Here is a 65,904-nt window from a genome sequence, read left to right as displayed (position 1 = left end):
GGGAACCCCAGGCCTGGGTCACCCCATCCCTTAAGCTTTGGGACATAAGGCCTGGGGCACCCCAGCCCTTAGGCTTTGGTAGTTCCAGGCCTGGGGCGCCCCAGCCCTTAGGATTTGGGAGCCCCAGGCCTGGGGCGCCCCAGCCCTTAGGCTTAGCGAGCCCCAGGCCTTAGGATTTGGAACCCTAGGCCTGGGGCGTCCCAACCCTTTGGCTTTGGGAGCCCCAGGCTTGTTGAGCCCCAGTACTTAGGCTTAGGAAGCCCCAGGCCTGGGGCGCCCCAACTCGTAGGCTTAGGGAGCCCCTGGCTTGGGTCGCCCCAGCCTTTAGGCTTAGGGAGCCCCAGGCCTGGGGCGCCACAGCCCTTAGGCTGTGGGAGACCCAGGCCTGGGGTGCCCCAGTCCTTAGTCTTTGGGAGCCCCAGCCTGGGTCGCCCCAGCCCTTAGGCTTCGGGAGCCAAGTCTTGGGGTGCCCCAGCCCTTAGGCTTAGGGAGCTCCAGCCCTGGGCGCCCCAGCACTTAGGATAAGGGAGCCCCAGGTGGGCGCCTCAGCCTTTAGGCTTAGGGAGCCCCAGGCCTGGCGCGCCACAGCCCTTAGGCTTAGGGAGACCCAGGTCTGGGACGCATTAGCCCTTAGGCTTAGGGGGCACCAACCCTGGGCGTCCCAGCCCTTAAGCTTAGGGCGCCCCAAGCCTGGGCTCCCCAGCCCTTAGGTTTGGGAGACCAAGGCCTGGGGCGCTCCAGCCCTTAGGTTTTGGTAGCCCCAGGCCTGGGGCGCCCCAGCCCTTATGCTTTGGGAGCCCCAGGCATGGGGCGCCCAAGCCCTTAGGTTTGGGAGCCCCAGGCCTGCGGCGCCCCAGCCCTTAGGTTTGGGAGCCCCAGGCCTGGGGCGCCCCCGCCCTTAGGCTTAGGGAGACCCAGGCCAGGGGCGCCCCTGCCCTTAGGCTTAGAGAGCCCCATGCCTGGGACACCCCAGCCCTTAGGCTTTGGCAGCCCCAGGCCTGGAGCGCCTCAACCCTTAGTCTTTGGTATTCCCTGGCCTGGAGCACCGCAGCACTTAGGCTTTTGGAGCCCCATGCCTGGGGTGCCCCAGCCCTTAGGCTTAGGGTGCCCCAGGCATGGGACGCCCCAGGCCTTAGGCCTTGGGAGCCCCAAGCCTGGGGCGCCCCAGCCCTTAGGCTTAGGGAGCCGCAGGTCTGGGGGCCGCTTTCCCTTAGGTTTTGAGAGCCCTAGGCCTGGGGCGCCCCAGCCCTTAGGCTTAGGGGGGACCTGGCCTGTGTCGCCCCAGCACTTAGGTTTGGGACCCCAGGCCTGGGGCGCCCCAGCACTTAGGCTTTGGAACACCAGGCTTGGGGCGCCCCAGCCCTTAGGCTTAGGGAGCCGAAGGCATGGGGAGCCCCATCCCTTAGGCTTAGGGAGCCCTAGGCCTGGGTTGGCCCAGCCCTTAGGCTTTGGAACCCCAGGCCTGGGGCGCCTCAGCCCTTAGACTTAGGGTGGCCCAGGCCTGGGGCGCCCCATTCCGTAGGTTTAGGGAGCACAAGGCCTGGGGTGCCCCAGGCCTTAGTCTTAGAGAACCCCAGGCCTGTGGCGCCCCAGCCCATAGGCTAGGGAGCCCCTGCTTTGGGCGCCCCAGCCCTTAGCCTTAGGGAGCCCCCGGCCTGGGACGCCCCAGCCCTTAGGCTTAGGGAGCCCCAGGCCTGGAGCACCCCAGCCCTTAGGCTTAGGGACCCCCAAGCCGGGGGCACCCCAGCCCTTAGGCTAAGGGAACCCCAGGCCTGGGGAGACCCAGCCCTTAGGCTTAGGGAGGCCCAGGCCGGGGACGCCCCATCCCTTAGGCTTTTGGGAGCCCCAGGCCTGGGGCATCCCTGCCCTTCGGCTTTGGGAGCCCCATGCCTGGGGCGCCCCATCCCTTTGGCTTAGCGAGACTCAGGCCTGGGGCGCCCCAACCCTTAGGCTTAGGGAGCCCCAGGCCTGGGGCGCCCCAGCACTTAGGATTGGGAACCCTAGGCCTGGGGCGACCCAGCCCTTAGGCTTAGCGAGCTCCAGACCTGGGGAGCCCCAGCCTTTAGGCTTAGGGAGCCCCAGGCCTGGGGAACCCCAACCCTTCGGCTTTGGGAGCCCCAGGCCTGGGGCGCCCCAACCCTTAGGCTTATGGAGCCCTAGGCCAGGGGCTCCCCAGCCCACAGGCATTGGGAGCCCTAAGCCTGGGGCGCTCAAGCCCTTAGGATTTGGGAGCCCCGTGCCTGGGGCGCCAGAGCCCTTAGGCTTTTTGAGCCTCAGGTCTGGGGCGCCCCTTTCCCTTCGGTTTTGGGAGCCCCAGTCCTGGGGCGCCTCAGCCCTTAGTCTTAGGGAGGCCCAGGCCTGGGGCGCCCCAGCCCTTAGGCTTTGGAACCCCAGTCCTGTGGCACCCCTGCCCGTAGGCTTTGGGAGCCCCAGGCTGGGGCGCCCCAGCCCTTAGTCTTAGGGAGTCCCAGGCTCGGGGCGCCCCGGCACTTAGGCTTTGGTAGCCCCAGACTGGGGCGCCCCAGCACTTAGGCTTAGGGAGTCCCAGGCCCGGGGTTTCCCAGCCCTTAGGCTTAGGGAGCCCCAGGCCCGTGGCGCCCCAGCCCTTAGGATTTTGAGCCTCAGGCCTGGGGGGGCCGAGCCTTAAGGCTTTCGGAGACGCAGGTCTGGGGGCCCCTTTCCCTTAGGTTTTGGGAGCCCCAGGCCTGGGGCGCCCAAACCCTTAGGATAAGGGAGGACCTGGCCTGTGTCGCCTTAGCCCTTTGGATTTGGGAGCCCCAGCCCTGGGGCGCACCAGCGCTTAGGCTTAGCGAGCCCCAGGCCTTAGGCTTTGGGAACCCTAGGCCTGGGTCACCCCATCCCTTAAGCTTTGGGACATAAGGCCTGGGGCACCCCAGCCCTTAGGCTTTGGTAGCTCCAGGCCTGGGGCGCCCCAGCCCTTAGGATTTGGGAGCCCCAGGCCTGGGGCGCCCCAGACCTTAGGCTTTGGGAGTCCCAGGCCTGGGGCGCCCCAGCCCTTAGGCTTAGCGAGCCCCAGGCCTTAGGATTTGGAACCCTAGGCCTGGGGCGCCCCAACCCTTTGTCTTTGGGAGCCCCAGGCTTGTTGAGCCCCAGTCCTTAGGCTTAGGAAGCCCCAGGCCCGGGGCGCCCCAACTCGTAGGCTTAGGGAGCCCCTGGCTTGGGTCGCCCCAGCCTTTAGGCTTAGGGAGCCCCAGGCCTGGGGCGCCACAGCCCTTAGGCTGTGGGAGACCCAGGCCTGGGGTGCTCCAGTCCTTAGTCTTTGGGAGCCCCAGGCCTGGGGCGCCCCAGCCCTTAGGCTTCGGGAGCCAAGTCTTGGGGTGCCCCAGCTCTTAGACTTAGGGAGCCCAAGGCCTGGGGCGCCCCAGCCTTTAGGCTTAGGGAGCTCCAGGCCTGGGCGCCCCAGCACTTAGGAAAAGGGAGCCCCAGGTGGGCGCCCCAGCCTTTAGGCTTAGGGAGCCCCAGGCCTGGCGCGCCACAGCCCTTAGGCTTAGGGAGCCAATGCCTGGCGCGCCACAGCCCTTAGGCTTAGGGAGACCCAAGCCTGGGACGCATCAGCCCTTAGGCTTTGGGGGCCCCAACCCTGGGGTGTCCCAGCCCTTAAGCTTAGGGCGCCCCAAGCCTGGAGCTCCCAAGCCCTTCGGTTTGGGAGACCAAGGCCTGGGGCGCCCCAGCCCTTAGGTTTTGGTAGCCCCAGGCCTGGGGCGCCCCAGCCCTTATGCTTTGGGAGCCCCAGGCCTGGGGCGCCCAAGCCCTTAGGTTTGGGAGCCCCAGGCCTGCGGCGCCCCAGCCCTTAGGTTTGGGAGCCCCAGGCCTGGGGCGCCCCCGCCCTTAGGCTTAGGGAGACCCAGGCCTGGGGCGCCCCTGCCCTTAGGCTTAGGGAGCCCCATGCCTGGGACACCCCAGCCCATAGGCTTTGGCAGCCCCAGGCCTGGAGCGCCTCAACCCTTAGTCTTTGGTATTCCCAGGCCTGGAGCACCCCAGCACTTAGGCTTTTGGAGCCCCATGCCTGGGGTGCCCCAGCCCTTAGGCTTAGGGTGCCCCAGGCATGGGATGCCCCAGGCCTTAGGCCTTGGGAGCCCCAAGCCTGGGGCGCCCCAGCCCTTAGGCTTAGGGAGCCGCAGGTCTGGGGGCCGCTTTCCCTTAGGTTTTGGGAGCCCTAGGCCTGGGGCGCCCCAGCCCTTAGGCTTAGGGGGGATCTGGCCTGTGTCGCCCCAGCGCTTAGGTTTGGGACCCCAGGCCTGGGGTGCCCCAGCACTTAGGCTTTGGAACACCAGGCTTGGGGCGCCCCAGCCCTTAGGCTTAGGGAGCCGAAGGCATGGGGAGACCCAGCCCTTAGGCTTAGGGAGCCCTAGGCCTGGGTTGGCCCAGCCCTTAGGCTTTGGAACCCCAGGCCTGGGGCGCCTCTGCCCTTAGACTTAGGGAGCCCCAGGCCTGGGGCGCCCCAGCCCTTAGCCTTAGGGAGCCCCAGGCATGGGACGCCCCAGCCCTTAGGCTTAGGGAGCCCCCGGCCTGGAGTTCCCCAGCCCTAAGGCTTAGGGAGCCCCAAGCCGGGGGCACCCCAGCCCTTAGGCTAAGGGAACCCCAGGCCTGGGGAGACCCAGCCCTTAGGCTTAGGGAGGCCCAGGCCGGGGACGCCCCATCCCTTAGGCTTTGGGAGCCCCAGGCCTGGGGCATCCCTGCCTTTCGGCTTTGGGAGCCCCAGGCCTGGAGCGCCCCATCCCTTTGGCTTAGCGAGACTCAGGCCTGGGGCGCTCCAACCCTTAGGCTTAGGGAGCCCCAGGCCTGGGGCGCCCCAGCCCTTAGGCTTAGCGAGCCCCAGGCCTTAGGATTTGGAACCCTAGGCCTGGGGCGCCCCAACCCTTTGTCTTTGGGAGCCCCAGGCTTGTTGAGCCCCAGTCCTTAGGCTTAGGAAGCCCCAGGCCCGGGGCGCCCCAACTCGTAGGCTTAGGGAGCCCCTGGCTTGGGTCGCCCCAGCCTTTAGGCTTAGGGAGCCCCAGGCCTGGGGCGCCACAGCCCTTAGGCTGTGGGAGACCCAGGCCTGGGGTGCCCCAGTCCTTAGTCTTTGGGAGCCGCAGGCCTGGGGCGCCCCAGCCCTTAGGCTTCGGGAGCCAAGTCTTGGGGTGCCCCAGCTCTTAGACTTAGGGAGCCCAAGGCCTGGGGCGCCCCAGCCTTTAGGCTTAGGGAGCTCCAGGCCTGGGCGCCCCAGCACTTAGGAAAAGGGAGCCCCAGGTGGGCGCCCCAGCCTTTAGGCTTAGGGAGCCCCAGGCCTGGCGCGCCACAGCCCTTAGGCTTAGGGAGCCAATGCCTGGCGCGCCACAGCCCTTAGGCTTAGGGAGACCCAAGCCTGGGATGCATCAGCCCTTAGGCTTTGGGGGCCCCAACCCTGGGGTGTCCCAGCCCTTAAGCTTAGGGCGCCCCAAGCCTGGAGCTCCCAAGCCCTTCGGTTTGGGAGACCAAGGCCTGGGGCGCCCCAGCCCTTAGGTTTTGGTAGCCCCAGGCCTGGGGCGCCCCAGCCCTTATGCTTTGGGAGCCCCAGGCCTGGGGCGCCCAAGCCCTTAGGTTTGGGAGCCCCAGGCCTGCGGCGCCCCAGCCCTTAGGTTTGGGAGCCCCAGGCCTGGGGCGCCCCCGCCCTTAGGCTTAGGGAGACCCAGGCCTGGGGCGCCCCTGCCCTTAGGCTTAGGGAGCCCCATGCCTGGGACACCCCAGCCCATAGGCTTTGGCAGCCCCAGGCCTGGAGCGCCTCAACCCTTAGTCTTTGGTATTCCCAGGCCTGGAGCACCCCAGCACTTAGGCTTTTGGAGCCCCATGCCTGGGGTGCCCCAGCCCTTAGGCTTAGGGTGCCCCAGGCATGGGATGCCCCAGGCCTTAGGCCTTGGGAGCCCCAAGCCTGGGGCGCCCCAGCCCTTAGGCTTAGGGAGCCGCAGGTCTGGGGGCCGCTTTCCCTTAGGTTTTGGGAGCCCTAGGCCTGGGGCGCCCCAGCCCTTAGGCTTAGGGGGGATCTGGCCTGTGTCGCCCCAGCGCTTAGGTTTGGGACCCCAGGCCTGGGGTGCCCCAGCACTTAGGCTTTTGAACACCAGGCTTGGGGCGCCCCAGCCCTTAGGCTTAGGGAGCCGAAGGCATGGGGAGACCCAGCCCTTAGGCTTAGGGAGCCCTAGGCCTGGGTTGGCCCAGCCCTTAGGCTTTGGAACCCCAGGCCTGGGGCGCCTCTGCCCTTAGACTTAGGGAGCCCCAGGCCTGGGGCGCCCCAGCCCTTAGCCTTAGGGAGCCCCAGGCATGGGACGCCCCAGCCCTTAGGCTTAGGGAGCCCCCGGCCTGGAGTTCCCCAGCCCTTAGGCTTAGGGAGCCCCAAGCCGGGGGCACCCCAGCCCTTAGGCTAAGGGAACCCCAGGCCTGGGGAGACCCAGCCCTTAGGCTTAGGGAGGCCCAGGCCGGGGACGCCCCATCCCTTAGGCTTTGGGAGCCCCAGGCCTGGGGCATCCCTGCCCTTCTGCTTTGGGAGCCCCAGGCCTGGAGCGCCCCATCCCTTTGGCTTAGCGAGACTCAGGCCTGGGGCGCTCCAACCCTTAGGCTTAGGGAGCCCCAGGCCTGGGGCGCCCCAGCCCTTAGACTTGGGAACCCTAAGCCTGGGGCGACCCAGTCCTTAGGCTTAGCGAGCTCCAGACCTGGGGAGCCCCAGCCATTAGGCTTACGGAGCCCCAGGCCTGCGGAACCCCAGCCCTTCGGCTTTGGGAACCCCAGACCTGGGGCACCCCAACCCTTAGGCTTATGGAGCCCTAGGCCAGAGGCTCCCCAGCCCAAAGGCATTGGGAGCCCTAGGCCTGGGGCGCTCAGGCCCTTAGGATTTGGGAGCCCCGTGCCTGGGGCGCCCGAGCCCTTAGGCTTTTTGGGGCCCAGGTCTGGGGCACCCCTTTCCCTTCGGTTTTGGGAGCCCCAGTCCTGGGGCGCCACAGTCCTTAGTCTTAGGGAGGCCCAGGCCTGGGGCGCCCCAGCCCTTAGGCTTTGGAACCCCAGTCCTGGGGCACCCCTGCCCGTAGGCTTTGGTAGCCCCAGGCTGGGGCGCCCCAGCCCTTAGTCTTAGGGAGTCCCAGGCTCGGGGCGCCCGGGCACTTAGGTTTGGTAGCCCCAGGCTGGGGCGCCCCAGCCCTTAGGCTTAGGGAGTCCCAGGCCCGGCGTTTCCCAGCCCTTATGCTTAGGGAGCCAAACCCCGGGGCGCCCCAGCCCTTAGGATTTTGAGCCTCAGGCCTGGGGGGGTCGAGCCTTAAGGCTTTGGGAGACGCAGGTCGGGGGGCCCCATTCCCTTAGGTTTTGGGAGCCCCAGGCCTGGGGCGCCCCAACCCTTAGGATAAGGGAGGACCTGGCCTGTGTCGCCCCAGCCCTTTGGATTTGGGAGCCCCAGGCCTGGGGAGCCCCAGGCCTTAGGCTTTGGGAGCCCCAGGCCTTGGGCGCCCCAGCCCTTAGGCTTTGGGAGCCCCGTGCCTGGGGCGCCGCAGCTCTTAGGCTTTGGGAGCCCCAGGCTTGTGGCGCCCCAGTTCTTAGGCCTAGGAAGCCCCAGTCCTGGGGCGCCCCAGCCCTTAGGCTTAGGGAGCCAAGGCCTGGAGCTCCCCAGACTTTAGTCTTAGGGAGCCCCAGTCCTGGGGCGCCACAGCCCTTAGTCTTAGGGAGGCCCAGGCCTTGGTCGCCCCATGCCTTAGGCTTAGGGAGTCCCAGGCCTGGGGCGCCCCAGCCCTTAGGCTTAGGGAGCCCCAGGCCTGGGGCGCCACAGCCCTTAGGCTTTGGGAGCCCCAGGACTGGTGTGCCCCAGCCCTTAGGCTTTGGGTGCCCCAGGCCTTGGGCGCCCCAGCCCTTAGGTTTAGCGAGCCCCAGGCCTTAGGCTTTGGGAACCCTAGACCTGGGGCGCCCCAGTCCTTAGGCTTTGGGAGCCCCGTGCCTGGGGCGCCGCAACTCTTAGGCTTTGGGAGCCCCAGGCTTGTGGCGCCCCAGTCCTTAGGCTTATGAAGCCCCAGGGTCGGGGCACCCCAACACTTAGGCTTAGGGAGCCCCAGGCCCAGGGCTTCTCAGCCCTGGGGCTTTGGGAGCCCCTGGGCCTGGTTGCCCCAGCCCTTAGGCTTAGGGAGCCCAGGCCTGGAATGCCCCAGACTTTAGTCTTAGGGAGCCCCAGTCCTGGGGCGCCACAGTCCTTAGTTTTAGGGAAGCCCAGGCCTTGGTCGCCCCATCCTTAGGCTTTGGGACCTAAGGCCTGGGGTGCCCCAGCCCTTAGGCTTTGGAACCCCAGTCCTGGGGCGCCCCAGCCCGTAGGTTTTGGTAGGCCCATGCCTGGGGTGCCCCAGCCCTTTGGCTTTGGGAGCCCCAGGCTTGTTGTGCCCCAGTCCTTAGGTTTATGAAGCCCCAGGGTCGGGGCACCCCAACCCAGGCCTTAGGCTTTGGGAACCCTAGACCTGGGGCTCCCCAGTCCTTAGGCTTTGGGAGACCCATGCCTGGGGCGCCGCAACTCTTAGGCTTTGGGAGCCCCAGGCTTGTGGTGCCCCAGTCCTTAGGCTTATGAAGCCCCAGGGTCAGGGCACCCCAACACTTAGGCTTAGGGAGCCCCAGGCCCAGGGCTTCCCAGCCCTTGGGCTTTGGGAGCCCCTGGGCCTGGGGCGCCCCAGCCCTTAGGCTTAGGGAGCCCAGGCCTGGAATGCCCCAGACTTTAGTCTTAGGGAGCCACAGTCCTGGGGAGCCACAGTCCTTAGTCTTAGGGAGGCCCAGGCCTTGGTCGCCCCATCCCTTAGGCTTTGGGACCTAAGGCCTGGGGTGACCCAGCCCTTAGGCTTTGGAACCCCAGTCCTGGGGCGCCCCAGCCCGTAGGTTTTGGTAGCCCCGTGCCTGGGGCGCCCCAGCCCTTTGGCTTTGGGAGCCCCAGGCTTGTTGCGCCCCAGTCCTTAGGCTTAGGAAGCCCCACGCCCGGGGCGCCCCAACACTTAGGCTTAGGGAGCCCCAGCCCTTAGGCTTAGGGAGCCCCAGGCCTGGGCACCACAGCACTTAGGATAAGGGAGCCCCAGGTGGGCGCCCCAGCCTTTAGGTTTAGGGAGCCCTAGGCCGTGGACTCCCCAGCCCTGAGGATTAGGGAGACCCAGGCCTGGGGTGCCCCAGCCCTTAGGCTTTGAGAGCCCCAGACCTAGGGCGCCCCACCCCTTAGGCTTTGGGAACCCAGGCCTGGGGCGGCCTAGCCCTTAGGCTTTGGTAGTCCTCTGTCTGGGGCGCCCCAGCCCTTAGGCTTTGGGAGCCCCAAGTCTGGGGCAACACAGCCCTTAGGCTTAGGGAGCCCCAGGCCTTTGGCGCCCCAGCCTTTAGGCTTTGGGAGCCCCAGGCCTGGAGTGCCCCAGCCCTTAGGATTTGGGACCCCAGTCCTGGGGCGCCACAGCCCTTAGTCTTAGGGAGGCTCAGGCCTGGGTCGCCCCATCCCTTAAGCTTTGGGACATAAGGCCTGGGGTGCCCGAGCCCTTAGGCTTTGGAACCCCAGTCCTGGGGCTCTCCAGCCCGTAGGCTTTGGTAGCCCCAGGCTGGAGTGCCCCAGCCGTTAGCCTTAGGGCGTCCCAGGCCCCTGGCGCCCCAGCCCTTAGGCTTTGGTAGCTCCAGGCCTGGGGCGCCCCAGCCCTTAGGATATGGGAGCCCCAGGCCTGGGGCGCCCCAGCCCTTAGGTTTTGGGAGCCCCATGCCTCGGACGCACCATCCCTTAGGCTTAGATAGCCCCAGGCCTTAGGCTTTGGGAACCCTAGGCCTGGGGCGCCCCAGACCTTAGGTTTTGGGAGCCCCGCGCCGGGGGTGCCCCAGCCCTTTGGCTTTGGGAGCCCCAGGCTTGTTGCGCCCTAGTCCTTAGGCTTAGGAAGCCCCAGGCCCAGGGCGCCCTAACACGTAGGCTTAGGGAGCCCCTGGCTTGGGTCGCCCCAGCCTTTAGGCTTAGGGAGCCCCAGGCCTGGGGCGCCACAGCCTTTAGGCTGTGGGAGACACAGGCCTGGGTATCCCCAGTCCTTTGTCTTTGGGAGCCCCAGGCCTGGGGCGCCCCAGCCCTTAGGCTTCGGGAGCCAAGTCTTGGGGTCCCTCAGCCCTTAGTCTTAGGGAGCCCAAGGGCTGGGGCGCCCCAGGCCATAGGCTTTGGGAGTCCCAGGCCTGGGGCGCCCCAGCCCTTAGGCTTAGGGAGCCCCAGGCCTGGGCGCCCCAGCACTTAGGATAAGGGAGCCCCAGGTGGGCGCCCCAGCCTTTAGGCTTAGGGAGCCCTAGGCCTTGGACTCCCCAGCCCTTAGGATTAAGGAGACCCAGGCCTGGGCTGCCCCAGCCCTTAGGCTTTGGGAGCCCCAGGCCTAGGGCACCCCAGCCCTTAGGCTTTGGGAACCCAGCCCTGGGGCGGCCCAGCCCTTAGGCTTTGGGAGTCCCAGGTCTGAGGCGCCCCAGTCCTTAGGCTTTGGGAGCCCCGTGCCTGGGGCGCCGCAACTCTTAGGCTTTGGGAGCCCCAGGCTTGTGGCGCCCCAGTCCTTAGGCTTAGGAAGCCCCAGGCCCGGGGCGCCCCAACACTTACGCTTAGGGAGCCCCAGGCCAAGGGCTTCCCAGCCCTTGGGCTTTGGGAGCCCCTGGGCCTGGGGCGCCCCAGCCTTTAGGCTTAGGGAGCCCAGGCCTGGAGTGCCCCAGACTTTAGTCTTAGGGAGCCCCAGTCCTGGGGCGCCACAGCCCTTAGTCTTAGGGAGGCCCAGGCCTTGGTCGCCCCATCCTTAGGCTTTGGGACCTAAGGCCTGGGGTGCCCCAGCCCTTAGGCTTTGGAACCCCAGTCCAGGGGCGCCCCAGCCCGTAGGCTTTGGTAGCCCCGTGCCTGGTGCGCACCAGCCCTTTGGCTTTGGGAGCCCCAGGCTTGTTGCGCCCCAGTCCTTAAGCTTAGGAAGCCCCAGGCCCGGGGCGGCCCAACACTTAGGCTTAGGGAGCCCCAGGCTTGGGGCGCCCCAGCCCTTAGGCTTAGGGAGCCCCAGGCCTGGGCGCCCCAGCACTTAGGATAAGGGAGCCCCAGGTGGGCGGCCCAGCCTTTAGGCTTACGGAGCCCTAGGCCGTGGACTCCCCAGCCGTTAGGATTAGGCAGAGCCAGGCCTGGTGTGCCCCAGCCATTAGGCTTTGAGAGCCCCAGGCCTAGGGCGCCCAAGCCCTTAGGCTTTGGGAACCCAGGCCTGGGGCGGCCCAGCCCTTAGGCTTTGGGAGCTCCAGGCCTGGGGCGCCGCAGCTCTTAGGTTTTGGGAGCCCCAGGCTTGTGGCGCCCCAGTCTTTAGGCTTAGGAAGCCCCTGGCTCTGGGCGCCCCAACACTTAAGCTTTGGGAGCCCAGGCCTGGAGCTCCCCAGACTTTAGTCTTAGGGAGCCCCAGTCCTGGGGCTCCACAGCCCTTAGTCTTAGGGAGGCTCAGGCCTGGGTCGCCCCATCCCTTAAGCTTTGGGACATAAGGCCTGTGGTGCCCGAGCCCTTAGGCTTTGGAACCCCAGTCCTGGGGCTCTCCAGCCCGTAGGCTTTGGTAACCCCAGGCTGGAGTGCCCCAGCCGTTAGCCTTAGGGCGTCCCAGGCCCCTGGCTCCCCAGCCCTTAGGCTTTGGTAGCTCCAGGCCTGGGGCGCCCCAGCCCTTAGGATATGGGAGCCCCATGCCTGGGGCGCCCCAGCCCTTAGGTTTTGGGAGCCCCATGCCTGGGACGCACCATCCCTTAGGCTTAGATAGCCCCAGGCCTTAGGCTTTGGGACCTAAGGCCTGGGGTGCCCCAGCCCTTAGGCTTTGGAACCCCAGTCCAGGGGGGCCCCAGCCCGTAGGCTTTGGTAGCCCCGTGCCTGGTGCGCACCAGCCCTTTGGCTTTGGGAGCCCCAGGCTTGTTGCGCCCCAGTCCTTAAGCTTAGGAAGCCCCAGGCCCGGGGCGGCCCAACACTTAGGCTTAGGGAGCCCCAGGCTTGGGGCGCCCCAGCCCTTAGGCTTAGGGAGCCCCAGGCCTGGGCGCCCCAGCACTTAGGATAAGGGAGCCCCAGGTGGGCGCCCCAGCCTTTAGGCTTAGTGAGCCCTAGGCCGTGGACTCCCCAGCCGTTAGGATTAGGCAGACCCAGGCCTGGGGTGCCCCAGCTATTAGGCTTTGAGAGCCCCAGGCCTAGGGCGCCCAAGCCCTTAGGCTTTGGGAACCCAGGCCTGGGGCGGCCCAGTCCTTTGGCTTTGGGAGTCCCAGGTCTTGGGCGCCCCAGCCCTTAGGTTTTGGGAGCCCGAAGTCTGGGGCAACCCAGCCCTTAGTCTTAGGGAGCCCCAGGCCTGTGGGGCCCCAGCCTTTAGGCTTTGAGAGCGCCAGGCCTGGCGCGCCCCAGCCCATAGGCTTTGGGAGCCCCAGGCCTGGAGTGCCCCAGCCCTTAGGATTTGGGACCCCAGTCCTGGGACGCCACAGCCCTTAGGCTTAGGGAGCACCTGGCCAAGGGCGCCCCAGCACTTAGGCTTAGGGAGCCCCAGGCCTGGGGCGCCCCAGCCCTTAGGCTTCGGGAGCCCCAGGCCTGGGGCACCCCAGCCATTAGTCTTAGGGAGCCCCAGGCGTGTGGCGCCCCAGCCTTTAGGCTTTGAGTGCGCCAGGCCTGGGGCGCCCCAGCATTAGGATTTGGGGCCCTAGTCCTGGGGCGCCATAGCCCTTAGGCTTAGGGAGCACCTGGCCAGGGGCCGCCAGCACTTAGGCTTAGGGAGCCCCAGGCCTGGGCGCCCCAGCCCTTAGGCTTAGGGACTCCCAGGCCTGGGGGCCACAGCCATTAGGCTTAGGGAACCCCAGGCCTGGGTTGCCCCAGACCTTAGGCTTTGGGAGCTCCAGGCCTGGTGCGTCCCAGCCATTAGGTCTTGGGAGCCCCAGGCCTGGGGCGTCCCAGCCGTTAGGCTAAGGAGCCCCTGACTGGGGCGCCCCAGCCCTTAGGATTTGGGAGCTCCAGGCCTGGAACTTACCAACCCTTAGGTTGGGAAGCCCCAGGCTTGGGGCTCCCCAGGCATTAGGCTTAGGAAGCCCCAGGCCCGGGACGCCCCAGCCCTTAGGCGAAGGGGGCCCCAGGCACGGGGCTCCCCAGTCCTTAGGCTTTGGAACCCCAGGCCAGGGCTGCCCCAGCCCTTAGGCTTAGGGAGCCCCAGGCTCGGGGCTCCCCAGCCCTTAGGCTTTGGAACCCCAAGCCTGGGGCGCCTCAGCCCTTAGTCTTAGGGAGCCCAAGGCCTGGGGCGCCCCAGCCCTTAATCTTAGGGAGCCCCAGGCCTGTGGCGCCCCAGCCCATAGGCTAGGGAGCCCCAGGCCTGGGGAGCCCCAGCCCTTAGGCTTAGGGAGCCCTAGGCCTGGGTTGCCCCAGCCCTTAGGCTTAGGGAGCCCCCGGCCTGGAGCACCCCAGCCCTTATGCTTATGGAGCCCCAATCCGGAGGCGCCCCAGCCCTTAGGCTTAGGGAGCCCCAGGCCTGGGGCACCCCAACCCTTACGCTTAGGGAGCCCCAGGCCTGGGGTGCCCCAGCCCTTAGGCTTGGTAACCCTAGGCCTGGGGCGACCCAGCCCTTAGGCTTAGCCAGCTCCAGGCCTGGGGAGCCTCAGCCTTTAGTCTTAGAAATTCCCAGGCCTGGGGAGCCCCAGCCCTTAGGCTTAGGGAGCCCCAGGCCTGGAACTCCCCAGCCCTTAGTCTTGGAAGCCCAAGGCCTGGGGCGCCCCAGCCCTTAGGCTTAGGGAACTCCAGTCCTGGGGAGCCCCAGCCTTTAGGATTAGGAATCCCCAGGCCCGGGGAGCCCCAGCCCTAAGGCTTAGGGAGCCCGGGGCCTGGAGCACCCCAGCCCTTAGTCTTAGGGAGCCCCAAGCCGGGGAAACCCCAACCCTTTATCTTAGGGAGGCCCAGTCCTGGGTCGCCCCTTCCCTTAGGCTTTGGGACCTAAGGACTGGGGTCCCCAGCACTTAGGCTTTGGAACCCCAGTCCTGGGGCGCCCCAGTCCCTAGGCTTTGGTAGCCCCAGGCTGGGGCACCCCAGCCCTTAGGCTTAGGGCATCCCAGGCCCGTGGCGCCCGAGCCCTTAGGCTTTGGTAGCTCCAGGCCTCGGGCGCCCGAGCTCTTAGGCTTTGGGAGCCCCAGGCCTGGGGCGCCTCAGCCCTTAGGCTTAGCGAACCCCAAGCCTTAGGCTTTGGGAACCCTAGGCATGGGGCGCCCCAGCCCTTAGGCTTTGGGAGCCCCAGGCTTGTTGCGCCCCAGTTCTTAGGCTTAGGAAGCCTCTGGCCTGTGGCGCCCCAACACTTAGGCATAGGGAGCCCCAGGCTTGGGGAGCCCCAGCCTTTAGGCTTAGGGAGCCCCAGGCCTGGGGCGCCACAACCTTTAGGTTGTGGGAGCCCCAGGCATGGGGAGCCCCATTCCTTAGTCTTTGGGAGCCCCAGGCCTGGGGCGCCACAGCCCTTAGGCTTAGGGGCCAAGGCCTGGGGTGCCCCAGCCCTTAGGCTTAGGGAGCCCCAGGCCTGGGGCACCCCAGGCATTAGGCTTTGGGAGTCCCTGGCCTGGGGCGCCCCAGCCCTTAGTCTTAGGGAGCCCCAGGCCTAGCCGCCCCAGCACTTAGGATAAGGGAGCCCCAGGTGCGCGCCCCAGCCTTTAGGCTTATGGAGCCCTAGGCCTTGGACTCCCCAACACTTAGGATTAGGGAGCCCCAGGCCTGGGGTGCCCCAGCCCTTAGGCTTAGGGAGCCCCAGGCCTGGGGCGCCCCAGGCATTAGGCTTTGCGTGTCCCTGGCCTGGGGCGCCCCAGCCCTTAGTCTTAGGGAGCCCCAGGCCTGGCCGCCCCAGCACTTAGGATAAGGGAGCCCCAGGTGGGCGCCCCAGCCTTTAGGCTTAGGGAGCCCTAGGCCTTGGACTCCCCAACTCTTAGGATTAGGGAGCCCCAGGCCTGGGGTGCCCCAGCCCTTAGGCTTTGGGAGCACCAGGCCTAGGGCGCCCCAGACCTTAGGTTTGGGAACCCAGGCCTGGGGCGGCCCAGTCCTTAGGTTTTGGGAGTCCCAGGTCTGGGGCGCCCCAGCCCTTAGGCTTTGGGAGCCCCAGGTCTGCGGCAACCCAGCACTTAGGCTTAGGGAGCCCCAGGCCTGTGGCGCCCCAGCCTTTAGGCTTTGAGAACGCCAGGCCTGGCGCGCCCCAGCGCTTAGGCCTTGGGAGCCCCAGGCCTGGAGTGCCCCTACACTTAGGATTTGGGACCCCAATCCTGGGGCGCCACAGCCCTTAGGCTTAGGAAGCACCTGGCCAGGGGCGCCCCAGCACTTAGGCTTAGGGAGCCCCAGGCCTGGGTCCCCCCAGCCCTTAGGCTTTGGTAGCACCAGGCCTGGAGCGCACCAGCCCTTAGGCTTTGGGAGGCCGAGGCCTGGGGCGCCCCAGGCCTTATGCTTTGGGAGCCCCAGGCCTGGGGCGCCCCAGCCCTTAGGCTAGCGAGCCGCAGGCCTTAGGCTTTGGGAACCCTAGGCCTGGGGCGCCCCAGCCCTTAGGCTTCGGGAGCCAAGTCTTGGGGTGCCCCAGCACTTAGACTTAGGGAGCCGAAGGCCTGGGGCGCCCCAGGCCATAGGCTTTGGGAGTCCTAGGCCTGGGGCGCCCCAGCCCTTAAGCTTAGGGAGCCCCAGGCCTGGGCACCCCAGCACTTAGGATAAGGAAGCCCCAAGTGGGCGCCCCAGCCTTTAGGCTTAGGGAGCCCTAGGCCTTGGACTCCCCAGCCCTTATGATTAGGGAGACCCAGGCCTGGGGTGCCCCAGCCCTTAGACTTTGGGAGCCCCAGGCCTGTGGCGCCCCAGCCCTTAGGCTTTTGGAGCCCTAGGCCTGGGGCGCTCAGGCCCTTAGGATTTGGGAGCCCCAGGCCTCGGGCGCCTGAGCCCTTAGGCTTTTTGAGCCCCAGGTCTGGGGCGCCCCTTTCCCTTTGGTTTTGGTAGCACAAGTCCTGGGGCGCCACAGCCCTTAGTCTTAGGGAGGCCCAGGCCTGGGGCGCCCCATCCCTTAGGCTTTGGAACCCCAGTCCTGGGGCGCCCCAGCCCGTAGGCTTTTGTGGCCCAAGGCTGGGGCGCCCCAGCCCTTAGGTTTAGGGAGTCCCAGGCCCGGGGCGTCCCGGCCCTTAGGCTTTGGGAGCCCCAGGCCCGGGGTGCCCCAGCTTTAGGCTTAGGGTTCCCTAAGCCCGTGGCACCCCAGCCCTTAGGCTTTGGGAGCCCCAGGCCCGGGGTGCCCCAGCACTTAGGCTTAGTGAGCCCCAGGCCCAGGGCGCCCCAGCCCTTAGGCTTTGGGAGCCGCAGGTCTGGGGGCCCCTTTCCCTTAGGTTTTGGGAGCCCCAGGCCTGGGGCGCCCCAACCCTTAGGATAACAGAGGACCTGGCCTATGTCGCCCCAGCCCTTTGGATTTGGGAGCCCCAGGCATGGGGCGCCCCAGCCCTTAGGCCTGGGACCCCAGGGCTGGGGCTCCCCAGCCCTTAGGCTTAGCGAGCCCCAGGCCTTAGGCTTTGGGAACCCTACGCCTGGGGCACCCCAGCCCTTAGGCTTTGGGAGCCCCGTGCCTGTGGCGCCGCAGCTCTTAGGCTTTGGGAGCCCCAGTACCCGGGGCGCCCCAAAACATAGGCTTAGGGAGCCCAGGCCTGGAGCGCCCCAGACTTTAGTTTTAGGGAGCCCCAGTCCTGGGGCGCCACAGCCCTTAGTTTTAGGGAGGCCCAGGCATGGGTCGCCCCATCCCTTAAGCTTTGGGACATAAGGCCTGGGGTGCCCCATCCCTTAGGCTTTGGGAGCCCCAGGCCTGCGGCGCCCCAGCCCTTAGGCTTAGCGAGCCCCAGGGCTTAGGCTTTGGGAACCCTAGGCATGGGGCGCCCCAGCCCTTAGGCTTTGGGACCCCCGTTCCAGGGGCGCCCAAGCCCTTTGGCTTTGGGAGCCCCAGGCTTGTTGCGCACCAGTCCTTAGGCTTAGGAAGCCCCTGGCCTGTGGCGCCCCAACACTTAGGCTTAGGGAGCCCCAGGCTTGGGGCGCCCCTGCCTTTAGGCTTTGGGATCCCCGTTCCTGGGGCGCCCCAGCCCTTTGGCTTTGGGAGCCCCAGGCTTGTTGCGCCCCAGTCCTTAGGCTTAGGAAGCCCATGGCCTGTGGCGCCCCAACACTTAGGCTTAGGGAGCCCCAGGCCTGGGGCGCCACAGCCCTTAGGTTGTGGGAGCCCCAGGCCTGGGGAGCCCCATTCCTTAGTCTTTGGTAACCCCAGGCCTGGGGCGACCCAGCCCTTAGGCTTAGGGGCCAAGGCCAGGGGTGCCCCAGTCCTTAGGCTTAGGGAGCCCCAGGCCTGAGGCGCCCCAGGCATTATTCTTTGGGAGTCCCTGGCCTGGCGTGCCCCAGCCCTTAGTCTTAGGGAGACCCAGGCCTGGGCGCCCCAGCACTTAGGATAAGGGAGACCCAGGTGGGCACCCCAGCCTTTAGGCTTAGGGAGCCCTAGGCCTTGGACTCCCTAACCCTTAGGATTAGGGAGCCCCAGGCCTGGGGTGCCCCAGCCCTTAGGCTTTGGGAACCCCAGGCCTAGGGCGCCCCAGGCCTTAGGCTTTGGGAACCCAGGCCTGGGGCGGCCCAGCCCTTAGGCTTTGGGAGTCCCAGGTCTGGGGCACCCCAGCCCTTAGGCTTTGGGAGCCCCAGGTCTGCGGCAACCCAGCCCTTAGGCTTAGGGAGCCCCAGGCCTGTGGCGCCCCAGCTTTTAGGCTATGAGAACGCCAGGCCTGGCGCGCCCCAGCGCTTAGGCTTTGGGAGCCCCAGGCCTGGAATGCCCCAACACTTAGGATTTGGGACCCCAATCCTGGGGCGCCACAGCCCTTAGGCTTAGGAAGCACCTGGCCAGGGGCGCCCCAGCACTTAGGCTTAGGGAGCCCCAGGCCTGGGTCCCCCCAGCCCTTAGGCTTTGGTAGCACCAGGCCTGGGGCGCCCCAGCCCTTAGGCTTTGGGAGGCCGAGGCCTGGGGCGCCCAAGGCCTTATGCTTTGGGAGCCCCAGGCCTGGGGCGCCCCAGCCCTTAGGCTAGCGAGCCGCAGGCCTTAGGCTTTGGGAACCTTAGGCCTGGGGCGCCCCAGCCCTTAGGCTTCGGGAGCCAAGTCTTGGGGTGCCCCAGCACTTAGAATTAGGGAGCCCATGGCCTGGGGCGCCCCAGGCCATAGGCTTTGGGAGTCCCAGGCCTGGGGCTCCCCAGCCCTTAAGCTTAGTGAGCCCCAGGCCTGGGCACCCCAGCACTTAGGATAAGGGAGCCCCAAGTGGGCGCCCCAGCCTTTAGGCTTAGGGAGCCCTAGTCCTTGGACTCCCCAGCCCTTAGGATTAGGGAGACCCAGTCCTGGGGTGCCCCAGCCCTTAAGCTTTGGGAGCCCCAGGCCTAGGGCGCCCGAGCCCTTAGGCTTTGGGAACCCAGCCCTGGGGCGGCCCCGGACCTTCGGCTTTAGGAGGCCCAGGTCTTGGGCAACCCAGTCCTTAGGCTTACGGAGCCCCAGGTCTGTTGTTCCCCAGGCCTTAGGCTTTGGGAGCCCCAGGCCAGGGGAGCCCCAGCCCGTAGGCTTTGGTAGCCCCATGATGGGGCGCCTCAGCCCTTAGGCTTTGGTAGCCCCATGCCTGGGGCGCCCCAGCGCTTAAGCTTAGGGAGCCACAGGCCTGGGGCGCTCAAGCCCTTAGGCTTTGGGAGCCCCAGGCCTGGGGCGCCCCATCCCTTTGGATTAGCGAGACCCAGGCCTGGGGCGCCCCAACCCTTAGGCTTAGGGAGCCCTAGGCCTGGGTCGCCACAGCCCTTAGGCTTGGGAACCCTAGGCCTGGAGCGACCCAGCCCTTAGGCTTAGCGAACTCCAGGCCTGGGGAGCCCCAGCCTTTAGGCTTAAGGAGCCCCAAGCCTGGGGAACCCAAGCCCTTAGACTTTGGGAGCCCCAGGCCTGTGGCGCCCCAGCCCTTAGGCTTATGGAGCCCTAGGCCAGGGTCCCCCCAGCCCTTAGGCATTGGGAGCCCTAGGCCTGGGGCGCTCAGGCCCTTAGGATTTGGGAGCCCCAGGCCTCGGGCGCCCGAGCCCTTAGGCTTTTTGAGCCCCAGGTCTGGGGCGCCCCTTTCCCTTTGGTTTTGGGAGCCCAAGTCCTGGGGCGCCACAGCCCTTAGTCTTAGGGAGGCCCAGGCCTGGGGCGCCCCATCCCTTAGGCTTTGGAACCCCAGTCCTGGGGCACCCCAGGCCGTAGGCTTTTGTGGCCCAAGGCTGGGGCTCCCCAGCCCTTAGGCTTAGGGAGTCTCAGGCCCGGGGCGTCCTGGCCCTTAGGCTTTGGGGGCCCCAGGCCCGGGGTGCCCCAGCTTTAGGCTTAGGGTGCCCCAAGCCCGTGGCACCCCAGCCCTTAGGCTTAGGGAGCCCCAAGCCCGGGGTGCCCCAGCTCTTAGGCTTAGTGAGCCCCAGGCCCGGGGCGCCCCAGGCCTTAGGCTTTGGGAGTCGCAGGTCTGGGGGCCCCTTTCCCTTAGGTTTGGGAGCCCCAGGCCTGGGGCGCCCCAACCCTTAGGATAACAGAGGACCTGGCCTATGTCGCCCCAGCCCTTTGGATTTGGGAGCCCCAGGCATGGGGCGCCCCAGCCCTTAGGCCTGGGACCCCAGGGCTGTGGCGCCCCAGCCCTTAGGCTTTGGGAGCCCCATGCCTGGGTCGCCCCAGCCCTTAGGCTTAGTGAGCCCCAGGCTTAGGCTTTGGGAACCCTACGCCTGGGGCACCCCAGCCCTTAGGCTTTGGGAGCCCCGTGCCTGTGGTGCCGCAACTCTTAGGCTTTGGGAGCCCCAGTACCCGTGGCGCCCCAAAACTTAGGCTTAGGGAGCCCAGGCCTGGAGCGCCCCAGACTTTAGTCTTAGGGAGCCCCAGTCCTGGGGCGCCACAGCCCTTAGTTTTAGGGAGGCCCAGGCATGGGTCGCCCCATCCCTTAAGCTTTGGGACATAAGGCCTGGGGTGCCCCATCCCTTAGGCTTTGGGAGCCCCAGGCCTGCGGCGCCCCAGCCCTTAGGCTTAGCGAGCCCCAGGCCTTGGGCTTTGGGAACCCTAGGCATGGGGCGCCCCAGCCCTTTGGCTTTGGGAGCCCCAGGCTTGTTGCGGCCCAGTCCTTAGGCTTAGGAAGCCCCTGGCCTGTGGCGCCCCAACACTTAGGCTTAGGGAGCCCCAGGCTTGGGGCGCCCCTGCCTTTAGGCTTTGGGATCCCCGTTCCTGGGGCGCCCCAGCCCTTTGGCTTTGGGAGCCCCAGGCTTGTTGCGCCCCAGTCCATAGGCTTAGGAAGCCCCTGGCCTGTGGCGCCCCAACATTTAGGCTTAGGGAGCCCCAGGCCTGGGGCGCCACAGCCCTTAGGTTGTGGGAGCCCCAAGCCTGGGGAGCCCCATTCCTTAATCTTTGGTAACCCCAGGTCTGGGGCGACCCAGCCCTTAGGCTAAGGGGCCAAGGCCAGGGGTGCCCCAGCCCTTAGGCTTAGGGAGCCCCAGGCCTGAGGCGCCCCAGGCATTAGGCTTTGGGAGTCCCTGGCCTGGGGTGCCCCAGCCCTTAGTCTTAGGGAGACCCAGGCCTGGGCGCCCCAGCACTTAGGATAAGGGAGCCCCAGGTGGGCACCCCAGCCTTTAGGCTTAAGGAGCCCTAGGCCTTGGACTCCCTAACCCTTAGGATTAGGGAGCCCCAGGCCTGGGGTGCCCCAGCCCTTAGGCTTTGGGAGCCCCAGGCCTAGGGCGCCCCTGCCCTTAGGCTTTGGGAACCCAGGCCTGGGGCGGCCCAGCCCTTAGGCTTTGGGAGTCCCAGGTCTGGGGTGCCCCAGCCCTTAGGCTTTGGGAGCCCCAGTTCTGGGGCAACCCAGCCCTTAGCTTAGGGAGCCCCAGGCCTGTGGCTCCCAGCCTTTAGGCTTTGAGAGCGCCAGGCCTGGCGCGCCCCAGCGCTTAGACTTTGGGAGCCCCAGGCCTGGAGTGCCCCAACACTTAGGATTTAGGACCCCAATTCTGGGGCGCCACAGCCCTTAGGCTTAGGAAGCACCTGGCCAGGGGCGCCCCAGCACTTAGGCTTATGGAGCCCCAGGCTTGGGGCGCCCCAGCCCTTAGGCTTTGGTAGCTCCAGGCCTGGGGCGCCCCAGCCCTTAGGCTTTGGGAGGCCCGTGCCTGGTGCGCACCAGCCCTTTGGCTTTGGGAGCCCCAGGCTTGTTGCGCCCCAGTCCTTAAGCTTAGGAAGCCCCAGGCCCGGGGCGGCCCAACACTTAGGCTTAGGGAGCCCCAGGCTTGGGGCGCCCCAGCCCTTAGGCTTAGGGAGCACCAGGCCTGGGCGCCCCAGCACTTAGGATAAGGGAGCCCCAGGTGGGCGCCCCAGCCTTTAGGCTTAGGGAGCCCTAGGCCATGGACTCCCCAGCCGTTAGGATTAGGCAGACCCAGGCCTGGGGTGCCCCAGCTATTAGGCTTTGAGAGCCCCAGGCCTAGGGCGCCCAAGCCCTTAGGCTTTGGGAACCCAGGCCTGGGGCAGCCCAGCCCTTAGGCTTTGGGAGTCCCAGGTCTTGGGCGCCCCAGCCCTTAGGTTTTGGGAGCCCGAAGTCTGGGGCAACCCAGCCCTTAGGCTTAGGGAGCCCCAGGCCTGTGGGGCCCCAGCCTTTAGGCTTTGAGAGCGCCAGGCCTGGCGCGCCCCAGCCCATAGGCTTTGTTAAACCTGGCTGGGGCGCCCTAGCCCTTAGGCTTAGGGCGTCCCAGGCCCGTGGCGCCCCAGCCCTTAGGCTTTGGTAGCTCCAGGCCTGGGGCGCCCCAGCCCTTAGGATTTGGGAGCCCCATGCCTGGGGCGCCCCAGCCCTTAGGCTTTGGGAGACCCAGGCCTGGTGCGCCCCAACCCTCAGGCTTAGCGAGCCCCAGGCCTTAGGCTTTGGGAACCCTAGGCCTGGGGCGCCCCAGCCCTTTGGCTTTGGGAGCCCCAGGCTTGTTGCGCCCCAGTCCTTAGGCTTAGGAAGCCCCAGGCCCGGGGTGCCCCAACACGTAGGCTTAGGGAGCCCCTGGCTTGGGAGACTTTAGGCTTAGGGAGCCCCAGGCCTGGGGCGCCACAGCCCTTAGGCTGTGGGAGACCCAGGCCTGGGGAGCCCCAGTCCTTAGTCTTTGGGAGACCCAGGCCTGGGGCGCCCCAGCCCTTAGGCTTCGGAAGCCAAGTCTTGGGGTGCCCCAGCCCTTAGACTTAGGGAGCCCAAGGCCTGGGGCGCCCCAGCCTTTAGGCTTAGGGAGCCCCAGGCCTGGGCACTCCAGCACTTCGGATAAGGCAGCCCCAGGTGGGACACCCAGCCTTTAGGCTTAGGGAGCCCTAGGACTTGGACTTCCCAGCCCTTAGGATTAGGGAGTCCCAGGTCTGGTGTGCCCCAGCCCTTAGGCTTTGGGAGCCCCTGGCCTAGGGCGCCCCAGCCCTTAGGCTTTGGGAACCCAGGCATGGGGCGGCCCAGCCCTTAGGCTTTGGGAGCCCCAGGTCTGGGACACCCCAGCCCTTAGGCTTTGGCAGCCCCAGGCCTGGAGAGCCTCAGCCCTTAGTCTTTGGGATTCCCAGGCCTGGAGCGCCCCAGCACTTAGGCTTTTGGAGCCCCATGCCTGGGGTGCCCCAGCCCTTAGGCTTAGGGTGCCCCAGGCATGGGGCGCCCCAGGCCTTAGGCCTTGGGAGCCCCAGGCCTGGGGCGCCCCAGCCCTTAGGCTTAGAGAGCCGCAGGTCTGGGGGCCGCTTTCCCTTAGGTTTTGGGAGCCCTAGGCCTGGGGCGCCCCAGCCCTTAGGCTTAGGGAGGACCTGGCCTGTGTCGCCCCAGCACTTAGGTTTGGGACCCCAGGACTGGGGCGCCCCAGCACTTAGGCTTTGGAACACCAGGCTTGGGGCGCCACAGCCCTTAGGCTTAGGGAGCCGAAGGCATGGGGAGCCCCAGCCCTTAGGCTTAGGGAGCCCTTGGCCTGGGTTGCCCCAGCCCTTAGGCTTTGAAACCACAGGCCTGTGGCGCCTCAGCCCTTAGACTTAGGGAGCCCCAGGCCTGGGGCGCCCCAACCCTTAGGATAAGGGAGGACCTGGCCTGTGTCGCCCCAGCCCTTTGGATTTGGGAGCCCCAGGCATGGGGCGCCCCAGCCCTTAGGCTTTGGGGGCCCCATGCCTGGGGCGCCCCAGCCCTTAGGCTTAGCGAGCCCCAGGCCTTAGGCTTTGGGAACCCTGGGCCTGGGGCGCCCCAGCCCTTCGGCTTTGGGAGCCACGTGCCTCGGGCGCCGCAGCTCTTAGGCTTTGGGAGCCCCAGGCCCGGGGCGCCCCAACACTTAGGCTTAGGGAGCCCAGGCTTGGAGCGCCCCAGACTTTAGTCTTAGGGAGCCCCAGTCCTGGGGCGCCATAGCCCTTAGTCTTAGGGAGGCCCAGGCCGGGGTCTGCCCATCCCTTAATCTTTGGGACATAAGGCCTGGGGTGCCCCATCCCTTAGGCTTTGGAACCCCAGTCCTGGGGCGCCCCAGCCCGTAGGCTTTGGTAGCCCCAGGCTGGGGCGCCCTAGCCCTTAGGCTTAGGGCGTCCCAGGCCCGTTGCGCCCCAGCCCTTAGCATTTGGTAGCTCCAGGCCTGGGTTTCCCCAGACCTTAGGATTTGGGAGCCCCAGGCCTGGGGCGCCCCAGCCCTTAGGCTTTGGGAGCCCCAGGCCTGGCGCTCCCCAGCCCTTAGGCTTAGTGAGCCCCAGGCCTTAGGCTTTGGGAACCCTAGGCCTGGGGCGCCCCAGCCCTTAGGCTTTGGGAGCCCCGTGCCTGGGGCGCCCCAGCCCTTAGGCTTTGGGAGCCCCAGGCCTGGGGCGCCCCAGCCCTTAGGCTTAGCGAGCTCCAGGCATTAGGCTTTGGGAACCCTAGGCCTGGGTCGCCCCATCCCTTAATCTTTGGGACATAAGGCCTGGGGTTCCCCTGCCCTTAGGCTTTGGAACCCCAGTCCTGGGGCGCCCAGCCCTTAGGCTTTGGTAAACCAGGCTGGGGCGCCCTAGCCCATAGGCTTAGGTCGTCCCAGGCCCGTGGCGCCCCAGCCCTTAGGCTTTGGTAGCTCCAGGCCTGGGGCGCCCCAGCCCTTAGGATTTGGGAGCCCCAGGCCTGGGGCGCCCCAGCCCTTAGGGTTTGGGAGCCCCAGGCCTGGGGCGCCCCAACCCTCAGGCTTAGCGAGCCCCAGGCCTTAGGCTTTGGGAACCCTAGGCCTGGGGCGCCCCAGCCTTTTGGCTTTGGGAGCCCCAGGCTTGTTGCGCCCCAGTCCTTAGGCTTAGGAAGCCCCAGGCCCGGGGTGCCCCAACACGTAGGCTTAGGGAGCCCCTGGCTTGGGAGACTTTAGGCTTAGGGAGCCCCAGGCCTGGGGCGCCACAGCCCTTAGGCTGTGGGAGACCCAGGCCTAGGGAGCCCCAGTCCTTAGTCTTTGGGAGACCCAGGCCTGGGGCGCCCCAGCCCTTAGGCTTTGGGAGCCAAGTCTTGGGGTGCCCCAGCCATTAGACTTAGGGAGCCCAAGTCCTTGGGCGCCCCAGCCTTTAGGCTTAGGGAGCCCCAGGCCTGGGCACCCCAGCACTTCGGATAAGGCAGCCCCAGGTGGGACCCCCAGCCTTTAGGCTTAGGGAGCCATAGGCCTTGGACTCCCCAGCCCTTAGGATTAGGGAGCCCCAGGCCTAGGGCGCCCCAGCCCTTAGGCTTTGGGAACCCAGCCATGGGGCGGCCCAGCCCTTAGGCTTTGGGAGTCCCAGGTCTGAGGCGCCCCAGCCCTTAGGCTTTGGGAGCCCCAGGTCTGGGACACCCCAGCCCTTAGGCTTTGGCAGCCCCAGGCCTGGAGAGCCTCAGCCCTTAGTCTTTGGGATTCCCAGGCCTGGAGCACCCCAGCACTTAGGCTTTTGGAGCCCCATGCCTGGGGTGCCCCAGCCCTTAGGCTTAGGGTGCCCCTCGCATGGGGCGCCCCAGGCCTTAGGCCTTGGGAGCCCCAGGCCTGGGGCGCCCCAGTCCTTATGCTTAGGGAGCCGCAGGTCTGGGGGCCGCTTTCCCTTAGGTTTTGGGAGCCCTAGGCCTGGGGCGCCCCAGCCCTTAGGCTTAGTGAGGACCTGGCCTGTGTCGCCCCAGCACTTAGGTTTGGGACCCCAGGCCTGGGGCGCCCCAGCACTTAGGATTTGGAACACCAGGCTTGGGGCGCCCCAGCCCTTAGGCTTAGGGAGCCGAAGGCATGGGGAGCACCAGCCCTTAGGCTTAGTTAGCCCTTGGCCTGGGTTGCCCCAGCCCTTAGGCTTTGGAACCCCAGGCCTGGGGCGCCTCAGCCCTTAGACTTAGGGAGCCCCAGGCCTGGGGCACCCCAGCCCGTAGGCTTAGGGCGCAAAAGGCCTGGGGCGCCCCAGCCCTTATTCTTAGAGAACCCCAGGCCTGTGGCGCCCCAGCCCATTGGCTAATGAGCCCCTGCTTGGGGCGCCCCAGCCCTTAGCCTTAGGGAGCCCCCGGCCTGGGACGCCCAGCCCTTAGGCTTAGGGAGCCCCCGGCCTGGAGCACCCCATCCCTTAGGCTTAGGGAGCCCCAAACCGGGGGCACCCCAGACCTTAGGCTAAGGGAGCCCTAGGCCTGGGGTGACCCAGCCCTTAGGCTTAGGGAGGCCGAGGCCGGGGACGCCCCATCACTTAGGCTTAGCGAGACTCAGGCCTGGGGCGCCCCAACCCTTAGGATTAGGGAGCCCCAGGCCTGGGGCACCCCAGCCCTTAGGTTTGGGAACCCTAGGCCTGCGGCGACCCAGCCCTTAGGCTTAGCGAGCTCCAGGCCTGGGGAGCCCAAGCCTTTAGGCTTAGGGAGCCCCAGGCCTGGGGAACCCCAGCCCTTAGGCTTTGGGAGCCCCAGGCCTGGGGAGCCCCAGCCCTTAGGCTTATGGAGCCCTAGGCCAGGGGCTCCCCAGCCCTTATTCATTGGGACCCCTAAGCCTCGGGCGCTCAGGCCCTTAGGATTTGGGAGCCCCAGGCCTCGGGCGCCCGAGCCCTTAGGCTTTTTGAGCCCCAGGTCTGGGGCGCCCCTTTCCCTTCGGTTTTGGGAGCCCCAGTCCTGGGGCGCCACAACCCTTAGTCTTAGGGAGGCCCAGGCCTGGGGCGCCCCAGCCCTTAGGCTTTGGAACCCCAGTCCTGGGGCGCCCCAGCCCGTAGGCTTTGGTAGCCCCAGGCTGGGGCACCCCAGCCCATAGGCTTAGGGAGTCACAGGCTCGGGGCGCCCCGGCACTTAGGCTTTGGTAGCCCCAGGCTGGGGCGCCCCAGCCCTTAGGTTTGGGAGTCCCAGGTCCGGGGTTCCCCAGCCCTTAGGCTTTGGGAGCCCCAGGCCCGGGGCGCCCCAACCATTAGGATTTTGAGCCTCAGGCCTGGGGCACCCGAGCCCTTAGGATTTGGGAGATGCCGGTCTGGGGGCCCTTTTCCCTTAGGTTTTGGGAGCCCCAGGCCTGGGGCGCCCCAACCATTAGGATAAGGGAGGACTTGGCCTGTGTCGCCCCAGCCCTTTGGTTTTGGGAGCCCCAGGCCTGGGGCGCCCCAGCCCTTAGGCTTTGGGAGCCCCGTGCCAGGGGTGCCGCAGCTCTTAAGCTTTGGGTGCCCCAGGCTTGTGGCGCCCCGGTCCTTAGGCTTAGGAAGCCCCAAGCCTGGGGCGCCCCAACACTTAGTCTTAGGGAGCCACAGGCCCAGGGCTTCCCAGCCCTTGGGCTTTGGGAGCCCCTGGGCCTGAGGCGCCCCAGTCCTTAGGCTTAGGGAGCCAAGGCCTGCAGCGCCCCAGACTTTAGTCTTAGGGAGCCCCAGTCCTTGGCGCCACAGCCCTTAGTCTTAGGGAGGCCCAGGCCTTGGTTGCCCCATGCCTTAGGCTTTGGGACCTAAGGCCTGGGGTGCCCCAGCCCTTAGGCTTTGGAACCCCAGTCCTGGGGCGCCCCAGCCCGTAGGCTTTGGTAGCCCCAGGCTGGGTCGCCGCAGCCCTTAGGCTTTGGCAGCCCCGTGCCTGGGGCGCCCCAGCTCTTTGGCTTTGGGAGACCCAGGTTTGTTGCGCCCCAGTTCTGAGGCATAGGAAGGCCCAGGCCCGGGGCGCCCCAACACTTAGGCTTAGGGAGGCCCAGTCTTGGGGCGCCCCAGCCTTTAGGCTTAGGGAGCCCCAGGCTTGGGGCGCCCTAGCCCTTAGGCTTAGGGAGCCAAGGCCTGGGGCGGCCCAGCCCATAGGCTTAGGGAGCCCCAGGCCTGGGGCGCCCCTGGCCTTAGGCTTTGGGAGTCCCAGGCCTGGGGCGCCCCAGCCCTTAGGCTTAGGGAGCCCCAGGCCTGGGGCGCCCCAGCCCTTATGCTTTGGGAGCCCCAGGCCTAGGGCAGCGAGCCCCAGGCCTTAGGCTTTGGGAACCCTAGGCCTGGGGCGCCCCAGCCCTTATGCTTTGGGAGCCCCAGGCCTGGGGCCCCCCAGCCCTTAGGTTTAGCGAGCCCCAGGCCTTAGGCTTTGGGAACCCTAGGCCTGGGGCGCCCCAGCCCTTAGGCTTTGGGAGCCCCAGGCTTGTGGCGCCCCAGTCCTTAGGCTTAGGAAGCCCCAGTCCCGGGGCGCCCCAGCCCTTAGGCTTAGCGAGCCCAGGCCTGGAGTGCCCCAGACTTTAGTATTAGGGAGCCCAATCCTGGGGCGCCACAGCCCTTAGTCTTAGGGAGGCCCAGGCCTTGGTCGCCCCATCCCTTAGGCTTTGTGACCTAAGGCCTGGGGCGCCCCAACCCTTAGGCTTAGGGAGCCCCAGGCCTGGGGCGCCCCAGCCCTTAGGCATGGGAACCCTAGGCCTGGAGCGACCCAGCCCTTAGGCTTAGCGAACTCCAGGCCTGGGGAGCCCCAGCCTTTAGGCTTAGGGAGCCCCAGGCCTGGGGAACTCCAGCCCTTAGGCTTTGGGAGCCCCAGGCCTGGGGCGCCCCAGCCCTTAGGCTTATGGAGCCCTAGGCCAGGGCCCCCCAGACCTTAGGCATTGGGAGCCCTAGGCCTGGGGTGCTCAGGCCCTTAGGATTTGGTAGCCCCAGGCCTCGGGCGCCCGAGCCCTTAGGCTTTTTGAGCCCCAGGTCTGGGGCGCCCCTTTCCCTTCGGTTTTGGGAGCCCAAGTCCTGGGGCGCCACAGCCCTTAGATTTAGGGTGGCCCAGGCCTGGGGCGCCCCAGCACTTAGGCTTTGGAACCCCAGTCCTGGGGCGCCCCAGCCCGTAGGCTTTTGTGGCCGAAGGCTGGGGCGCCCCAGCCCTTAGGCTTAGGGAGTCCCAGGCCTGGGGCGTCTCGGCCCTTAGGCTTTGGGAGCCCCAGGCCCGGGGTGCCCCAGCCTTAGGCTTAGGGTGCCCAAGCCCGTGGCACCCCAGCCCTTAGGCTTTGGGAGCCCCAGGCCTGAGGTGCCCTAGCTTTTAGGCTTAGTGAGCCCCAGGCCCGGGGCGCCCCAGCCCTTAGGATTTGGGAGCCTCAGGCTGGGGCGCCAGAGCCCTTAGGATTTGGGAGCCGCAGGTGTGGGGGCCCCTTTCCCTTTGGTTTTGGGAGCCCCAGGCCTGGGGCGCCCCAACCCTTAGGATAAGGGAGGAACTGGCCTGTGTCGTCCCAGCCCTTTGGATTTGGGAGCCCCAGGCATGGGGCGCCCCAGCCCTTAGGCTTTGGGGGCCCCATGCCTGGGGCGCCCCAGCCCTTAGGCTTAGCGAGCCCCAGGCCTTAGGCTTTGGGAACCCTAGGCTTGGGGCGCCCCAGCCCTTAGTCTTTGGGAGCCGCGTGCCTGGGGCGCCGCAGCTCTTAGGCTTTGGGAGCCCCAGGCCCGGGGCGCCCCAACACTTAGGCTTAGGGAGCCCAGGCTTGGAGCGCCCCAGACTTTAGTCTTAGGGAGCCCCAGTCCTGGGGCGCCATAGCCCTTAGTCTTAGGGAGGCCCAGGCCGGGGTCTGCACATCCCTTAATCTTTGGGACATAAGGCCTGGGGTGCCCCATCCCTTAGGCTTTGGAACCCCAGTCCTGGGGCGCCCCAGCCCGTAGGCTTTGGTAGCCCCAGGCTGGGGCGCCCCAGCCCTTAGGCTTAGGGCGTCCCAGGCCCGTTCGCGCCCCAGCCCTTAGCATTTGGTAGCTCCAGGCCTGGGTTGCCCCAGACCTTAGGATTTGGGAACCCAGGCCTGGGGCGCCCCAGCCCTTAGGCTTTGGGAGCCCCAGGCCTGGCGCGCCCCAGCCCTTAGGCTTAGTGAGCCCCAGGCCTTAGGCTTTGGGAACCCTAGGCCTGGGTCGCCCCATCCCTTAATCTTTGGGACATAAGTCCTGGAGTTCCCCTGCCCTTAGGCTTTGGAACCCCAGTCCTGTGGCGCCCCAGCCCGTAGGCTTTGGTAAACAAGGCTGGGGCGCCCTAGCCCTTAGGCTTAGGGCGTCCCAGGCCCGTGGCTTCCCAGCCCTTAGGCTTTGGTAGCTCCAGGCCTGGGGCGCCCCAGCCCTTAGGATTTGGGAGCCCCAGGCCTGGGGCGCCCCAGCCCTTTGGCTTTGGGAGCCCCAGGCTTGTTGCGCCCCAGTCCTTAGGCTTAGGAAGCCCCAGGCCCGGGGCGTCCCAACACGTAGGCTTAGGGAGCCCCTGGCTTGGGAGACTTTAGGCTTAGGGAGCCCCAGGCCTGGGGCGCCACAGCCCTTAGGCTGTGGGAGACCCAGGCCTGGGGAGCCCCAGTCCTTAGTCTTTGGGAGACCCAGGCCTGGGGCGCCCCAGCCCTTAGGCTTCAGGAGCCAAGTCTTGGGGTGCCCCAGCCCTTAGACTTAGGGAGCCCAAGGCCTGGGGCGCCCCAGCCTTTAGGCTTAGGGAGCCCCAGGCCTGGGCACCCCAGCACTTCGGATAAGGCAGCCCCAGGTGGGCCCCCCAGCCTTTCGGCTTAGGGAGCCCTAGGATTTGGACTCCCCAGCCCTTAGGATTAAGGAGCCCCAGGCCTGGTGTGCCCCAGCCCTTAGGCTTTGGGAGCCCCAGGCCTAGGGCGCCCCAGCCCTTAGGCTTTGGGAACCCAGCCATGGGGCGGCCCAGCCCTTAGGCTTTGGCAGCCCCAGGCCTGGAGAGCCTCAGCCCTTAGTCTTTGGGATTCCCAGGCTTGGAGCGCCCCAGCACTTAGGCTTTTGGAGCCCCATGCCTGGGGTGCCCCAGCCCTTATGCTTAGGGTGCCCCAGGCATGGGGCGCCCCAGGCCTTAGGCTTAGGGCGCACGAGGCCTGGGGCGCCCCAGCCCTTATTCTTAGAGAACCCCAGGCCTGTGGCGCCCCAGCCCATTGGCTAATGAGCCCCTGCTTGGGGCGCCCCAGCCCTTAGCCTTAGGGAGCCCCCGGCCTGGGACGCCCCAGCCCTTAGGCTTAGGGAGCGCCCGTCCTGGAGCACCCCATCCCTTAGGCTTAGGGAGCCCCAAGCCGGGGGCACCCCAGACCTTAGGCTAAGGGAGCCCTAGGCCTGGGGAGACCCAGCCCTTAGGATTAGGGAGGCCGAGGCCGGGGACGCCCCATCACTTAGGCTTAGCGAGACTCAGGCCTGGGGCGCCCCAACCCTTAGGCTTAGGGAGCCCCAGGCCTGGGGCACCCCAGCCCTTAGGTTTGGGAACCCTAGGCCTGCGGCAACCCAGCCCTTAGGCTTAGCGAGCTCCAGGCCTGGGGAGCCCAAGCCTTTAGGCTTAGGGAGCCCCAGGCCTGGGGAACCCCAGCCCTTAGGCTTATGGAGCCCTAGGCCAGGGGCTCCCCAGCCCTTATTCATTGGGAGCCCTAGGCCTGGGGCGCTCAGGCCCTTAGGATTTGGGAGCCCCAGGCCTCGGGCGCCCGAGCCCTTAGGCTTTTTGAGGCCCAGGTCTGGGGCGCTCCTTTCCCTTCGGTTTTGGGAGCCCCAGGCCCGGGGCGCCCCAACCATTAGGATTTTGAGCCTCAGGCCTGGGGCACCAGAGCCCTTAGGATTTGGGAGACGCCGGTCTGGGGGCCCTTTTCCCTTAGGTTTTGGGAGCCCCAGGCCTGGGGTGCCCCAACCATTAGGATAAGGGAGGACCTGGACTGTGTCGCCCCAGCCCTTTGGTTTTGGGAGCCCCAGGACTGGGGCGCCCCAGCCCTTAGGCTTTGGGAGCCCCGTGCCAGGGGTGCCGCAGCTCTTAGGCTTTGGGAGCCCCAGGCTTGTGGCGCCCCAGTCCTTAGGCTTAGGAAGCCCCAAGCCTGGAGCGCCCCAACACTTAGGCTTAGGGAGCCACAGGCCCAGGGCTTCCCAGCCCTTTGGCTTTGGGAGCCCCTGGGCCTGAGGCGCCCCAGACCTTAGGCTTAGGGAGCCAAGGCCTGCAGCGCCCCAGACTTTAGTCTTAGGGAGCCCCAGTCCTGGGGCGCCACATCCCTTAGTCTTAGGGAGGCCCAGGCCTTGGTTGCCCCATGCCTTAGGCTTTGGGACCTAAGGCCTGGGGTGCCCCAGCCCTTAGGCTTTGGAACCCCAGTCCTGGGGCGCCCCAGCCCGTAGGCTTTGGTAGCCCCAGGCTGGGTCGCCCCAGCCCTTAGGCTTTGGCAGCCCCGTGCCTGGGGTGCCCCAGCCCTTTGGCTTTGGGAGCCCCAGGCTTGTTGCGCCCCAGTTCTTAGGCTTAGGAAGGCCCAGGCCCGGGGCGCCCCAACACTTAGGCTTAGGGAGGCCCAGTCTTGGGGCGCCCCAGCCTTTAGGCTTAGGGAGCCCCAAGCCTGGGGCGCCCTAGCCCTTAGGCTTAGGGAGCCAAGGCCTGGGGCGGCCCAGCCCATAGGCTTAGGGAGCCCCAGGCCCGGGGCGCCCCTGGCCTTAGGCTTTGGGAGTCCCAGGCCTGGGGCGCCCCAGCCCTTAGGCTTAGGGGGCCCCAGCCTGGGGCGCCCCTGGCCTTAGGCTTTGGGAGCCCCAGGCCTGGGGCGCTCCAGCCCTTAGGTTTAGCGAGCCCCAGGCCTTAGGCTTTGGGAACCCTAGGCCTGGGGCGCTCCAGCCCTTAGGTTTAGCGAGCCCCAGGCCTTAGGCTTTGGGAACCCTAGGCCTGGGACGCCCCAGCCCTTAGGCTTTGGGAGCCCCAGGCTTGTGGCGCCCCAGTCCTTAGGCTTAGGAAGCCCCAGGCCCGGGGCGCCCCAACACTTAGGCTTAGGGAGCCCTAGGCCCAGGGCTTCCCAGCCCTTGGGCTTTGGGAGCCCCTGGGCCTGGGGCACCCCAGCCCTTAGGCTTAGGGAGCCGAGGCCTGGAGTGCCCCAGACTTTAGTCTTAGGGAGCCCCAGTCCAGGGGCGCCACAGCCCTTAATCTTAGGGAGGCCCAGGCCTTGGTCGCCCCATCATTTAGGCTTTGGGACCTAAGGCCTGGGGTTCCCCAGCCCTTAGACTTTGGAACCCCAGTCCTGGGGCGCCGCAGCCCGTAGGCTTTGGTAGCCCCGTGCCTGGGGCGCCGCAGCCCGTAGGCTTTGGTAGCCCCGTGCCTGGGGCGCCCCTGCCCTTTGGCTTTGGGAGCCCCAGGCTTGTTGCGCCCCAGTCCTTAGACTTAGGAAGCCCCAGGCCCGGGGCGCCCCAACACTTAGGCTTAGGGAGCCCCAGGCTTGGGGCGCCCCAGCCCTTAGGCTTAGGGAGCCACAGGCCTGGGCGCCCCAGCACTTAGGATAAGGGAGCCCCAGGTGGGCGCCCCAGCCTTTAGGCTTAGAGAGCCCTAGGCCGTGGATTCCCCAGCCCTTAGGATTAGGGAGACCCAGGCCTGGGCTGCCCCAGCCCTTAGGCTTTGAGAGCCCCAGGCCTAGGGCGTCCCAGCCCTTAGGCTTTGGGAACCCAAGCCTGGGGCTGCCCAGCCCATAGGCTTAGGGAGCCCCAGGCCTGGGGCGCCCCTGGCCTTAGGCTTTGGGAGTCCCAGGCCTGGGGCGCCCCAGCCCTTATGCTTTGGGAGCCCCAGGCCTGGGGCGCTCCAGCCCTTAGGTTTAGCGAACCCCAGGCCTTAGGCTTTGGGAACCCTAGGCCTGGGGCGCTCCAGCCCTTAGGTTTAGTGAGCCCCAGGCCTTAGGCTTTGGGAACCCTAGGCCTGGGGCGCCCCAGCCCTTAGGCTTTGGGAGCCCCAGGCTTTGGCGCCCCAGTCCTTAGGCTTAGGAAGCCCCAGGCCCGGGGCGCCCCAACACTTAGGCTTAGGGAGCCCCAGGCCCAGGGCTTCCCAGCCCTTGGGCTTTGGGAGCCCCTGGGCCTGGGGCACCCCAGCCCTTAGGCTTAGGGAGCCCAAGCCTGGAGTTCCCCAGACTTTAGTCTTAGGGAGCCCCAGTCCTGGGGCGCCACAGCCCTTAGTCTTAGGGAGGACCAGGCCTTGGTCGCCCCATCATTTAGGCTTTGGGACCTAAGGCCTGGGGTGCCCCAGCCCTTATGCTTTGGGAGCCCCAGGCCTGGGGCGCTCCAGCCCTTAGGTTTAGCGAGCCCCAGGCCTTAGGCTTTGGAACCCTAGGCCTGGGGTGCTCCAGCCCTTAGGTTTAGCGAGCCACAGGCCTTAGGCTTTGGCAACCCTAGGCCTGGGGCTCCCAGCCCTTAGGCTTTGGGAGCCCCAGGCTTGTGGCGCCCCAGTCCTTAGGCTTAGGAAGCCCCAGGCCCGGGGTGCCCCAACACTTAGGCTTAGGGAGCCCCAGGCCCAGGGCTTCCCAGCCCTTGGGCTTTGGGAGCCCCTGGGCCTGGGGCACCCCAGCCCTTAGGCTTAGGGAGCCCAAGCCTGGAGTGCCCCAGACTTTAGTCTTAGGGAGCCCCAGTCCTGGGGCGCCACAGCCCTTAGTCTTAGGGAGGCCCAGGCCTTGGTCGCCCCATCATTTAGGCTTTGGGACCTAAGGCCTGGGGTGCCCCAGCCCTTAGGCTTTGGAACCCCAGTCCTGGGGCGCCGCAGCCCATAGGGTTTGGTAGCCCCGTGCCTGGGGCGCCGCAGCCCGTAGGCTTTGGTAGCCCCGTGCCTGGGGCGCCCCAGCCCTTTTGCTTTGGGAGCCCCAGGCTTGTTGCGCCCCAGTCCTTAGACTTAGGAAGCCCCAGGCCCGGGGCGCCCCAACACTTAGGCTTAGGGAGCCCCAGGCTTGGGGCGCCCCAGCCCTTAGGCTTAGGGAGCCACAGGCCTGGGCGCCCCAGCACTTAGTATAAGGGAGCCCCAGGTGGGCGCCCCAGCCTTTAGGCTTAGAGAGCCCTAGGCCGTGGACTCCCCAGCCCTTAGGATTAGGGAGACCCAGGCCTGGGCTGCCCCAGCCCTTAGGCTTTGAGAGCCCCAGGCCTAGGGCGCCCCAGCCCTTAGGCTTTGGGAACCCAAGCCTGGGGCTTCCCAGTCCTTAGGCTTTGGGAGTCCCAGGTTGGGGCGCCCCAGCCCTTAGGCTTTGGGAGCCCCAAGTCTGGGGCAACCCAGCCCTTAGGCTTAGGGATCCCCAGGCTGTGGCGCCCCAGCCTTTAGGTTTTGAGAGCGCCAGGCCTGGCGCGCCCCAGCCCATAGGCTTTGGGAGCCCCAGACCTGGAGTGCCCCAGCCCTTAGGATTTGGGACCCCTGTCCTGGGGCGCCCCAGCCCTTAGGCTTCGGGAGCCCCAGACCTGGGGCGCCCTAGCCCTTAGTCTTAGAGAGCCCCAGGCCTGTGGTGCCCCAGCCTTTAGGCTTTGAGAGCGCCAGGCCTGGGGAGCCCCAGCATTAGGATTTGGGACCCTAGTCCTGGGGCGCCATAGCCCTTAGGCTTAGGGAGCACCTGGTCAGGGGCCCCCAGCACTTAGGCTTAGGGAGCCCCAGGCCCGGGCGTCCCAGCCCTTAGGCGAAGGGAGCCCTAGGCCCGGGGCTCCCCAGCCCTTAGGCTTTGGAGCCCTAGGCCTGGGCTTCCCCAGCCCTTAGGCTTAGGGAGCCCCAGGCTCGTGGCTCTCCAGCCCTTAGGCTTTGTGAGCCCCAGGCCCGGGGCGTCTCGGCCCTTAGGGTTTGGGAGCCCCAGGCCCGGGGTGCCCCAGCCTTAGGCTTAGGGTGCCCAAGCCCGTGGCACCCCAGCCCTTAGGCTTTGGGAGCCCCAGGCCTGAGGTGCCCTAGCTCTTAGGCTTAGGGAGCCCCAGGCCCGGGGCGCCCCAGCCCTTAGGATTTGGGAGCCTCAGGCCTGGGGCGCCAGAGCCCTTAGGCTTTGGGAGCCGCAGGTGTGGGGGCCCCTTTCCCTTTGGTTTTGGGAGCCCCAGGCCTGGGGCGCCCCAACCCTTAGGATAAGGGAGGACCTGGCCTGTGTTGCCCCAGCCCTTTGGATTTGGGAGCCCCAGGCATGGGGCGCCCCAGCCCTTAGGCTTTGGGGGCCCCATACCTGGGGCGCCCCAGCCCTTAGGCTTTGCGAGCTCCAGGCATTAGGCTTTGGGAACCCTAGGCCTGGGTCGCCCCATCCCTTAAGCTTTGGGACATAAGGCCTGGGGTTCCCCTGCCCTTAGGCTTTGGAACCCCAGTCCTGGGGCGCCCCAGCCCGTAGGCTTTGGTAAACCAGGCTGGGGCGCCCTAGCCCTTAGGCTTAGGGCGTCCCAGGCCCGTGGCGCCCCAGCCCTTAGGCTTTGGTAGCTCCAGGCCTGGGGCGCCCCAGCCCTTAGGATATGGGAGCCCCAGGCCTGGGGCGCCCCAGCCCTTTGGCTTTGGGAGCCCCAGGCTTGTTGCTCCCCAGTCCTTAGGCTTAGGAAGCCCCAGGCACGGGGCGCCCCAACACGTAGGCTTAGGGAGCCCCTGGCTTGGGAGACTTTAGGCTTAGGGAGCCCCAGGCCTGGGGCGCCACAGCCCTTAGGCTGTGGGAGACCCAGGCCTGGGGAGCCCCAGTCCTTAGTCTTTGGGAGACCCAGGCCTGGGGCGCCCCAGCCCTTAGGCTTCGGGAGCCAAGTCTTGCGGTGCCCCAGCCCTTAGACTTAGGGAGCCCAAGGCCTGGGGCGCCCCAGCCTTTAGGCTTAGGGAGCCCCAGGCCTGGGCACCCCAGCACTTCGGATAAGGCAGCCCCAGGTGGGCCCCCCAGCCTTTAGGCTTAGGGAGCCCTAGTACTTGGACTCCCCAGCCCTTAGGATTAAGGATCTCCAGGCCTGGTGTGCCCCAGCCCTTAGGCTTTGGGAGCCCCAGGCCTAGGGCGCCCCAGCCCTTAGGCTTTGGGAACCCAGCCATGGGGCGGCCCAGCCCTTAGGCTTTGGCAGCCCCAGGCCTGGAGAGCCTCAGCCTTTAGTCTATGGGATTCCCAGGCCTGGAGCGCCCCAGCACTTAGGCTTTTGGAGCCCCATGCCTGGGGTGCCCCAGCCCTTAGGCTTAGGGTGCCCCAGGCCTTAGGCCTTGGGAGCCCCAGGCCTGGGGCGCCCCAGCCCTTATGCTTAGGGAGCCGCAGGTCTGGGGGGCGCTTTCCCTTAGGTTTTGGGAGCCCTAGGCCTGGGGCGCCCCAGCCCTTAGGCTTAGGGAGGACCTGGCCTGTGTCGCCCCAGCACTTAGGTTTGGGACCCCAGGCCTGGGGCGCCCCAGCACTTAGGCTTTGGAACACCAGGCTTGGGGCGCCCCAGCCCTTAGGCTTAGGGAGCCGAAGGCATGGGGAGCCCCAGCCCTTAGGCTTAGGCAGCCCTTGGCCTGGGTTGCCCCAGCCCTTAGGCTTTGGAACCCCAGGCCTGGGGCGCCTCAGCACTTAGACTTAGGGAGCCCCAGGCCTGGGGCGCCCCAGCCCGTAGGTTTAGGGCGCATAAGGCCTGGGGCGCCCCAGCCCTTATTCTTAGAGAACCCCAGGCCTGTGGCGCCCCAGCCCATTGGCTAATGAGCCCCTGCTTGGGGCGCCCCAGCCCTTAGCCTTAGGGAGCCCCCGGCCTGGGACGCCCCAGCCCTTAGGCTTAGGGAGCGCCCGGCCTGGAGCACCCCATCCCTTAGGCTTAGGGAGCCCCAAGCCGGGGGCACCCCAGACCTTAGGCTAAGGGAGCCCTAGGCCTGGGGAGACCCAGCCCTTAGGATTAGGGAGGCCGAGGCCGGGGACGCCCCATCACTTAGGCTTAGCGAGGCTCAGGCCTGGGGCGCCCCAACCCTTAGGCTTAGGGAGCCCCAGGCCTGGGGCACCCCAGCCCTTAGGTTTGGGAACCCTAGGCCTGCGGCGACCCAGCCCTTAGGCTTAGCGAGCTCCAGGCCTGGGGAGCCCAAGCCTTTAGGCTTAGGGAGCCCCAGGCCTGGGGAACCCCAGCCCTTAGGCTTTGGGAGCCCCAGGCCTGGGGAGCCCCAGCCCTTAGGCTTATGGAGCCCTAGGCCAGGGGCTCCCCAGCCCTTATTCATTATGAGCCCTAGGCCTGGGGCGCTCAGGCCCTTAGGATTTGGGAGCCCCAGGCCTCGGGCGCCCGAGCTCTTAGGCTTTTTGAGCCCCAGGTCTGGGACGCTCCTTTCCCTTCGGTTTTGAGAGCCCCAGGCCCGGGGCGCCCCAACCATTAGGATTTTGAGCCTCAGGCCTGGGGCGCCAGAGCCCTTAGGATTTGGGAGACGCCAGTCTGGGGGCCCTTTTCCCTTAGGTTTTGGGAGCCCCAGGCCTGGGGCGCCCCAACCATTAAGATAAGGGAGCACCTGGACTGTGTCGCCCCAGCCTTTGGTTTTGGGAGCCCCAGGCCTGGGGCGCCCCAGCCCTTAGGCTTTGGGAGCCCCGTGCCAGGGGTGCCGCAGCTCTTAGGCTTTGGGAGCCCCAGGCTTGTGGCGCCCCAGTCCTTAGGCTTAGGAAGCCCCAAGCCTGGAGCGCCCCAACACTTAGGCTTAGGGAGGCACAGGCCCAGGGCTTCCCAGCCCTTGGGCTTTGGGAGCCCCTGGGCCTGAGGCGCCCCAGACCTTAGGCTTAGGGAGCCAAGGCCTGCAGCGCCCCAGACTTTAGTCTTAGGGAGCCCCAGTCCTGGGGCGCCACATCCCTTAGTCTTAGGGAGGCCCAGGCCTTGGTTGCCCCATGCCTTAGGCTTTGGGACCTAAGGCCTGGGGTGCCCCAGCCCTTAGGCTTTGGAACCCCAGTCCTGGGGCGCCCCAGCCCGTAGGCTTTGGTAGCCCCAGGCTGGGTCGCCCCAGCCCTTAGGCTTTGGCAGCCCCAGGCCTGGGGCGCCCCTGGCCTTAGGCTTTGGGAGTCCCAGGCTGGGTCGCCCCAGCCCTTAGGCTTTGGCAGCCCCGTGCCTGGGGCGCCCCAGCCCTTATGCTTTGGGAGCCCCAGGCCTGGGGCGCTCCAGCCCTTAGGTTTAGCGAGCCCCAGGCCTTAGGCTTTGGGAACCCTAGGCCTGGGGCGCTCCAGCCCTTAGGTTTAGCGAGCCTCAGGCCTTAGGCTTTGGGAACCCTAGGCCTGGGGCGCCCCAGCCCTTAGGCTTTGGGAGCCCCAGGCTTGTGGCGCCCCAGTCCTTAGGCTTAGGAAGCCCCAGGCCCGGGGCGCCCCAACACTTAGGCTTAGGGAGCCCTAGGCCCAGGGCTTCCCAGCCCTTGGGCTTTGAGAGCCCCTGGGCCTGGGGCACCCCAGCCCTTAGGCTTAGGGAGCCGAGGCCTGGAGTGCCCCAGACTTTAGTCTTAGGGAGCCCCAGTCCTGGGGCGCCACAGCCCTTAGTCTTAGGGAGGCCCAGGCCTTGGTCGCCCCATCATTTAGGCTTTGGGACCTAAGGCCTGGGGTGCCCCAGCCCTTAGGCTTTGGAACCCCAGTCCTGGGGCGCCGCAGCCCGTAGGCTTTGGTAGCCCCGTACCTGGGGCGCCGCAGCCCGTAGGCTTTGGTAGCCCCGTGCCTGGGGCGCCCCTGCCCTTTGGCTTTGGGAGCCCCAGGCTTGTTGCGCCCCAGTCCTTAGACTTAGGAAGCCCCAGGCCCGGGGCACCCCAACACTTAGGCTTAGGGAGCCCCAGGCTTGGGGCGCCCCAGCCCTTAGGCTTAGGGAGCCACAGGCCTGGGCGCCCCAGCACTTAAGATAAGGGAGCCCCAGGTGGGCGCCCCAGCCTTTAGGCTTAGAGAGCCCTAGGCCGTGGACTCCCCAGCCCTTAGGATTAGGGAGACCCAGGCCTGGGCTGCCCCAGCCCTTAGGCTTTGAGAGCCCCAGGCCTAGGGCGCCCCAGCCCTTAGGCTTTGGGAACCCAAGCCTGGGGCTGCCCAGTCCTTAGGCTTTGGGAGTCCCAGGTTGGGGCGCACCAGCCCTTAGGCTTTGGCAGCCCCGTGCCTGGGGTGCCCCAGCCCTTTGGCTTTGGGAGCCCCAGGCTTGTTGCGCCCCAGTTCTTAGGCTTAGGAAGGCCCAGGCCCGGGGCGCCCCAACACTTAGGCTTAGGGAGGCCCAGTCTTGGGGCGCCCCAGCCTTTAGGCTTAGGGAGCCCCAAGCCTGGGGCGCCCTAGCCCTTAGGCTTAGGGAGCCAAGGCCTGGGGCGGCCCAGCCCATAGGCTTAGGGAGCCCCAGGCCTGGGGCGCCCCTGGCCTTAGGCTTTGGGAGTCCCAGGCCTGGGGCGCCCCAGCCCTTAGGCTTAGGGAGCCCCAGGCCTGGGTCGCCCCAGCCCTTATGCTTTGGGAGCCCCAGGCCTGGGGCGCTCCAGCCCTTAGGTTTAGCGAGCCCCAGGCCTTAGGCTTTGGGAACCCTAGGCCTGGGGCGCTCCAGCCCTTAGGTTTAGCGAGCCCCAGGCCTTAGGCTTTGGGAACCCTAGGCCTGGGGCGCCCCAGCCCTTAGGCTTTGGGAGCCCCAGGCTTGTGGCGCCCCAGTCCTTAGGCTTAGGAAGCCCCAGGCCCGGGGCGCCCCAACACTTAGGCTTAGGGAGCCCCAGGCCCAGGGCTTCCCAGCCCTTGGGCTTTGGGAGCCCCTGGGCCTGGGGCACCCCAGCCCTTAGGCTTAGGGAGCCCAAGCCTGGAGTGCCCCAGACTTTAGTCTTAGGGAGCCCCAGTCCTGGGGCGCCACAGCCCTTAGTCTTAGGGAGGCCCAAGCCTTGGTCGCCCCATCATTTAGGCTTTGGGACCTAAGGCCTGGGGTGCCCCAGCCCTTAGGCTTTGGAACCCCAGTCCTGGGGCGCCGCAGCCCGTAGGCTTTGGTAGCCCCGTGCCTGGGGCGCCGCAGCCCGTAGGCTTTGGTAGCCCCGTGCCTGGAGCGCCCCAGCCCGTAGGCTTTGGTAGCCCCAGGCTGGGTCGCCCCAGCCCTTAGGCTTTGGCAGCCCCGTGCCTGGGGTGCCCCAGCCCTTTGGCTTTGGGAGCCCCTGGCTTGTTGCACCCCCGTTCTTAGGCTTAGGAAGGCCCAGGCCCGGGGCGCCCCAACACTTAGGCTTAGGGAGGCCCAGTCTTGGGGCGCCCCAGCCTTTAGGCTTAGGGAGCCCCAGGCCTGGGGCGCCCTAGCCCTTAGGCTTAGGGAGCCAAGGCCTGGGGCGGCCCAGCCCATAGGCTTAGGGAGCCCCAGGCCTGGGGCGCCCCTGGCCTTAGGCTTTGGGAGTCCCAGGCTTGGGGCGCCCCAGTCCTTAGGCTTAGGGAGCCCCAGGCCTGGGGTGCCCCAGCCCTTATGCTTTGGGAGCCCCAGGCCTGGGGCGCTCCAGCCCTTAGGTTTAGCGAGCCCCAGGCCTTAGGCTTTGGGAACCCTAGGCCTGGGGCGCTCCAGCCCTTAGGTTTAGCGAGCCCCAGGCCTTAGGCTTTGGGAACCCTAGGCCTGGGGTGCCCCAGCCCTTAGGCTTTGGGAGCCCCAGGCTTGTGGCGCCCCAGTCCTTACGCTTAGGAAGCCCCAGGCCCGGGGCGCCCCTACACTTAGGCTTAGGGAGCCCCAGGCCCAGGGCTTCCCAGCCCTTGGGCTTTGGGAGCCCCTGGGCCTGGGGCACCCCAGCCCTTAGGCTTAGGGAGCCCAAGCCTGGAGTGCCCCAGACTTTAGTCTTAGGGAGCCCCAGTCCTGGGGCGCCACAGCCCTTAGTCTTAGGGAGGCCCAGGCCTTGGTCGCCCCATCATTTAGGCTTTGGGACCTAAGGCCTGGGGTGCCCCAGCCCTTAGGCTTTGGAACCCCAGTCCTGGGGCGCCGCAGCCCGTAGGCTTTGGTAGCCCCGTGCCTGGGGCGCCGCAGCCCATAGGCTTTGGTAGCCCCGTGCCTGGAGCGCCCCAGCCCGTAGGCTTTGGTAGCCCCAGGCTGGGGCGCCCCAGCCCTTAGGCTTAGGGCGTCCCAGGCCCGTTCGCGCCCCAGCCCTTAGCATTTGGTAGCTCCAGGCCTGGGTTGCCCCAGACCTTAGGATTTGGGAACCCAGGCCTGGGGCGCCCCAGCCCTTAGGCTTTGGGAGCCCCAGGCCTGGCGCGCCCCAGCCCTTAGGCTTAATGAGCCCCAGGCCTTAGGCTTTGGGAACCCTAGGCCTGGGGCGCCCCAGCCCTTAGGCTTTGGGAGCCCCGTACCTGGGGCGCCCCAGCCCTTAGGCTTTGGGAGCCCCAGGCCTGGGGCGCCCCAGCCCTTAGGCTTAGCGAGCTCCAGGCATTAGGCTTTGGGAACCCTAGGCCTGGGTCGCCCCATCCCTTAATCTTTGGGACATAAGTCCTGGAGTTCCCCTGCCCTTAGGCTTTGGAACCCCAGTCCTGTGGCGCCCCAGCCCGTAGGCTTTGGTAAACAAGGCTGGGGCGCCCTAGCCCTTAGGCTTAGGGCGTCCCAGGCCCGTGGCTTCCCAGCCCTTAGGCTTTGGTAGCTCCAGGCCTGGGGCGCCCCAGCCCTTAGGATTTGGGAGCCCCAGGCCTGGGGCGCCCCAGCCCTTTGGCTTTGGGAGCCCCAGGCTTGTTGCGCCCCAGTCCTTAGGCTTAGGAAGCCCCAGGCCCGGGGCGTCCCAACACGTAGGCTTAGGGAGCCCCTGGCTTGGGAGACTTTAGGCTTAGGGAGCCCCAGGCCTGGGGCGCCACAGCCCTTAGGCTGTGGGAGACCCAGGCCTGGGGAGCCCCAGTCCTTAGTCTTTGGGAGACCCAGGCCTGGGGCGCCCCAGCCCTTAGGCTTCAGGAGCCAAGTCTTGGGGTGCCCCAGCCCTTAGACTTAGGGAGCCCAAGGCCTGGGGCGCCCCAGCCTTTAGGCTTAGGGAGCCCCAGGCCTGGGCACCCCAGCACTTCGGATAAGGCAGCCCCAGGTGGGCCCCCCAGCCTTTAGGCTTAGGGAGCCCTAGGATTTGGACTCCCCAGCCCTTAGGATTAAGGAGCCCCAGGCCTGGTGTGCCCCAGCCCTTAGGCTTTGGGAGCCCCAGGCCTAGGGCGCCCCAGCCCTTAGGCTTTGGGAACCCAGCCATGGGGCGGCCCAGCCCTTAGGCTTTGGCAGCCCCAGGCCTGGAGAGCCTCAGCCCTTAGTCTTTGGGATTCCCAGGCTTGGAGCGCCCCAGCACTTAGGCTTTTGGAGCCCCATGCCTGGGGTGCCCCAGCCCTTATGCTTAGGGTGCCCCAGGCATGGGGCGCCCCAGGCCTTAGGCTTAGGGCGCACGAGGCCTGGGGCGCCCCAGCCCTTATTCTTAGAGAACCCCAGGCCTGTGGCGCCCCAGCCCATTGGCTAATGAGCCCCTGCTTGGGGCGCCCCAGCCCTTAGCCTTAGGGAGCCCCCGGCCTGGGACGCCCCAGCCCTTAGGCTTAGGGAGCGCCCGTCCTGGAGCACCCCATCCCTTAGGCTTAGGGAGCCCCAAGCCGGGGGCACCCCAGACCTTAGGCTAAGGGAGCCCTAGGCCTGGGGAGACCCAGCCCTTAGGATTAGGGAGGCCGAGGCCGGGGACGCCCCATCACTTAGGCTTAGCGAGACTCAGGCCTGGGGCGCCCCAACCCTTAGGCTTAGGGAGCCCCAGGCCTGGGGCACCCCAGCCCTTAGGTTTGGGAACCCTAGGCCTGCGGCAACCCAGCCCTTAGGCTTAGCGAGCTCCAGGCCTGGGGAGCCCAAGCCTTTAGGCTTAGGGAGCCCCAGGCCTGGGGAACCCCAGCCCTTAGGCTTATGGAGCCCTAGGCCAGGGGCTCCCCAGCCCTTATTCATTGGGAGCCCTAGGCCTGGGGCGCTCAGGCCCTTAGGATTTGGGAGCCCCAGGCCTCGGGCGCCCGAGCCCTTAGGCTTTTTGAGGCCCAGGTCTGGGGCGCTCCTTTCCCTTCGGTTTTGGGAGCCCCAGGCCCGGGGCGCCCCAACCATTAGGATTTTGAGCCTCAGGCCTGGGGCACCAGAGCCCTTAGGATTTGGGAGACGCCGGTCTGGGGGCCCTTTTCCCTTAGGTTTTGGGAGCCCCAGGCCTGGGGTGCCCCAACCATTAGGATAAGGGAGGACCTGGACTGTGTCGCCCCAGCCCTTTGGTTTTGGGAGCCCCAGGACTGGGGCGCCCCAGCCCTTAGGCTTTGGGAGCCCCGTGCCAGGGGTGCCGCAGCTCTTAGGCTTTGGGAGCCCCAGGCTTGTGGCGCCCCAGTCCTTAGGCTTAGGAAGCCCCAAGCCTGGAGCGCCCCAACACTTAGGCTTAGGGAGCCACAGGCCCAGGGCTTCCCAGCCCTTTGGCTTTGGGAGCCCCTGGGCCTGAGGCGCCCCAGACCTTAGGCTTAGGGAGCCAAGGCCTGCAGCGCCCCAGACTTTAGTCTTAGGGAGCCCCAGTCCTGGGGCGCCACATCCCTTAGTCTTAGGGAGGCCCAGGCCTTGGTTGCCCCATGCCTTAGGCTTTGGGACCTAAGGCCTGGGGTGCCCCAGCCCTTAGGATTTGGAACCCCAGTCCTGGGGCGCCCCAGCCCGTAGGCTTTGGTAGCCCCAGGCTGGGTCGCCCCAGCCCTTAGGCTTTGGCAGCCCCGTGCCTGGGGTGCCCCAGCCCTTTGGCTTTGGGAGCCCCAGGCTTGTTGCGCCCCAGTTCTTAGGCTTAGGAAGGCCCAGGCCCGGGGCGCCCCAACACTTAGGCTTAGGGAGGCCCAGTCTTGGGGCGCCCCAGCCTTTAGGCTTAGGGAGCCCCAAGCCTGGGGCGCCCTAGCCCTTAGGCTTAGGGAGCCAAGGCCTGGGGCGGCCCAGCCCATAGGCTTAGGGAGCCCCAGGCCCGGGGCGCCCCTGGCCTTAGGCTTTGGGAGTCCCAGGCCTGGGGCGCCCCAGCCCTTAGGCTTAGGGGGCCCCAGCCTGGGGCGCCCCTGGCCTTAGGCTTTGGGAGCCCCAGGCCTGGGGCGCTCCAGCCCTTAGGTTTAGCGAGCCCCAGGCCTTAGGCTTTGGGAACCCTAGGCCTGGGGCGCTCCAGCCCTTAGGTTTAGCGAGCCCCAGGCCTTAGGCTTTGGGAACCCTAGGCCTGGGACGCCCCAGCCCTTAGGCTTTGGGAGCCCCAGGCTTGTGGCGCCCCAGTCCTTAGGCTTAGGAAGCCCCAGGCCCGGGGCACCCCAACACTTAGGCTTAGGGAGCCCTAGGCCCAGGGCTTCCCAGCCCTTGGGCTTTGGGAGCCCCTGGGCCTGGGGCACCCCAGCCCTTAGGCTTAGGGAGCCGAGGCCTGGAGTGCCCCAGACTTTAGTCTTAGGGAGCCCCAGTCCAGGGGCGCCACAGCCCTTAATCTTAGGGAGGCCCAGGCCTTGGTCGCCCCATCATTTAGGCTTTGGGACCTAAGGCCTGGGGTTCCCCAGCCCTTAGACTTTGGAACCCCAGTCCTGGGGCGCCGCAGCCCGTAGGCTTTGGTAGCCCCGTGCCTGGGGCGCCGCAGCCCGTAGGCTTTGGTAGCCCCGTGCCTGGTGCGCCCCTGCCCTTTGGCTTTGGGAGCCCCAGGCTTGTTGCGCCCCAGTCCTTAGACTTAGGAAGCCCCAGGCCCGGGGCGCCCCAACACTTAGGCTTAGGGAGCCCCAGGCTTGGGGCGCCCCAGCCCTTAGGCTTAGGGAGCCACAGGCCTGGGCGCCCCAGCACTTAGGATAAGGGAGCCCCAGGTGGGCGCCCCAGCCTTTAGGCTTAGAGAGCCCTAGGCCGTGGATTCCCCAGCCCTTAGGATTAGGGAGACCCAGGCCTGGGCTGCCCCAGCCCTTAGGCTTTGAGAGCCCCAAGCCTAGGGCGTCCCAGCCCTTAGGCTTTGGGAACCCAAGCCTGGGGCTGCCCAGCCCATAGGCTTAGGGAGCCCCAGGCCTGGGGCGCCCCTGGCCTTAGGCTTTGGGAGTCCCAGGCCTGGGGCGCTCCAGCCCTTAGGTTTAGCGAACCCCAGGCCTTAGGCTTTGGGAACCCTAGGCCTGGGGCGCTCCAGCCCTTAGGTTTAGTGAGCCCCAGGCCTTAGGCTTTGGGAACCCTAGGCCTGGGGCGCCCCAGCCCTTAGGCTTTGGGAGCCCCAGGCTTTGGCGCCCCAGTCCTTAGGCTTAGGAAGCCCCAGGCCCGGGGCGCCCCAACACTTAGGCTTAGGGAGCCCCAGGCCCAGGGCTTCCCAGCCCTTGGGCTTTGGGAGCCCCTGGGCCTGGGGCACCCCAGCCCTTAGGCTTAGGGAGCCCAAGCCTGGAGTTCCCCAGACTTTAGTCTTAGGGAGCCCCAGTCCTGGGGCGCCACAGCCCTTAGTCTTAGGGAGGACCAGGCCTTGGTCGCCCCATCATTTAGGCTTTGGGACCTAAGGCCTGGGGTGCCCCAGCCCTTATGCTTTGGGAGCCCCAGGCCTGGGGCGCTCCAGCCCTTAGGTTTAGCGAGCCCCAGGCCTTAGGCTTTGGAACCCTAGGCCTGGGGTGCTCCAGCCCTTAGGTTTAGCGAGCCACAGGCCTTAGGCTTTGGCAACCCTAGGCCTGGGGCTCCCAGCCCTTAGGCTTTGGGAGCCCCAGGCTTGTGGCGCCCCAGTCCTTAGGCTTAGGAAGCCCCAGGCCCGGGGCGCCCCAACACTTAGGCTTAGGGAGCCCCAGGCCCAGGGCTTCCCAGCCCTTGGGCTTTGGGAGCCCCTGGGCCTGGGGCACCCCAGCCCTTAGGCTTAGGGAGCCCAAGCCTGGAGTGCCCCAGACTTTAGTCTTAGGGAGCCCCAGTCCTGGGGCGCCACAGCCCTTAGTCTTAGGGAGGCCCAGGCCTTGGTCGCCCCATCATTTAGGCTTTGGGACCTAAGGCCTGGGGTGCCCCAGCCCTTAGGCTTTGGAACCCCAGTCCTGGGGCGCCGCAGCCCATAGGCTTTGGTAGCCCCGTGCCTGGGGCGCCGCAGCCCGTAGGCTTTGGTAGCCCCGTGCCTGGGGCGCCCCAGCCCTTTTGCTTTGGGAGCCCCAGGCTTGTTGCGCCCCAGTCCTTAGACTTAGGAAGCCCCAGGCCCGGGGCGCCCCAACACTTAGGCTTAGGGAGCCCCAGGCTTGGGGCGCCCCAGCCCTTAGGCTTAGGGAGCCACAGGCCTGGGCGCCCCAGCACTTAGTATAAGGGAGCCCCAGGTGGGCGCCCCAGCCTTTAGGCTTAGAGAGCCCTAGGCCGTGGACTCCCCAGCCCTTAGGATTAGGGAGACCCAGGCCTGGGCTGCCCCAGCCCTTAGGCTTTGAGAGCCCCAGGCCTAGGGCGCCCCAGCCCTTAGGCTTTGGGAACCCAAGCCTGGGGCTTCCCAGTCCTTAGGCTTTGGGAGTCCCAGGTTGGGGCGCCCCAGCCCTTAGGCTTTGGGAGCCCCAAGTCTGGGGCAACCCAGCCCTTAGGCTTAGGGATCCCCAGGCTGTGGCGCCCCAGCCTTTAGGTTTTGAGAGCGCCAGGCCTGGCGCGCCCCAGCCCATAGGCTTTGGGAGCCCCAGACCTGGAGTGCCCCAGCCCTTAGGATTTGGGACCCCTGTCCTGGGGCGCCCCAGCCCTTAGGCTTCGGGAGCCCCAGACCTGGGGCGCCCTAGCCCTTAGTCTTAGAGAGCCCCAGGCCTGTGGTGCCCCAGCCTTTAGGCTTTGAGAGCGCCAGGCCTGGGGAGCCCCAGCATTAGGATTTGGGACCCTAGTCCTGGGGCGCCATAGCCCTTAGGCTTAGGGAGCACCTGGTCAGGGGCCCCCAGCACTTAGGCTTAGGGAGCCCCAGGCCCGGGCGTCCCAGCCCTTAGGCGAAGGGAGCCCTAGGCCCGGGGCTCCCCAGCCCTTAGGCTTTGGAGCCCTAGGCCTGGGCTTCCCCAGCCCTTAGGCTTAGGGAGCCCCAGGCTCGTGGCTCTCCAGCCCTTAGGCTTTGTGAGCCCCAGGCCCGGGGCGTCTCGGCCCTTAGGGTTTGGGAGCCCCAGGCCCGGGGTGCCCCAGCCTTAGGCTTAGGGTGCCCAAGCCCGTGGCACCCCAGCCCTTAGGCTTTGGGAGCCCCAGGCCTGAGGTGCCCTAGCTCTTAGGCTTAGGGAGCCCCAGGCCCGGGGCGCCCCAGCCCTTAGGATTTGGGAGCCTCAGGCCTGGGGCGCCAGAGCCCTTAGGCTTTGGGAGCCGCAGGTGTGGGGGCCCCTTTCCCTTTGGTTTTGGGAGCCCCAGGCCTGGGGCGCCCCAACCCTTAGGATAAGGGAGGACCTGGCCTGTGTTGCCCCAGCCCTTTGGATTTGGGAGCCCCAGGCATGGGGCGCCCCAGCCCTTAGGCTTTGGGGGCCCCATACCTGGGGCGCCCCAGCCCTTAGGCTTTGCGAGCTCCAGGCATTAGGCTTTGGGAACCCTAGGCCTGGGTCGCCCCATCCCTTAAGCTTTGGGACATAAGGCCTGGGGTTCCCCTGCCCTTAGGCTTTGGAACCCCAGTCCTGGGGCGCCCCAGCCCGTAGGCTTTGGTAAACCAGGCTGGGGCGCCCTAGCCCTTAGGCTTAGGGCGTCCCAGGCCCGTGGCGCCCCAGCCCTTAGGCTTTGGTAGCTCCAGGCCTGGGGCGCCCCAGCCCTTAGGATATGGGAGCCCCAGGCCTGGGGCGCCCCAGCCCTTTGGCTTTGGGAGCCCCAGGCTTGTTGCTCCCCAGTCCTTAGGCTTAGGAAGCCCCAGGCACGGGGCGCCCCAACACGTAGGCTTAGGGAGCCCCTGGCTTGGGAGACTTTAGGCTTAGGGAGCCCCAGGCCTGGGGCGCCACAGCCCTTAGGCTGTGGGAGACCCAGGCCTGGGGAGCCCCAGTCCTTAGTCTTTGGGAGACCCAGGCCTGGGGCGCCCCAGCCCTTAGGCTTCAGGAGCCAAGTCTTGGGGTGCCCCAGCCCTTAGACTTAGGGAGCCCAAGGCCTGGGGCGCCCCAGCCTTTAGGCTTAGGGAGCCCCAGGCCTGGGCACCCCAGCACTTCGGATAAGGCAGCCCCAGGTGGGCCCCCCAGCCTTTAGGCTTAGGGAGCCCTAGTACTTGGACTCCCCAGCCCTTAGGATTAAGGATCTCCAGGCCTGGTGTGCCCCAGCCCTTAGGCTTTGGGAGCCCCAGGCCTAGGGCGCCCCAGCCCTTAGGCTTTGGGAACCCAGCCATGGGGCGGCCCAGCCCTTAGGCTTTGGCAGCCCCAGGCCTGGAGAGCCTCAGCCTTTAGTCTATGGGATTCCCAGGCCTGGAGCGCCCCAGCACTTAGGCTTTTGGAGCCCCATGCCTGGGGTGCCCCAGCCCTTAGGCTTAGGGTGCCCCAGGCCTTAGGCCTTGGGAGCCCCAGGCCTGGGGCGCCCCAGCCCTTATGCTTAGGGAGCCGCAGGTCTGGGGGGCGCTTTCCCTTAGGTTTTGGGAGCCCTAGGCCTGGGGCGCCCCAGCCCTTAGGCTTAGGGAGGACCTGGCCTGTGTCGCCCCAGCACTTAGGTTTGGGACCCCAGGCCTGGGGCGCCCCAGCACTTAGGCTTTGGAACACCAGGCTTGGGGCGCCCCAGCCCTTAGGCTTAGGGAGCCGAAGGCATGGGGAGCCCCAGCCCTTAGGCTTAGGCAGCCCTTGGCCTGGGTTGCCCCAGCCCTTAGGCTTTGGAACCCCAGGCCTGGGGCGCCTCAGCACTTAGACTTAGGGAGCCCCAGGCCTGGGGCGCCCCAGCCCGTAGGTTTAGGGCGCATAAGGCCTGGGGCGCCCCAGCCCTTATTCTTAGAGAACCCCAGGCCTGTGGCGCCCCAGCCCATTGGCTAATGAGCCCCTGCTTGGGGCGCCCCAGCCCTTAGCCTTAGGGAGCCCCCGGCCTGGGACGCCCCAGCCCTTAGGCTTAGGGAGCGCCCGGCCTGGAGCACCCCATCCCTTAGGCTTAGGGAGCCCCAAGCCGGGGGCACCCCAGACCTTAGGCTAAGGGAGCCCTAGGCCTGGGGAGACCCAGCCCTTAGGATTAGGGAGGCCGAGGCCGGGGACGCCCCATCACTTAGGCTTAGCGAGGCTCAGGCCTGGGGCGCCCCAACCCTTAGGCTTAGGGAGCCCCAGGCCTGGGGCACCCCAGCCCTTAGGTTTGGGAACCCTAGGCCTGCGGCGACCCAGCCCTTAGGCTTAGCGAGCTCCAGGCCTGGGGAGCCCAAGCCTTTAGGCTTAGGGAGCCCCAGGCCTGGGGAACCCCAGCCCTTAGGCTTTGGGAGCCCCAGGCCTGGGGAGCCCCAGCCCTTAGGCTTATGGAGCCCTAGGCCAGGGGCTCCCCAGCCCTTATTCATTATGAGCCCTAGGCCTGGGGCGCTCAGGCCCTTAGGATTTGGGAGCCCCAGGCCTCGGGCGCCCGAGCTCTTAGGCTTTTTGAGCCCCAGGTCTGGGACGCTCCTTTCCCTTCGGTTTTGAGAGCCCCAGGCCCGGGGCGCCCCAACCATTAGGATTTTGAGCCTCAGGCCTGGGGCGCCAGAGCCCTTAGGATTTGGGAGACGCCAGTCTGGGGGCCCTTTTCCCTTAGGTTTTGGGAGCCCCAGGCCTGGGGCGCCCCAACCATTAAGATAAGGGAGCACCTGGACTGTGTCGCCCCAGCCTTTGGTTTTGGGAGCCCCAGGCCTGGGGCGCCCCAGCCCTTAGGCTTTGGGAGCCCCGTGCCAGGGGTGCCGCAGCTCTTAGGCTTTGGGAGCCCCAGGCTTGTGGCGCCCCAGTCCTTAGGCTTAGGAAGCCCCAAGCCTGGAGCGCCCCAACACTTAGGCTTAGGGAGGCACAGGCCCAGGGCTTCCCAGCCCTTGGGCTTTGGGAGCCCCTGGGCCTGAGGCGCCCCAGACCTTAGGCTTAGGGAGCCAAGGCCTGCAGCGCCCCAGACTTTAGTCTTAGGGAGCCCCAGTCCTGGGGCGCCACATCCCTTAGTCTTAGGGAGGCCCAGGCCTTGGTTGCCCCATGCCTTAGGCTTTGGGACCTAAGGCCTGGGGTGCCCCAGCCCTTAGGCTTTGGAACCCCAGTCCTGGGGCGCCCCAGCCCGTAGGCTTTGGTAGCCCCAGGCTGGGTCGCCCCAGCCCTTAGGCTTTGGCAGCCCCAGGCCTGGGGCGCCCCTGGCCTTAGGCTTTGGGAGTCCCAGGCTGGGTCGCCCCAGCCCTTAGGCTTTGGCAGCCCCGTGCCTGGGGCGCCCCAGCCCTTATGCTTTGGGAGCCCCAGGCCTGGGGCGCTCCAGCCCTTAGGTTTAGCGAGCCCCAGGCCTTAGGCTTTGGGAACCCTAGGCCTGGGGCGCTCCAGCCCTTAGGTTTAGCGAGCCTCAGGCCTTAGGCTTTGGGAACCCTAGGCCTGGGGCGCCCCAGCCCTTAGGCTTTGGGAGCCCCAGGCTTGTGGCGCCCCAGTCCTTAGGCTTAGGAAGCCCCAGGCCCGGGGCGCCCCAACACTTAGGCTTAGGGAGCCCTAGGCCCAGGGCTTCCCAGCCCTTGGGCTTTGAGAGCCCCTGGGCCTGGGGCACCCCAGCCCTTAGGCTTAGGGAGCCGAGGCCTGGAGTGCCCCAGACTTTAGTCTTAGGGAGCCCCAGTCCTGGGGCGCCACAGCCCTTAGTCTTAGGGAGGCCCAGGCCTTGGTCGCCCCATCATTTAGGCTTTGGGACCTAAGGCCTGGGGTGCCCCAGCCCTTAGGCTTTGGAACCCCAGTCCTGGGGCGCCGCAGCCCGTAGGCTTTGGTAGCCCCGTACCTGGGGCGCCGCAGCCCGTAGGCTTTGGTAGCCCCGTGCCTGGGGCGCCCCTGCCCTTTGGCTTTGGGAGCCCCAGGCTTGTTGCGCCCCAGTCCTTAGACTTAGGAAGCCCCAGGCCCGGGGCACCCCAACACTTAGGCTTAGGGAGCCCCAGGCTTGGGGCGCCCCAGCCCTTAGGCTTAGGGAGCCACAGGCCTGGGCGCCCCAGCACTTAAGATAAGGGAGCCCCAGGTGGGCGCCCCAGCCTTTAGGCTTAGAGAGCCCTAGGCCGTGGACTCCCCAGCCCTTAGGATTAGGGAGACCCAGGCCTGGGCTGCCCCAGCCCTTAGGCTTTGAGAGCCCCAGGCCTAGGGCGCCCCAGCCCTTAGGCTTTGGGAACCCAAGCCTGGGGCTGCCCAGTCCTTAGGCTTTGGGAGTCCCAGGTTGGGGCGCACCAGCCCTTAGGCTTTGGCAGCCCCGTGCCTGGGGTGCCCCAGCCCTTTGGCTTTGGGAGCCCCAGGCTTGTTGCGCCCCAGTTCTTAGGCTTAGGAAGGCCCAGGCCCGGGGCGCCCCAACACTTAGGCTTAGGGAGGCCCAGTCTTGGGGCGCCCCAGCCTTTAGGCTTAGGGAGCCCCAAGCCTGGGGCGCCCTAGCCCTTAGGCTTAGGGAGCCAAGGCCTGGGGCGGCCCAGCCCATAGGCTTAGGGAGCCCCAGGCCTGGGGCGCCCCTGGCCTTAGGCTTTGGGAGTCCCAGGCCTGGGGCGCCCCAGCCCTTAGGCTTAGGGAGCCCCAGGCCTGGGGCGCCCCAGCCCTTATGCTTTGGGAGCCCCAGGCCTGGGGCGCTCCAGCCCTTAGGTTTAGCGAGCCCCAGGCCTTAGGCTTTGGGAACCCTAGGCCTGGGGCGCTCCAGCCCTTAGGTTTAGCGAGCCCCAGGCCTTAGGCTTTGGGAACCCTAGGCCTGGGGCGCCCCAGCCCTTAGGCTTTGGGAGCCCCAGGCTTGTGGTGCCCCAGTCCTTAGGCTTAGGAAGCCCCAGGCCCGGGGCGCCCCAACACTTAGGCTTAGGGAGCCCCAGGCCCAGGGCTTCCCAGCCCTTGGGCTTTGGGAGCCCCTGGGCCTGGGGCACCCCAGCCCTTAGGCTTAGGGAGCCCAAGCCTGGAGTGCCCCAGACTTTAGTCTTAGGGAGCCCCAGTCCTGGGGCGCCACAGCCCTTAGTCTTAGGGAGGCCCAAGCCTTGGTCGCCCCATCATTTAGGCTTTGGGACCTAAGGCCTGGGGTGCCCCAGCCCTTAGGCTTTGGAACCCCAGTCCTGGGGCGCCGCAGCCCGTAGGCTTTGGTAGCCCCGTGCCTGGGGCGCCGCAGCCCGTAGGCTTTGGTAGCCCCGTGCCTGGAGCGCCCCAGCCCGTAGGCTTTGGTAGCCCCAGGCTGGGTCGCCCCAGCCCTTAGGCTTTGGCAGCCCCGTGCCTGGGGTGCCCCAGCCCTTTGGCTTTGGGAGCCCCTGGCTTGTTGCACCCCCGTTCTTAGGCTTAGGAAGGCCCAGGCCCGGGGCGCCCCAACACTTAGGCTTAGGGAGGCCCAGTCTTGGGGCGCCCCAGCCTTTAGGCTTAGGGAGCCCCAGGCCTGGGGCGCCCTAGCCCTTAGGCTTAGGGAGCCAAGGCCTGGGGCGGCCCAGCCCATAGGCTTAGGGAGCCCCAGGCCTGGGGCGCCCCTGGCCTTAGGCTTTGGGAGTCCCAGGCTTGGGGCGCCCCAGTCCTTAGGCTTAGGGAGCCCCAGGCCTGGGGTGCCCCAGCCCTTATGCTTTGGGAGCCCCAGGCCTGGGGCGCTCCAGCCCTTAGGTTTAGCGAGCCCCAGGCCTTAGGCTTTGGGAACCCTAGGCCTGGGGCGCTCCAGCCCTTAGGTTTAGCGAGCCCCAGGCCTTAGGCTTTGGGAACCCTAGGCCTGGGGTGCCCCAGCCCTTAGGCTTTGGGAGCCCCAGGCTTGTGGCGCCCCAGTCCTTACGCTTAGGAAGCCCCAGGCCCGGGGCGCCCCAACACTTAGGCTTAGGGAGCCCCAGGCCCAGGGCTTCCCAGCCCTTGGGCTTTGGGAGCCCCTGGGCCTGGGGCACCCCAGCCCTTAGGCTTAGGGAGCCCAAGCCTGGAGTGCCCCAGACTTTAGTCTTAGGGAGCCCCAGTCCTGGGGCGCCACAGCCCTTAGTCTTAGGGAGGCCCAGGCCTTGGTCGCCCCATCATTTAGGCTTTGGGACCTAAGGCCTGGGGTGCCCCAGCCCTTAGGCTTTGGAACCCCAGTCCTGGGGCGCTGCAGCCCGTAGGCTTTGGTAGCCCCGTGCCTGGGGCGCCGCAGCCCATAGGCTTTGGTAGCCCCGTGCCTGGAGCGCCCCAGCCCGTAGGCTTTGGTAGCCCCAGGCTGGGTCGTCCCAGCCCTTAGGCTTTGGCAGCCCCGTGCCTGGGGTGCCCCAGCCCTTTGGCTTTGGGAGCCCCTGGCTTGTTGCACCCCCGTTCTTAGGCTTAGGAAGGCCCAGGCCCGGGGCGCCCCAACACTTAGGCTTAGGGAGGCCCAGTCTTGGGGCGCCCCAGCCTTTAGGCTTAGGGAGCCCCAGGCCTGGGGCGCCCTAGCCCTTAGGCTTAGGGAGCCAAGGCCTGGGGCGGCCCAGCCCATAGGCTTAGGGAGCCCCAGGCCTGGGGCGCCCCTGGCCTTAGGCTTTGGGAGTCCCAGGCTTGGGGCGCCCCAGTCCTTAGGCTTAGGGAGCCCCAGGCCTGGGGTGCCCCAGCCCTTATGCTTTGTGAGCCCCAGGCCTGGGGCGCTCCAGCCCTTAGGTTTAGCGAGCCCCAGGCCTTAGGCTTTGGGAACCCTAGGCCTGGGGCGCTCCAGCCCTTAGGTTTAGCGAGCCCCAGGCCTCAGGCTTTGGGAACCCTAGGCCTGGGGTGCCCCAGCCCTTAGGCTTTGGGAGCCCCAGGCTTGTGGCGCCCCAGTCCTTACGCTTAGGAAGCCCCAGGCCCGGGGCGCCCCAACACTTAGGCTTAGGGAGCCCCAGGCCCAGGGCTTCCCAGCCCTTGGGCTTTGGGAGCCCCTGGGCCTGGGGCACCCCAGCCCTTAGGCTTAGGGAGCCCAAGCCTGGAGTGCCCCAGACTTTAGTCTTAGGGAGCCCCAGTCCTGGGGCGCCACAGCCCTTAGTCTTAGGGAGGCCCAGGCCTTGGTCGCCCCATCATTTAGGCTTTGGGACCTAAGGCCTGGGGTGCCCCAGCCCTTAGGCTTTGGAACCCCAGTCCTGGGGCGCTGCAGCCCGTAGGCTTTGGTAGCCCCGTGCCTGGGGCGCCGTAGCCCGTAGGCTTTGGTAGCCCCGTGCCTGGGGCGCCCCAGCCCTTTGGCTTTGGGAGCCCCAGGCTTGTTGCGCCCCAGTCCTTAGACTTAGGAAGCCCCAGGCCCGGGGCGCCCCAACACTTAGGCTTAGGGAGCCCCAGGCTTGGGGTGCCCCAGCCCTTAGGCTTAGGGAGCCACAGGCCTGGGCGCCCCAGCACTTATGATAAGGGAGCCCCAGGTGGGCGCCCCAGCCTTTAGGCTTAGAGAGCCCTAGGCCGTGGACTCCCCAGCCCTTAGGATTAGGGAGACCCAGGCCTGGGCTGCCCCAGCCCTTAGGCTTTGAGAGCCCCAGGCCTAGGGTGCCCCAGTCCTTAGGCTTTGGGAACCCAAGCCTGGGGCTGCCCAGTCCTTAGGCTTTGGGAGTCCCAGGTTGGGGCGCCCCAGCCCTTAGGGTTTGGGAGCCCCAAGTCTGGGGCAACCCAGCCCTTAGGCTTAGGGAGACAAGGCCTGGGGCGGCCCAGCCCATAGGCTTAGGGAGCCCCAGGCCTGGGGCGCCCCTGGCCTTAGGCTTTGGGAGTCCCAGGCCTGGGGCGCTCCAGCCCTTAGGTTTAGCGAGCCCCATGCCTTAGGCTTTGGGAACCCTAGGCCTGGGGCGCTCCAGCCCTTAGGTTTAGCGAGCCCCAGGCCTTAGGCTTTGGGAACCCTAGGCCTGGGGCGCCCCAGCCCTTAGGCTTTGGGAGCCCCAGGCTTGTGGCGCCCCAGTCCTTAGGCTTAGGAAGCCCCAGGCCCAGGGCGCCCCAACACTTAGGCTTAGGGAGCCCCAGGCCCAGGGCTTCCCAGCCCTTGGGCTTTGGGAGCCCCTGGGCCTGGGGCACCCCAGCCCTTAGGCTTAGGGAACCGAGGCCTGGAGTGCCCCAGACTTTAGTCTTAGGGAGCCCCAGTCCTGGGCCGCCACAGCCCTTAGTCTTAGGGAGGCCCAGGCCTTGGTCGCCCCATCATTTAGGCTTTGGGACCTAAGGCCTGGGGTGCCCCAGCCCTTAGGCTTTGGAACCCCAGTCCTGGGGCGCCGCAGCCCGTAGGCTTTGGTAGCCCCGTGCCTGGGGCGCCGCAGCCCGTAGGCTTTGGTAGCCCCGTGCCTGGGGCGCCCCTGCCCTTTGGCTTTGGGAGCCCCAGGCTTGTTGCGCCCCAGTCCTTAGACTTAGGGAGCCACAGGCCTGGGTGCCCCAGCACTTAGGATAAGGGAGCCCCAGGTGGGCGCCCCAGCCTTTAGGCTTAGAGAGCCCTAGGCCGTGGACTCCCCAGCGCTTAGGATTAGGGAGACCCAGGCCTGGGCTGCCCCAGCCCTTAGGCTTTGAGAACCCCAGGCCTAGGGTGCCCCAGTCCTTAGGCTTTGGGAAACCAAGCCTGGGGCTGCCCAGTCCTTAGGCTTTGGGAGTCCCAGGTTGGGGCGCCCCAGCCCTTAGGCTTTGGGAGCCCCAAGTCTGGGCAACCCAGCCCTTAGGCTTTGGGAGACAAGGCCTGGGGCGGCCCAGCCCATAGGCTTAGGGAGCCCCAGGCCTGGGGCGCCCCTGGCCTTAGGCTTTGTGAGTCCCAGGCCTGGGGCGCTCCAGCCCTTAGGTTTAGCGAGCCCCATGCCTTAGGCTTTGGGAAACCTAGGCCTGGGGCACTCCAGCCCTTAAGTTTAGCGAGCCCCAGGCCTTAGGCTTTGGGAACCCTAGGCCTGGGGCGCCCCAGCCCTTAGGCTTTGGGAGCCCCAGGCTTGTGGCGCCCCAGTCCTTAGGCTTAGAAGCCCCAGGCCCGGGGCTCCCCAACACTTAGGCTTAGGGAGCCCCAGGCCCAGGGCTTCCCAGCCCTTGGGCTTTGGGAGCCCCTGGGCCTGGGGCACCCCAGCCCTTAGGCTTAGGGAGCCGAGGCCTGGAGTGCCCCAGACTTTAGTCTTAGGGAGCCCCAGTCCTGGGGCGCCACAGCCCTTAGTCTTAGGGAGGCCCAGGCCTTGGTCGCCCCATCATTTAGGCTTTGGGACCTAAGGCCTGGGGTGCCCCAGCCCTTAGGCTTTGGAACCCCAGTCCTGGGGCGCCGCAGCCCGTAGGCTTTGGTAGCCCCGTGCCTGGGGCGCCCCAGCCCTTTGGCTTTGGGAGCCCCAGGCTTTTTGCGCCCCAGTCCTTAGAATTAGGAAGCCCCAGGCCCGGGGCGCCCCAACACTTAGGCTTAGGGAGCCCCAGGCTTGGGGTGCCCCAGCCCTTAGGCTTAGGGAGCCACAGGCCTGGGCGCCCCAGCACTTAGGATATGGGAGCCCCAGGTGGGCGCCCCAGCCTTTAGGCTTAGAGAGCCCTAGGCCGTGGACTCCCCAGCGCTTAGGATTAGGGAGACCCAGGCCTGGGCTGCCCCAGCCCTTAGGCTTTGAGAGCCCCAGGCCTAGGGCGCCCCAGTCCTTAGGCTTTGGGAACCCAAGCCTGGGGCTGCCCAGTCCTTAGGCTTTGGGAGTCCCAGGTTGGGGCGCCCCAGCCCTTAGGCTTTGGGAGCCCCAAGTCTGGGGCAACCCAGCCCTTAGGCTTAGGGAGACAAGGCCTGGGGCGGCCCAGCCCATAGGCTTAGGGAGCCCCAGGCCTGGGGCGCCCCTGGCCTTAGGCTTTGGGAGTCCCAGGCCTGGGGCGCTCCAGCCCTTAGGTTTAGCGAGCCCCATGCCTTAGGCTTTGGGAACCCTAGGCCTGGGGCGCTCCAGCCCTTAGGTTTAGCGAGCCCCAGGCCTTAGGCTTTGGGAACCCTAGGCCTGGGGCGCCCCAGCCCTTAGGCTTTGGGAGCCCCAGGCTTGTGGCGCCCCAGTCCTTAGGCTTAGGAAGCCCCAGGCCCGGGGCGCCCTAACACTTAGGCTTAGGGAGCCCCAGGCCCAGGGCTTCCCAGCCCTTGGGCTTTGGGAGCCCCTGGGCCTGGGGCACCCCAGCCCTTAGGCTTAGGGAGCCCAGGCCTGGAGTGCCCCAGACTTTAGTCTTAGGGAGCCCCAGTCCTGGGGCGCCACAGCCCTTAGTCTTAGGGAGGCCCAGGCCTTGGTCGCCCCATCATTTAGGCTTTGGGACCTAAGGCCTGGGGTGCCCCAGCCCTTAGGCTTTGGAACCCCAGTCCTGGGGCGCCGCAGCCCGTAGGCTTTGGTAGCCCCGTGCCTGGGCCGCCGCAGCCCGTAGGCTTTGGTAGCCCCGTGCCTGGGGCGCCCCAGCCCTTTGGCTTTGGGAGCCCCAGGCTTGTTGCGCACCAGTCCTTAGACTTAGGAAGCCCCAGGCCCGGGGCGCCCCAACACTTAGGCTTAGGGAGCCCCAGGCTTGGGGCGCTCCAGCCCTTAGGCTTAGGGAGCCACAGGCCTGGGCGCCCCAGCACTTAGGATAAGGGAGCCCCAGGTGGGCGCCCCAGCCTTTAGTCTTAGAGAGCCCTAAGCCGTGGACTCCCCAGCCCTTAGGATTAGGGAGACCCAGGCCTAGGCTGCCCCAGCCCTTAGGCTTTGAGAGCCCCAGGCCTAGGGCGCCCCAGCCCTTAGGCTTTGGGAACCCAAGCCTGGGGCTGCCCAGTCCTTAGGCTTTGGGAGTCCCAGGTTGGGGCGCCCCAGCCCTTAGGCTTTGGGAGCCCCAAGTCTGGGGCAACCCAGCCCTTAGGCTTAGGGAGCCCCAGGCCTGTGGCTCCCCAGCCTTTAGGTTTTGAGAGCGCCAGGCCTGGCGCGCCCCAGCCCATAGGCTTTGGGAGCCCCAGGCCTGGAGTGCCCCAGCCCTTAGGATTTGGGACCCCTGTCCTGGGGCGCCCCAGCCCTTAGGCTTCAGGAGCCCAGACCTGGGGCGCCCTAGCCCTTAGTCTTAGAGAGCCCCAGGCCTGTGGTGCCCCAGCCTTTAGGCTTTGAGAGCGCCTGGCCTGGGGAGCCCCAGCATTAGGATTTGGGACCCTAGTCCTGGGGCGCCATAGCCCTTAGGCTTAGGGAGCACCTGGTCAGGGGCCCCCAGCACTTAGGCTTAGGGAGCCCCAGGCCCGGGCGTCCCAGCCCTTAGGCGAAGGGAGCCCCAGGCCCGGGGCTCCCCAGCCCTTAGGCTTTGGAGCCCCAGGCCTGGGCTGCCCCAGCCCTTAGGCTTAGGGAGCCCCAGGCTCGTGGCTCTCCAGCCCTTAGGCTTTGGGAGCCCCAGGCCCGGGGCGTCTCGGCCCTTAGGCTTTGGGAGCCCCAGGCCCGGGGTGCCCCAGCCTTAGGCTTAGGGTGCCCAAGCCCGTGGCACCCCAGCCCTTAGGCTTTGGGAGCCCCAGGCCTGAGGTGCCCTAGCTCTTAGGCTTAGGGAGCCCCAGGCCCGGGGCGCCCCAGCCCTTAGGATTTGGGAGCCTCAGGCCTGGGGCGCCAGAGCCCTTAGGCTTTGGGAGCCGCAGGTGTGGGGGCCCCTTTCCCTTTGGTTTTGGGAGCCCCAGGCCTGGGGCGCCCCAACCCTTAGGATAAGGGAGGACCTGGCCTGTGTCGCCCCAGCCCTTTGGATTTGGGAGCCCCAGGCATGGGGCGCCCCAGCCCTTAGGCTTTGGGGGCCCCATACCTGGGGCGCCCCAGCCCTTAGGCTTAGCGAGCCCCAGGCCTTAGGCTTTGGGAACCCTAGGCCTGGGGCGCCCCAGCCCTTAGGCTTTGGGAGCCCCAGGCCTGGGGCGCCCCAGCCCTTAGGCTTAGCGAGCTTCAGGCATTAGGTTTTGGGAACCCTAGGCCTGGGTCGCCCCATCCCTTAAGCTTTGGGACATAAGGCCTGGGGTTCCCCTGCCTTAGGCTTTGGAACCCCAGTCCTGGGGCGCCCCAGCCCGTAGGCTTTGGTAAACCAGGCTGGGGCGCCCTAGCCCTTAGGCTTAGGGCGTCCCAGGCCCGTGGCTTCCCAGCCCTTAGGCTTTGGTAGCTCCAGGCCTGGGGCGCCCCAGCCCTTTGGCTTTGGGAGCCCCAGGCTTGTTGCCCCCCAGTCCTTAGGCTTAGGAAGCCCCAGGCCCGGGGCGCCCCAACACGTAGGCTTAGGGAGCCCGTGGCTTGGGAGACTTTAGGCTTAGGGAGCCCCAGGCCTGGGGCGCCCCAACCCTTAGGCTGTGGGAGACCGAGGCCTGGGGAGCCCCAGTCCTTAGTCTTTGGAAGACCCAGGCCTGGGGCGCCCCAGCCCTTAGGCTTCGGGAGCCAAGTCTTGGGGTGCCCCAGCCCTTAGACTTAGGGAGCCCAAGGCCTGGGGCGCCCCAGCCTTTAGGCTTAGGGAGCCCCAGGCCTGGGAACCCCAGCACTTCGGATAAGGCAGCCCCAGGTGGGCCCCCCAGCCTTTAGGCTTAGGTAGCCCTAGGACTTGGACTCCCCAGCGCTTAGGATTAAGGAGCCCCAGGCCTGGTCTGCCCCAGCCCTTAGGATTTGGGAGCCCCAGGCCTAGGGCGCCCCAGCCCTTAGGCTTTGGGAACCCAGCCATGGGGCGGCCCAGCCCTTAGGCTTTGGCAGCCCCAGGCCTGGAGAGCATCAGCCCTTAGTCTTTGGGATTCCCAGGCCTGGAGCGCCCCAGCACTTAGGCTTTGGGAACCCAGCCATGGGGCACCCCAGCCTTAGGTTTGGGAACCCTAGGCCTGCGGCGACCCAGCCCTTAGGCTTAGCGAGCTCCAGGCCTGGGGAGCCCAAGCCTTTAGGCTTAGGGAGCCCCAGGCCTGGGGAACCCCAGCCCTTAGGCTTTGGGAGCCCCAGGCCTTGGGAGCCCCAGCCCTTAGGCGTATGGAGCCCTAGGCCAGGGGCTCCCCAGCCCTTATTCATTGGGAGCCCTAGGCCTGGGGCGCTCAGGCCCTTAGGATTTGGGAGCCCCAGGCCTCGGGCGCCCGAGCCCTTAGGCTTTTTGAGCCCCAGGTCTGGGACGCTCCTTTCCCTTCGGTTTTGGGAGCCCCAGGCCCGGGGCGCCCCAACCATTAGGATTTTGAGCCTCAGGCCTGGGGCGCCAGAGCCCTTAGGATTTGGGAGACGCCGGTCTGGGGCCCTTTTCCCTTAGGTTTTGGGAGCCCCAGGCCTGGGGCGCCCCAACCATTAGGATAAGGGATGACTTGGACTGTGTCGCCCCAGCCCTTTGGTTTTGGGAGCCCCAGGCCTGGGGCGCCCCAGCCCTTAGGCTTTGGGGGCCCCGTGCCAGGGGTGCCGCAGCTCTTAGGCTTTGGGAGCCCCAGGCTTGTGGCGCCCCAGTCCTTAGGCTTAGGAAGCCCCAAGCCTGGAGCGCCCCAACACTTAGGCTTAGGGAGCCACAGGCCCAGGGCTTCCCAGCCCTTGGGCTTTGGGAGCCCCTGGGCCTGAGGCGCCCCAGACCTTAGGCTTAGGGAGCCAAGGCCTGCAGCGCCCCAGACTTTAGTCTTAGGGAACCCCAGTCCTGGGGCGCCACATCCCTTAGTCTTAGGGAGGCCCAGGCCTTGGTTGCCCCATGCCTTAGGCTTTGGGACCTAAGGCCTGGGGTGCCCCAGCCCTTAGGCTTTGGAACCCCAGTCCTGGGGCGCCCCAGCCCGTAGGCTTTGGTAGCCCCAGGCTGGGTCGCCCCAGCCCTTAGGCTTTGGCAGCCCCGTGCCTGGGGTGCCCCAGCCCTTTGGCTTTGGGAGCCCCAGGCTTGTTGCGCCCCAGTTCTTAGGCTTAGGAAGGCCCAGGCCCGGGGCGCCCCAACATTTAGGCTTAGGGAGGCCCAGTCTTGGGGCGCCCCAGCCTTTAGGCTTAGGGAGCCCCAGGCCTGGGGCGCCCTAGCCCTTAGGCTTAGGGAGCCAAGGCCTGGGGCGGCCCAGCCCATAGGCTTAGGGAGCCCCAGGCCTGGGGCGCCCCTGGCCTTAGGCTTTGGGAGTCCCAGGCCTGGGGCGCCCCAGCCCTTAGGCTTAGGGAGCCCCAGGCCTTGGGCGCCCCAGCCCTTATGCTTTGGGAGCCCCAGGCCTGGGGCGCTCCAGCCCTTAGGTTTAGCGAGCCCCAGGCCTTAGGCTTTGGGAACCCTAGGCCTGGGGCGCTCCAGCCCTTAGGTTTAGCGAACCCCAGGCCTTAGGCTTTGGGAACCCTAGGCCTGGGGCGCCCCAGCCCTTAGGCTTTGGGAGCCCCAGGCTTGTGGCGCCCCAGTCCTTAGGCTTAGGAAGCCCCAGGCCCGGGGCGCCCCAACACTTAGGCTTAGGGAGCCCTAGGCCCAGGGCTTCCCAGCCCTTGGGCTTTGGGAGCCCCTGGGCCTGGGACACCCCAGCCCTTAGGCTTAGGGAGCCCAGGCCTGGAGTGCCCCAGACGTTAGTCTTAGGGAGCCCCAGTCCTGGGGCGCCACAGCCCTTAGTCTTAGGGAGGCCCAGGCCTTGGTTGCCCCATCATTTAGGCTTTGGGACCTAAGGCCTGGGGTGCCCCAGCCCTTAGGCTTTGGAACCCCAGTCCTGGGGCGCCGCAGCCCGTAGGCTTTGGTAGCCCCGTGCCTGGGGCGCCGCAGCCCGTAGGCTTTGGTAGCCCCGTGCCTGGGGTGCCCCTGCCCTTTGGCTTTGGGAGCCCCAGGCTTGTTGCGCTCCAGTCCTTAGACTTAGGAAGCCCCAGGCCCGGGGCGCCCCAACACTTAGGCTTAGGGAGCCCCAGGCTTGGGGCGCCCCAGCCCTTAGGCTTAGGGAGCCACAGGCCTGGGCGCCCCAGCACTTAGGATAAGGGAGCCCCAGGTGGGTGCCCCAGCCTTTAGGCTTAGAGAGCCCTAGGCCGTGGACTCCCCAGCCCTTAGGATTAGGGAGACCCAGGCCTGGGCTGCCCCAGCCCTTAGGTTTAGAGAGCCCCAGGCCTAGGGCGCCCCAACCCTTAGGCTTTGGGAACCCAAGCCTGGGGCTGCCCAGTCCTTAGGCTTTGGGAGTCCCAGGTTGGGGCGCCCCAGCCCTTAGGCTTTGGGAGCCCCAAGTTTGGGGCAACCCAGCCCTTAGGCTTAGGGAACCAAGGCCTGGGGCGGCACAGCCCATAGGCTTAGGGAGCCCCAGGCCTGGGGCGCCCCTGGCCTTAGGCTTTGGGAGTCCCAGGCCTGGGGCGCCCCAGCCCTTAGGCTTAGGGAGCCCCAGGCCTGGGGCGCCCCAGCCCTTATGCTTTGGGAGCCACAGGCCTGGGGCGCTCCAGCCCTTAGGTTTAGCGAGCCCCAGGCCTTAGGCTTTGGGAACCCTAGACCCGGGGCGCTCCAGCCCTTAGGTTTAGCTAGCCCCAGGCCTTAGGCTTTGGGAACCCTAGGCCTGGGGCGCCCCAGCCCTTAGGATTTGGGAGCCCCAGGCCTGGAGTGCCCCAGCCCTTAGGATTTGGGACCCCTGTCCTGGGGCGCCCCAGCCCTTAGGCTTCTGGAGCCCCAGACCTGGGGCGCCCTAGCCCTTAGTCTTAGAGAGCCCCAGGCCTGTGGTGCCCCAGCCTTTAGGCTTTGAGAGCGCCATGCCTTGGGAGCCCCAGCATTAGGATTTGGGACCCTAGTCCTGGGGCGCCATAGCCCTTAGGCTTAGGGAGCACCTGGCCAGGGGCCCCCAGCACTTAGGCTTAGGGAGCCCCAGGCCCGGGCGTCCCAGCCCTTAGGCGAAGGGAACCCCAGGCCCGGGGCTCCCCAGCCCTTAGGCTTTGGAGCCCCATGCCTGGGCTGCCCCAGCCCTTAGGCTTAGGGAGCCCCAGGCTCGTGGCTCTCCAGCCCTTAGGCTTTGGGAGCCCCAGGCCCGGGGCGCCCCATCCCTTAGGCTTTAGTAGCCCAAGTCCTGGGGCGCCCCATCCCTTAGGCTTAGGGAGCCCCAGGCTGGAGCGCTCCAGCACTTAGGCTTTGGGAGCCCCATACCTGGGGTGACCCAGCCCTTAGGCTTAGGGTGCCCCAGGCATGGGGCGCCCCAGCCCTTAGGCCTTGGGAGCCCCAGGCCTGGGGCGCCCCAGCCCTTAGTCTTAGGGAGCCCCAGGCCTGGGGCGACCTAGTCCTTAGGATTTGGGAGCCTCATGCCTGGGGCGCCCGAATCCTTAGGCTTTGGGAGCCGCAGGTCTGCGGGCCCCTTTCCCATAGGTTTGGTACCCCCGGCCTGGGGCGCCCCATCTCTTAGGATTTGGAACACCAGGCTTGGGGGGCCCCAGCCCTTAGGCTTTGGGAGCCGAAGGCATGGGGAGCCCCAGCCCTTAGGCTTAGGGAGCCCTAGGCCTGGGTTGCCCCAGCCATTAGGCTTTGGAACCCCAAGCCTGCGGCGCCTCAGCCCTTAGTCTTAGGTAGCCCAAGGCCAGGGGCGCCCCAGCCCTTAATCTTAGGGAGCCCCAGGCCTGTGGTGCCCCAGCCCATAGGCTAGGGAGCCCCAGGCCTGTGGCGCCCCAGCCCTTAGCATTAAGGAGCCCCGGCCTGGGACGCCCCAGCCCTTAGGCTTAGGCAGCCCCCGGCCTGGAGCACCCCAGCCCTTAGGCTTAGGGAGCCCCAATTCGGGGGCGCCCCAGCCCTTAGGCTAAGGGAGCCCCAGGCCTGGGGCGCCCCAACCCTTAGGCTTAGGGAGCCCCAGGCCTGGGTTGCCCCAGCCCTTAGGCTAGGGAACCCTAGGCCTGGGGCACCCCAGTCCTTAGGCTTAGCGAGCTCCAGGCCTGGGGAGCCCCAGCCTTTATGCTTAGGAAGTCCCAGGCCCGGGGAGCCCCAGCCCTTAGGCTTAGGCAGCTCCCGGCCTGGAGCACCCCAGCCCTTAGGCTTAGGGAGCCCCACGCCGGGGAAACCCCAGCCCTTAGTCTTAGGCAGGCCCAGGCCTGGGTTGCCCCTTCCCTTAGGGTTTGGGAACTTAGGCCTGGGGTGCCCCAGCCCTTAGGCTTAGGGCGTCCCAGGCCCGTGGCGCCCCAGCCCTTAGGCTTTGGTAGCTCCAGGCCTGGGGCGACCCAGCCCTTAGGCTTTGGGAGCCCCAGGCCTGGGGCGCCCCATCCCTTAGGCTTAGCGAGCCCCAGGTCTTAGGCTTTGGGAACCCTAGGCCTGTGGCGCCCCAGGCCTTAGCTTTTTAAGCCCCAGGCCTGGGGCGCCCCAGCCCTTAGTCTTAGGGGGCCCCAGGCCTGTGGCGCCCCAGCCTTTAGGCTTTGAGAGCGCCAGGCATGGGGCGCCCCAGCCCTTAGGATTTGGGACCCTAGTCCTGGGGCGCCACAGCCCTTAGCCTTAGGGAGCACCTGGCCCGGGGCACCCAGCACTTAGGCTTAGGGAGCCCCAGGCCTGGGGCGCCCCAGCCCTTAGGCTTAGGGACTACCAGGCCTGGGGTGCCCAAGCCCTTAGGCTTTGGGAATCCCAGGCCTGGGTTGCCCCAGACCTTAGGCTTTGGGAACTCCAAGCATGGGGTGCCCCAGCCATTTGGTCTTGGGAGCCCCAGGCCTGGGGCGTCCCAGCCTTTAGGCTAAGGAGCCCCTGACTGGGGCGTTCCAGCCCTTAGGATTTGGGAGCCCCAGGATTGGGACTCCCCAACCCTTATGTTTGGAAGCCCTAGGCTTGGGGCGCCCCAGCCCTTAGGCTTAGGAAGCCCCAAGCCCGGGACGCCCCAGCCATTAGGCGAAGGGAGCCCCTGGACCGGGGCTCCCCAGCCCTTAGGATTTGGAGCCCCAGGCCAGGGCTGCCCCAGCCCTTAGGCTTAGGGAGCCCCAAGCTCGGGTATCCCCAGCCCTTAGGCTTTGGGAGCCCCACGCCTGGGGCGCCACAGCCCTTAGGCTTAGGGAGCCCCTGTCCCAGGGCGCCCCATCCCTTAGGCTTTAGGAGCCCAAGGCCTGGGGCGCCCCATCCCTTAGGCTTAGGGTGCCCAAGGCTTGGGGCGCCCCTCCCCTTAGGCTTAGGTAGCCCCAGGCCTGGGACACACCAGCCCTTAGGCTTTGGCAGCCCCAGGCCTGGAGCACCCCAGCCTTAGTCTTTGGGAGTCCCAGGCCTGGAGCGCCCAAGCACTTAGGCTTTGGGAGCCCCATACCTTGGGTGCCCCAGCTCTTAGGCTAAGGGTGCCCCAGGCATGGGGCACCCCAGCCCTTAGGCCTTGGGAGCCCCAGGCCTGGGGCGACCTAGTCCTCAGGATTTGGGAGCCTCATGCCTGGGGCGCCCGAGCCCTTAGGCTTTGGGAGCCGCAGGTCTGGGGGCCCCTTTCCCTTAGGTTTTGGGAGCCCCATTCCTGGGGCGCCCCAGCACTTAGGCTTTGGAACACCAGGCTTGGGGCGCCCCAGCCCTTAGGATTTGGGAGCCGAAGGCATGGGGAGCGCCAGCCCTTAGGCTTAGGGAGCCCAAGGCCTGGGGCGCCCCAGCCCTTAGGCTAAGGGAGCCACAGGCCTGGTGTGCCCCAGCCCTTAGGCTTAGGGAGGCCCAGGCCTGGGATGCCCCAGCCCTTAGGCTTTGGAAGCCCCAGGACTGGGGCGCCCCAACCCTTAGGCTTAGGGTGCCCCAGGCCTGGGGTGCCCCAGCCATTAGGCTTGGGAACCCTAGGCCTGGGGCGACCCAGCCCTTAGGCTTAGTGAGCTCCAGGCCTGCGGCGACCCAGCCCTTAGGCTTAGTGAGCTCCAGGCCTGGGGAGCCCCAGCCATTAGGCTTAGGAAGCCCCAGGTCCGGGGAGTCCCAGCCCTTGGGCTTAGGGAGCCCCAGGCTTGGGGAACCCCAGCCCTTAGGCATTGGGAGCCCTAGGCCTGGGGCGCTCAGGCCCTTAGGATTTGGGAGCCCCAGGCCTCGGGCGCCCGAGCCCTTAGGGTTTTTGAGCCCCAGGTCTGGGGCGCCCCTTTCCCTTCGGTTTTGGGTGCCCCAATCCTGGGGCGCCACAGCCCTTAGTCTTAGGGAGGCCCAGGCCTGGGTCGCCCCAGCCCTTGGGCTTTGGGACCTAAGGCCTGGGGTGCCCCAGCCGTTAGACTTTGGAAACCCCGTCCTGGGGCGCCCCAGCCCGTAGCCTTTGGTAGCCCCAAGCTGGGGCGCCCCAGCCCTTAGGCTTAGGGAGTCCCAGGCTCAGGATGCCCCGGCCCTTAGGTAAGGGAGCCCCAAGCTCATGGCACCCCAGC

Source organism: Tenrec ecaudatus (assembly GCF_050624435.1).
Source record: "Tenrec ecaudatus isolate mTenEca1 chromosome 6 unlocalized genomic scaffold, mTenEca1.hap1 SUPER_6_unloc_1, whole genome shotgun sequence".
NCBI classification, from domain to species: domain Eukaryota; kingdom Metazoa; phylum Chordata; class Mammalia; order Afrosoricida; family Tenrecidae; genus Tenrec; species Tenrec ecaudatus.
Note: the sequence above shows the minus strand (reverse complement) of the source record.